The 66,694-nt window shown below is 38.2% G+C and overlaps 2 protein-coding genes across 3 annotated transcripts; both read left to right on the top strand.

The window, feature by feature from the left end:
* Positions 1–15,952: 15,952 nt before the first annotated feature.
* Positions 15,953–29,507, top strand: LOC149069100 (kelch-like protein 26). 2 transcript variants are annotated; one of them, XM_089250404.1, is made up of 3 exons: positions 15,953–16,173; positions 16,409–16,502; positions 19,343–29,507. In XM_089250404.1, exon 3 carries the CDS (start codon positions 19,377–19,379, stop codon positions 21,201–21,203), a length of 1,827 nt encoding a protein of 608 aa, XP_089106530.1. In that variant the 5' UTR covers positions 15,953–16,173; positions 16,409–16,502; positions 19,343–19,376; the 3' UTR covers positions 21,204–29,507. The 2 variants fall into 2 exon arrangements, with proteins under 2 accessions (XP_089106530.1, XP_089106531.1); XM_089250405.1 differs by having other exon boundaries at positions 15,964–16,021.
* A 2,951-nt stretch (positions 29,508–32,458) lies between these two features.
* LOC149069099 (CKLF-like MARVEL transmembrane domain-containing protein 7) lies at positions 32,459–66,024 on the top strand. The gene is made up of 6 exons (XM_089250696.1): positions 32,459–32,640; positions 57,081–57,309; positions 58,117–58,290; positions 58,459–58,557; positions 61,752–61,945; positions 65,922–66,024. Exons 2-5 carry the CDS (start codon positions 57,106–57,108, stop codon positions 61,902–61,904), a joined length of 630 nt encoding a protein of 209 aa, XP_089106822.1. The 5' UTR covers positions 32,459–32,640; positions 57,081–57,105; the 3' UTR covers positions 61,905–61,945; positions 65,922–66,024.
* The last annotated feature ends 670 nt before the right edge of the window (positions 66,025–66,694 follow it).

The raw sequence follows: 66,694 nt of genomic DNA, 5'->3' as shown, positions 1-66,694 counted from the left end.
ACTTGAAGCGTTTATGACTTCCGTGAAATAGGTTGAATATAATAATGTAGATCTTAATTATATACGATTCATCAATGTATTTGTAACGCATTCGTATCTGTTTTACAAATTGATCGAGCTGTGTATATATATACAGTGGAACTTCGGTTAACGAGCGGTTCGGTTCACGAGCAATTCTCACAACGAGCAAAAATTTTGCGCTTTCTTTATTTATTGTCACGTTATCACAACTGAGCTGATGGTTTTTTTCGCTTTCGTCCACACACGTGCTGCGGAATTGTGGGCAATATTCTCCCCCACAGTCTCCAGTCAGTCAGCGTGCCTTAATCGAAAAATGAACACCCGCGTACGAGTTTGACTATTTACGATACGAAATTAGGATGTCGTATTGTATTGTAACCACGCGTGTAGGCGCTCTTGAAGTTTTCAAATAGATTCTGCTTGGCCAGGAGGAGACTGCAGACGGACTGATGGACCTCTATTGCATGCAACAGCAAGATCTTACGCAGGGTCTTTTTTTCTGAGGAAGAGAGAAGTGCTTCACTTCAAATTAAATTAGAGGGATGAGAGTAAAATTCGGGAAACTATGCAAAATTTTGTAGAAAAGAACCAATCAAATAAAGCTATAGCAGTGTGCGAACAATGAATCTTTCCAAGAAAAATGCAAATTCTTCATTTTTGAGAAATCATAAAATTGAGGCAAAAGCAAGTGTCATTAGATAAGTTCTTTTTTCAAAGTCGGAGAAAGGGAATAAGTTTACAGAAAAAAGTGGGTCCCTAAGGGCTTTATTCACCGACGTGGTTTAAACTGTAGTCACAATTTTTGGATAAGAGATCAATATAGACTGGTTAAAAACCTGAATTTAACCAATCTGTGTCGATCTCTTATCAAAAAATTGTGACTATAGGCCCCCACATCCTGAAGCAGGGCCCCTCGGCTGTGTTCTTTTGCGGGCCCCAGACCAGACTTTCACGGGGCCCCTTTATGATGAATTTATAGCATGAAAAAGCAAAAAAATTGTGAAAATCGTCCCGGGCCCCAGGGCTGGGGACTTGTCAGCCCACCCCTTGTGGGGGGCCATGCATGGCGTTATTATATTATATATATTTTATTGTATTATTATCGTGTTGTATTATTGAATGAAGCCATTTCTATTAGCCACTTTTATGTGAATGAATAATTGTGGAACGAATTATGCGAATTTCCACTATTTCCTAAGGGGAAGTTTGATTCGAATAACGAGCGATTCCTATAACGAGCACATTGGCGGAACGAATTAAGCTCGTTAACCGAAGTTCCACTGTATATACAAGGTGTGTTGCGAGTTCTAGATCGGCCTTTATCTCATCAACCGTTAGTCATAGAGGTATGGTTCCAGTTTAAAAAATGTTCAAAATGTGTTCGAAAATCACCCTGCACCAGTTTTGAGAGTGAAAATACACTGTCACAAAAAAAAAGGTCAAAATTTTTATATGGAGGTCCTGTCCTAAAAAAAAAACCCAATTAGAGAAAGTTTTTGCCCTCTCTCGCCTCAGGGGGAAAAAAGAACGTGCAATATTCAGTGAGAAATTTGAAGTCAAAAATCTGAGAGGAAAGTTGGAGAACAGCACGGATTATGGAAAGAAGCGTTGCCCGTTAGTTTATGCTGAATTACTAACTTTATTAAGTTTATAAACTTTTAACTATTATTTATTTTTCTCCTATTTTTGAACTCAAATATCTCAGTGAATAGTGCACTTGGAAACATGGATATTTTTTTGTCGGATTCAGAAAAACGGGGCGACAACTTTCTAGTTGGAAGCTAGAGGACGTGAGGGAGACTGTATGAAAAATGTAGATTTTATATTTTGTGACACATTGTATTTTTACTCTCAAATCTGATACAGGGTGATTAACGAACACATTTTGAGCATTTTTTTAATTGGAATCACACCTCTACGGTCGAACGGTTGATGAGATAAAGGCCGAATTAGGACTTACATGACACCCTGTATATAATGGTACATAATGAATAAGCTCTGCAAATGTTCTCCACAGTGGCCCACTTGCACCAGGATGCTTCAGGAGTGTCGGAGTGTTGTTGGTGTATTGAAATTCTTTCACAGCACCTTTAACGTGTATAAGTTGAAATTCTTTCCCAGTGTAATTAGCTTGCAGGAAATATTTCAGCCAACACTTTGTGCAAAAAAGATTCTTCCAGAGTAACCTTAGAGAATAGAAATTCTTCCAGGACAGAGATCTTCAACCTTCTTCCAGTCACGAGCACTGTCTGTACCCGTCATCAAAAGAAGAGCACTCCTATGGCATAGTTTAACATACGAATGCATGAAATCGGGATTATTTCAATCCTTGAATGCAATTTTTATAAAGTGTTTTAATTAGAACGTTGATCAAGTGCTCGCGAGCACGGAATCGGACACAAGCATAGAGCACTCTGGGTACTTCAGGGAGCAGCGTGGTGCTCGCGAGCAACGGGTTTAAGATGCCTGTTCCAGGACAATGAAATAAAGGCCATGAACTCCCTTCGGTGCCAATAAAATTGAGGCAACGAACCCTATAACCCTTACTTGCTTTTACATAATTATGTAAAAAACAAGTAGGTTAATTGTTTTCCCATCCAAAGCTCACGAATCCCGTGATATATCCCCTCCTCTTTCCCAAGGAACCCTATTTTGGTGAAAAATATTCATTCCAGTGTGTTCCTAGTGAATAGAAATTCTTACTGAGCATTCTTAGTGCATAGAGTAGGGCTTCTTAACCTGGGGAGGGCAGCCATAGACCCTTCTTGGAGATCCTCAGGAAAGTTTCAGTGGGTCCGTGAGCAGCACCTCCTAGAGATAGAAGGCCTCCGCACTCTGCTTGTGACGTCAGTAAGTAGTCCATTTTCCCTCAGAATATTCAGGGAAAAAAATTCCCTGCTCGCGCCAGTATCATCGTTGTGAGGGGAAAAAAATGATCGGGCTCAGAATTGGCGATCTCTATGCCCCACATCCAATCTCTATGCGTGCGGTATTTAGTGAACCAATCAGGAAGATTCTACGCCAAAATAAGAAGAAACGAAATAGGATGCTGCGTTTCAAAATATGGCAGACTTGCTAGGTAGTCTGAATGACGTTTATTGCAAACAATCCAGAGGCCTTCTATCTATAGGAGGTGATGCCGTGAACCGCTGTGGTGGTCGAGTGGTCATAGTGACGGACTCGCATGGCGGAGATCCGGGTTCGAACTCCACCGTCACCCCAGTGACGGTCGGCTGAAGTTGGTTTCCTGAGGTACCCAACTTCGAGGCACAGATGCGAGCCGATCTCCCCATTAAAAAGTGTCGCCACAGAGAGCAACAGTCATAACAACGATAAATTATTCGATCAACACTTCACTCATCGTTAGAAAAACTGATGGCAGATGGCAGAACTACACATAACAAGCATTACACAGAAACGAAACTTCACGTCAGGTTTCACTACACGCACATTCCAACATGCACCAATTCGTTACAAGTTTCGCAGAGGAATATGGAAGAGGTGTATGTTTGTGGTTTAGTAGTATTGGGTCCGTGAACTTGGATAACAAAGCAAGTTAACATTGATTTTGCCTTGTTACATAGGCTGACCATATTTCCTCGAGAGAAATACGGGACATCAATCATTGCCAAGAACAACGCTAAAAGTGTACAAAGTGCCAAATATTGCTGAAATTACAGAAAAATCGCAATGGCGGGAAACGAATTGCAGTGGATTAGAATGAATTTCACGGAATAAAACATTCAACAAGACAAATGTGGGAGATTAATAATAAGACGTATGGTCACCCTATTGTTACATAATGAATATCATTTTGTTAAAAGGGGCCCTATGGCCTTCATAAGAATTGGTGCAAGGGATCATTTTGAGTTCGTCAAGGGGGTCCAGTTTTGATTTCAATCTCATATCAGACAATCTGTTGCAGCCCCGGTTTCATTTCGAAGCTTATGGATTAGTATTTCATTCAATAAACATCACATGAAGAGTTGCGGAATCATGAAATAATTTACAGAAAATAATATTGATTTCGGTAAATTTCATATTGGCCTCTAAGGCCGGAATTACACTATAAAAGTTTTGTAAAAGTGCTTTTTTATAAAACCTGAAAAATACAACCAATAAGCTGATAGGTTACATTCGAGCAAATGTGACCGATCAGCTTAAGTTTTATAAAAAAAAACACTTTTACAAAACTTTTATAGTGTAATCCCGGCCTAAGTGAAATAACCTCCAGGACGTTTATTTCGCATAAGGAAAAACATTTACTTCTCGGTGGAAAAGATTTTTGATGTGAATGAGCATTGTTACATTTTGGTACACGTGAAGGTCAAAGGGGGAAAGAAACATCTCGAGCTGTTTCTTTTAATGAAGGAACAAGAAAATTTTCTTTTTATCCCCTTAAAAAGAATCTCAATGGATTTGGCTTTTGAAGACGTTGCGCTCTTCTCTCATACAAGTGTTGCGCTATAGAAAGAATGTCAGGAATGCAAACAGAGAGACGTGCTGCCTTAACTTTCTCTCTAATTATAGAGGGTGGTCCACACCACCACCAACATTCTGAAAATTATTCCTCGCAGTAGAGGTTCTTTTCCCGCGTGGAATTCTTCTTAGCTGACTCTAATTAGTGTAATCAGAACGAGAACACGTTTCTGTGGCATAAGAAATGGAGATCGTATCCGAGCACCCGGGGAGCGTGTTGGGCATACACGGCGAATAAACCGGAATGGAAGTTAAATCAGCATGTTGTGTGCAGGATATCCCGCAAATGATTTTAACCCTTCAAGTGGGTTTTTAAAATTTCACTGATCCGCGCATTATAACTGCCACTGTGGAAATCACTAAATTGTCGGTAAAATGCCACCTTTTTTTTTTAAAAGGAATATAATTTTTTTTCCGATTTGGTGCAGCTGATTGTGCTCTCCCCCCCCCCCCCCAACTCCGAGAAGAATTTAAAATACAACCGAGGAAGAGGAAATGCTCTGGTTTCTATTCTAATAATATAATTCCATTATTCATACTGTACCCATATTCCTAAATCGCCCCGTCTCGTACCACAAAAAGCACCGTCTCGCTTCTTCTGTTATCAAACTTTGAATGAAAGCTGATTCCACCCACTGGCAGTTGATTTGACAAGTGGAACGGGGTATTCCGCGGGGGAGGGGAAAACACGTTCGAGGAAAGAACCTGCCTTACAGAGATAGCTAGGCTCGTCATTGTCGAAGTAAGAGGGTTATAAGGAAGCGAGTTATCTCGTAATTGCCGAAATACGGAGCATCAAGTTAGGCGAGATATCTCCTCATTGCCGCTGGGAGGGTTTTCCATGCGCCTTGTGAACATTTCTCTGAGGAATTATTTCTAATGAATTGGTGCATTACAGAGAGAAAGAGAGAGAGAGAGAGAGAGAGAGAGAGAGAGATAAAGAGAGAGAAAGAAAGAGAGAGATAAAGAGAGAGAAAAAGAGAGATAAGAAGAGATAAAGAGAGAGATGACTTTTTTTTACATTCCACAATACATCAAGGAAGAGGACTCTTGATATTAAATGAACTCAGAAGGAAAAGGCAGTTGTCTTCTCCGGGAATTGAACCATGGTCCTCTTACAGTCCAGTCAGTTGCACTATTCAACGTACTACACACAGAGACATATCTCCTTAACACAGAGTAGCGTGACGTGCTAGTAGGAACAATCGCCACCATAACCTTGATAGGTTAGGATGCGATAAGTTAACCATAGTTAGGAGAAAATACGACCTACAAATAAGACCCTGTCTTTCGACTAAAATGTAACAAACTGCTCTAGTTCTCTGCTGGTGGTGTCACTTTATAAGCAAGGGAGGAGCTTCGAGATCATTCTACCATCTTGTCGTGAGCTCCCAGCCTTTCTCTTAGCGTCATGATGTCGCCAACTTATTGACGCTGTTACCAAATGTGCCAACTTGGCGATATTTACAGAGAATTGCATTGATGGTTATTTGCAGGAGAAAAATGATATGATACATGATAAATAATGCTTATTTACATAATTTCCGTAACAATATAATCGTTTTCGTGGTCCAGCCCAGGCGTTTCGGGTTCCATGAAATTCTGGGGATTCAAGAGGGAGGGGACACACTACACTTTCTGCACAACTCAATCGGTACCATAGGCGGAGATACGGGGGGGGGTGTGAGAGGCATTGATCCCCCAGCGTCAAAGGTGGAGTCGACTGACCTATTGTATATGTGTATATACGAATCGACATCATCATCATCATCGTGTCCCCCACCCCCGACTTCCAACTCTATCCCCGCCTATGATCGGTAGTGAATTGTGCATGGCGATAGACCAGAGTTGTGCTTCGTTTGAATGAATGTTCATGCTAGAAAGTTTATTCCATTTGCAACAATCATTCCAGGTTTCAACCAAGCGCTATGCAAATTCGATGCCGGTCCACAAGTTTATAGAAACGAAGATTTATTCGAACAAGGAACGGGGAAAACACCAAGCGCTCCTCCAGCAAAACAATAATCATAATAAATAAATGATTGTTCTTCCAGAGGAATATGATATGTAGGCTACGTCTGGCGTTTCTCAATGAATGGCCGAAATTGATGGTCCGTGTGTGTGTGTAGGTTCATAAGGATAAGAACAAATCGATCACAAAAAAAAAAAAGCATTGGGAAAGACGGATTAGGTTCACGCATGTGTGTGTTCTCCTTCGACATCATTTCGAGATGGCATAAATGAGGGAATCATGGGAAGGAAAATAAAAAAATGAACGAGGGCTGACGACGAGGTATGGGATTATACAGTCCATTCATTCCCATTGCTTCATCAACCAACCATCTTCCGTGAAAGAAACCATTCCTCTCGTGGATATAACCGCATATTTATAAAATTTATGCTTCATGCTCCATGGGTTACTTTTATCTGTACATAAGAATTAAAATGCGGGGTATATATAAATAGATACATTGTTGTATCTTCACAGTGTTAGTATGTTAGCATTATTTTTCGTTAATATTCCATGAAGTGACGAAGAGGAATCATTCATTCCTAAAAGGTGTCTGTGATTTTTAGGGCATATGATAATGTCCTTGACAGGGTGTTAGCGATGGGCGGTACCGCGTCAATGGAAGTTCCCGTTATTGGAAAAAAAATAATAATTCACCTGTTTGTTTAGAAGGTGTTTCCTTGTAAAATGTAGGAAGGTTCGTTCCGTGAAGTGTTTACCGGATCTTGTTTTCATTCATCTGCAGTTCCTTTACCCAAAAAGAAAAAAAATGGGGCCTCTCGGTTATTTACCACAAAATTATCAAGGGTAAAAGGAAGTGTGTGTGTGTGTGGGGGGGGGGGGGGTAGGGTCTAAAAGGTTCAGCATGAAGGGACGCCGAATAAGAGCACAAAAATATTAGAAACTCTCACGGAAGAGACGAAATATATTTTACTATATTGATCTTGAAGTTTTTTTATTGTCTCTACAGCAGAGGTTCTTAACATTTGTGTTACATGGACCCTTTGAGTCAATAAGACGAAGGACAAGGGTCCTCTTTGTCAATCAGATGTAGTCCACAGCATAGGCATCAACAGAATTTTCTCGGGGGGTGGGGGGGTTACGTTCTTTTTTTGAAAAGTAACATCGGCTTGAGGGGGGTTAGAACCCCAAACCCCCCCCCCTCTTTTGCGTACGCCAATGGTCCACAGCCATAGATATAAATTTATTTTGGAGGGGGTGGAGACAAGTGTTTCGGGGGGGGACCAAAGTGATAGAACAATAGATTGAACCACGTTATTCCATAAAAAAAATAAGTCATTTTATAACATATCGGGGGGAACGAAGATTCTCTGTAAACGCACGCGCTCCCCCCCCCCCCCCCCCACTATGGCCTTGTCCACGGATACCCCTTTACGGAATATTATTCAGCCAGCAAATATAGTAATGTAAAAATAAAATGAGTTGATTGATGCTTTTTTTCTCTGCCCACGATACATCAAATCAATAGACTTTCTGGTGAACTTGGAAGAAAAAAAGTTTCGTTGTCTCCACCGGGAATCGAACCCGAAACCTCTTGTTAATTAACCGCACAAGCGCAGTGAATATTATATTATGGAGATGAGAAAGGAAAAAAACTTTAAGGGAAAAAAGACCTCGTCTCCCATGGTACAATGCACCTTCCCGGTTTGCAACAGGTTCTGGGTTCGATTCCTGACGAAGACAACGGAACTTTGGTCCGAAGTTCACCTCGGCATAATATCCAGAAAGTCTATTGATTTGAATAAGTTGATCGTTTTCTCATCTAAGCTCACGGATCCCTGCAACCTTCTAAGGACCCTTGGTTAAGAACCACTACTCTCTCTGCATCATATAGGTGTCGTAATAGATATGCCAGTTTGTGAGGTCACTGTTCGTTACTGGGCAAAACAGGACTGCAAATTGTCATGATGCGTAATAATCTGGGGTTAGATGGGGCGTGTGCTCTCACACATCTGTGTATCATCACACAGATGATGATCTGTGTGGTGCTCTCTCTCACACACAGAGCCGCTGTGGTGGTCGGCTGAAGTTGGTTTCTTGTGGTTCCCAACTTCGACGCGCAAATGCGAGCCGATCTCCCCATTAAAAAGTCTCGCCACAGAGAGCAACAAGCCTACAACGATGAATTATTCAATCATTACACTTCAATTACCCATAGTTAAAAAAATTGAAGGCAGATGGAAGCAGTATACACACAACAAGTATTACACAGAAACAAACTACACGTCAGATTTCACCACTACACGCACATTCCAACATATACCAATTCGTTAGAGGTTCCGCAGAGGAATATGGACGAGGTGCATGTATGGTTCAGTAGGTAGTCTCTCACACAGACTTGTATGATATCTTATGACAATGTTAGGCAAATAAGGTTAATCAGAGTTTTTGTGCGTCAGAAGTTTTTTATAACACTTCATATGCATTAAACACTTCCGGGGTGGGGGGATTAATTCCGCCCCTTCAGAGATAAATTCCTAGTTACGGCTCTGGGTTTTGTCCCTCACCTATAATTCGACCAATCTGAAGGATACGGACTCGTATACGCGAATGCGTATGATGTTGACACCGAAAGAAAAAACTACTATTGCCATTTCCTGTATTTCTCTTGAGTTAGCTTAGAATGAACGGCTTCCTATTCTTCGTCAGCTCACGCGATTGAATTTGTGGAAGAAGCAAGGTTTACAAAAAAAAATATTCAATGGAAGCAGTACCGTATTTCCTGTTGGACAACTAAGCAAGGTCAGATGTTGCATATTGTAGTTTTACTTTCCCCCCCCCCCCCTTATATACCATTGTACTCAAAAATAAACAACGGGGGCCTCAGCAGAAAAGTTTAATAAATTTTATGAAACGAGTCACTTATCATTAGCCAGTAAAAAAAAAAATTACGCATTCGTTTGACCTTGAAAATGAAAATCACATTACTAATAGTAGTGGTGATTCTTATATATGAGGTGGGTAAAAAGTTCGTAAAAACTTTAAAAACTTTAAAAACTCATAAAAACTGGAAAAATAACTGAAATAAAAAAAACGGTTTACAGTATTAGCATCGCTAGCTCACTGGAATTTTTTTAAGACAGGAAAAAAACCCTCAATAACAGCCGGTAGGTGGTGCTGACGTACACAAGTCAAAGAAAAGATACGCAAATAACGAACAGAATGCCTCCAAATCGTTTATTAGAGAAGTATGTGTTCCACATGGTCACCACCACGGGGGAATAACACATTGCAGGCGAGTCACAGAGCGCAGCAGGTCCACATACACGGTTTACAACGGTGAACTGGTAGTGGATTAGGAGAGCAAGTTCTTATGACCATCTCATTTGCATATTTCCACCGAAGTCACTCGTACCAACGCCACCTATCGGCTGGTTTTTTTAGTTTTTTCCTGTCTTAAAAAAATTCCCGTGAACTAGCGATGCTAACCCTGCAAACCGTTTTTATTTCGGTTTTTATTCGTTTTTAAAGTTACTACGGACTTTTTGCCCACCCTGTATGAATGTGAAAGTATGTATGTTTGCTCTTTATACAAATCCACACCGTTGATCGTATCACTCAAAATTCTTTTCAGGATTCTTCGCTAATGTGTGGAAGGAAGGATTTTTTTTACATATTTCAGAAATGTTTCGAAAAAAACTTTTTTTTCACAAATTTTTCCATGTTTTCACAATCAGATGCTACAATTTTTTCTACACAAAGCGCATTTTAATGGGTTTTCCATTGCAATTTGAATTTTAAAAATCGATTAACAAATATTGGTGTCAAATAGGTTTTTGTTGCACACCAAATCCTAATTTATGTGTACACGTGTTGCTGCGATCAGTGTATTTTTTTTTTAAACAAGTGATGCATTGATCCGTGTATTCTTTTCTGCTGTGTTATGAGCAACAATCAAATACACAAACACGTTAATAAATCTTGAGTGAGTATTTTGATGATAATCTTTGGATAAAATATAGGATTTTTTTGAAATAATTTCAGGAAAAATTTAGCTTTAATTTCCTGATTCGTGACACATTTTATCATTGACAGACACACACACACACAGCACAAAGTTAGGCTTCTTTTAAAATGGTGATAATTTGTAATGTGCACTTTTTAAATAAATTTTCAAATTGTCGGTTTCATTTTATATTCAGGACTGTATAAGATGCTTCTCAAAAAACAAGCAGAAATTGGAAAAATTCCGGAGCAGAAGATGCCGAACGATGTAGAGCCTCTACTTCCAGGGCAAGTGACACTCCAGAACAGACTGAAAAACACCTAGCTCATAGTTTCCCAAACTTTTTGTTCCATCACCCATTTCATCAGAATGTTTTTTCTCTCATCGCCTAGGTCCTCCACTTCCAGGACAAACGAGACTCCAGAACAAATACTGAAGAACGCGTATCTGCTAATCGTACTACAGCTTCCACTAATAAAAAGTATGCTTTTAAAGATCTGAAAAAAGCTGAATTTGAATACAAAGCTGAAATGAATTATCACGAACATCCAACAGTCTTGATTGGCCAAATGGAAAAGGTCTGCGTCCATTGCAAAGCTTATAAATGGGATGCTGAGGTGCCTGGGATGTGCTGCTCAAATGAAAAAGTCACTTGTAATGGTATTGACTCACTTTCTTTCAGACGAGACTGGAAAATTCCGGCTAATTGAGCTGTACACATATAAATTTTTTACGGGGCGGGCAACGTCACCGGGTACCAGCAAGCAGAATATAATGTTCCAAGCAATAAGGTGATACGTATGTAGTTTTTTTTTTTTTTTTTTTTGGTGTAAAATTGCGATTTTAAAAGCATTGGACTTATTCCGTTGCCGAGATCTCTTCCAGCCCAGCTTCGAGGCAGAGTCTGGCACAAAGTAAGTATGTGTACTTAACAGTCTCGGCCATGGGCGGAGATACGCGGGGGGGAGGGGGGGTGTGGCATGGGGACATCCCCCCCCCCCCCAGACTTCCAAGTCTATCTCCGCTTATGGTCTCAGCGCATATCTAGTGCTGTGTCTGATTTTTCAACAACTGGTAAAATATTGATATAGTAACGTAAGCAGAAAAAAAAAATATGTCTTACCAAAAATTAAGATTTAAATTTGCAGATGGAAAAACTGTCAATGCTCGTTTCTATGCATATTCAACAACAAAAGAGAAAAATAAATTCAGACAAAAATTCATTAACATGAAAAAGTTTTCAGTTCGGCAGATCATTTCTTCTGGAAAAGCACAGACACTAAAGATAACACAGTCGACAAATTTTTCCTATGACATTTTTCATCCAATATAGAAACCTACAAAAGCCTCCCATGCAACGTGCGAACTCAGCTCTCAAATACATCATGCTCACTTGGGAATTCCGTCGCATAATTACTAATCTGCGAAAGTGACAAATTCTTTTAATTCACATCAAATTTACTAACTTGAAATTATGTACAATACAGAAAGTAAAAGTGATATAAGTAGCGAAATTTATCGAACTTACCAAAAAGATTTTGATCATGCACAATAACCGGCGATAATTATGCATATTTTTTTTATCATCACACTTTTCCTCTTATGTATAGTCAAATTCAAACATCTTTCTGTAAAGAAAATTATATCATAAAAATTCCAACAAAAATTCGTGGATTATGAATAATATTATTTTCTCCGCATAATCTGCGGTGGGCAGAGACGGGTTAAGGTCGGTTGAAACCCCGGGCGCCGAAGAAAATATTGGCACCCCCCCCCCCTGAAATTCGATAAAGTGTAAAGATGAGGTTTTGCGGGGAGGGGGAGGCAGTGCCGTCTTAACGCATGGGCCCGGGGGCCTCAAGGGAAGAGGGGTCTTCACAAAAATGAGATTCGGTTGAAATTTTCTAGAATTTATCAGGTAGGGCCTCAGAAAAACCACTTGGCTCGGGGACCCATGATGCTCTTAAGACGGCCCTGGGGGAGGGCTCTCAAGAAGTCTGACCCAAGGTGCGTGTCCGGTGCGCCCGCAGTTAAATTCACTTCTGACGGTAGAGTATAATCCACATAAGTGCAAATTTCATTCCGAAATATTGAAATCTTGAGGATTGCTGGGCACTTTTTGGCTGAAAAAATGTTTTTTTTTTCCGACTCTCAGCAAAACAATCTTTGAAAAAATATCGTTTTGATAATCTTAAAATATTTTTTTTAACCTAATTAATGGCTAGCCTAATTAATTTTTAATTTATTATTTAATTAATTTTTAAAAATTGTTCACTTATAAAAAATAAGCTGCAGCTGATCAGAGCCGATTTAACACCATCGTTTGCCTTAGGGCAAAGTGATTTTTTTTCCTGGGACACTACCTGCTCACACGACTATATATTGTTACGATCTGTAGGCGATAGATGGCGCGATTTCTTCGATGGCTCTCAGAAATATTGAAATCGGTTGATGCCGCTTTCGGTTTAGGGGGGCGCTGCCGACTAGGAAACTGTAAAATAGAATTTTGTGGAATGTTCTATTTCTCGAAGTTTCTGTCGGGGTTAAAAATAGTCTGGCACTCACAAGATGGCACGCTCAAGGAGACTCGAATAAGAGAGAGACTGGGTAAGAAAAGTCAATCGTGATTTAACTTTGCGAGAAAGTAGTTAGCTCTCTGATTGGGCTGTAAATACGTGTGAATTACTGTTCTGTAAATAAATCTGTGTTTGTCCGTTGAACCGCTTCTTGTTTTGCAATCTCGAAGTCTTGTGGAAAATTATCCGGAACAATATGTTTATTCCCAAAAATGTTGACCAGATTTCATTATCATGAGGGCCCCTTCAAACATTTGAGACCCTCCCACCCGATCCCGGGCTATGCCTGGGTGTTAAGACAGACCTGCAGATAATACGCAGCCGTATCAGAGCCACTGACGTGAAGAAAACATTGAGGGCAAAGGCGGATTTATAGTTTTCCCCCCTTTCTCCTATTCCAGTCCAATTTTCTTGAACCCCCATCCATTCCTCCACTCTGCAGCGGTATGCTGTAACAAACTTTGCCTCCCTCCCGCTCTGTCTGTAAATACGCCTCTGTCTGTGAATCACTCTTTTTGTCACTCACACACTCACTCTCTGTTTCTGCTACTCAGTGACCTGGTTCCTTGAGGCATCAGGGCCACAACTAGGGGTGGGTAGGCAGGTGGCTCTGATGCACCGGATCAGGGGTGGGGGGCGCAAATTTCACTCTTTAACTCTTTAACGCCCAGATAGAAAACCTGGGAGGGTCGTGAAAATACCAAGTTTTTTGTGTTCGAAGTGGACTCGTCCAAATTTTGGCCACTTTCCCTCTCCCCACCCTTTCTCTATGAGTTTCTATTTATGCCACCCTTTGCATTGACGTTCACCCCTTCATTTCAATGGATTTTCGGGACATAATTTATCTACTGAAAACACCCCTTTCCTCACAGTATTATCTCTTAGTAAAATGCATTGAGTACCCTTAGTTGATTCTCAAGGAACATTCTAGTACATCAGCTTTTAAAATCCCATTGATAGGGCGTTGCAGTTGTCTTTCCCGTTCCCGCCTCTGACAAGAGCTTTCATCTTCTTCCCCGTTGGTGACAAAAGCCAACCAAAACATACCCATACCCCCTAGCTGGGCCGACTTGAGGCGGTTTTGGGCATTAACCTACTCGGCCGACTTCGGGCGATCTGGGCATTATAGAGTTAAGCTCTGACCACTCTTTACCGAGTCACTCTTTTGCTCACCCACTGGCCTGGCCTCTCTCGCTCTCTATATCCCTCTTCTGGTCATATTCATGCTTGCACACTGTTTTGGTCGCTCACTGACCTGGTTTCTCGATCTTGGGTTCCTACTACGTTCAGTCATTAAATCACTCTTTTGGTCGCTCACTGACCTCCCACGCTAAGACCTTCTATAATTCACTCTCGATAGCTTACTGACCTGGCTCCACGCTTTCTAGATCACTCTTTTTTCTATCTTAGGTCACTCTTTTGATTACTCACTGACTGGCTCTTTGCTCTCTTGGTCACTCTTTTGATCCCTCATGTGCTTGCACACTCATTTTTTCACTCACACGCTTGCAAACCCTGTAGATATCGTTTGGTCATTCACTGATGATCTGGTAATTCATTGCTTCCTAGGTAGAGGCAGATTTATGTTTACCGCTTGTATAACCAATAAGATTTTTGACAACATTCCCGCATTGAAATAATTTTCTTGACCAAATACATACTACATTCTTCAAATTTACCACCTCTACGAACTTGCCGCCCAGGAATATAGCCCGCTAAGCCCCCGTAAATCTGATGGGGGGGGGGGGGAACGATAGTTGCAAGTCATCTTGTAATCTTGTACAATCATCTGTTGCAAGTCTATACGGGACTCAAGTGCGAACGCAAGAGGAGGAAGGATGCAACCATACATCAATTATTGGTGGGGGCTCAAATAATCTCAGCATGGCCCCCACAAGGGGTGGGCTGGCAAGGCTCCAGCCCTGGGACCCGGGATGATTTTCATTATTTTTTGTTTTTTCACGTGGTAAATGCATCATAAGAGGGCCCGTGAAAGTCTGGTCCGGCGACCCGCAACAGATATCAGCTTAGGGCCCTACTCCAGGATATGGGGGCCATAAATCTGTCTCCAGGTTCCGGCGCCCATGAGCGGTATATAATATCTGAATTATAAGAAATTAGACTGTGTTTTTACAACATATATTATGATCCTCGGCCTATGCGCAGGTAGATTATTAACAGAAAGTCAATGTGTTTTCTCATTGTTTAGGCGAAAAATAAGATGCAAGAAATTTATGTTTTTATTACTTTCGTGTTGTCGAAACAAAATTATAACGTTTAAAATTGGAGCCTCAAGTGTAATAATCCAATCAGGACTTAAGTTTCCATCTATTGACAGATAAAAGGGGGCTCTGTCTATCACTAGATGGCAGCATAAGTACCGTATATCAGGTATTTATTCTAAAAGTTTTGACCTATCAAAGTTTTTGATAGATGGAAGCATCAGTACTGCAATAATGACATCGATATAACATTCAAGTTATGTGACCATCATGATTAAAAAATTCATAATAATCGAGTATGAAATTAGCTTTCTTCTCCAATAAACTCAAAGCCTAAACATTTTCCCAAAGTGAAAGTGATAATATGGATGCTCAGAAGTAACCGAACCTGTTGAAAATGATGAAGATCAATAATCGAAAACTCTGCTCAAATTATCAAAAAAATAATTTTTTCATACATAAAATTATAGAATTATTAATTAATATTTCTTTTCTGGTATCTGTATACTCATAAACGTTGATGAGAATTGTTTCAAATTGACGAATCATAATACGATTATTATTTAAATATAAGGTACACCTCTTAAAACCTGGAGTTTGATTCGACAATTTTGATCATGGTGATCGATTCGCGAGGGAGCAAGGTATCCCTCGTGAAGAGAAGTGAAGCGCATTCGTCCAATATGGCTACGTTTTGTTTAGGGAAAGGTGTTGTTGTTAAATGGCTGACACGTTTCGAAGATTGGTTTGTTTACGTTTGAGTAATAGTCTCGTAACAAACATAAACAATTATTTGAAATCTCAATTAATGCACAGATAACGCGAGTCTCTTCACACACCCGCAAAATTCAATTCAAATTTCGTGTAAAATTTAAAATTTTCCCCCATCTTTGACAGGTGATTGTTTATCTTCCAAATTGCGTCATCATGTTCATGTTTCTCAATTTTGATTGCAATAAACTTGTTTCTTTAGTTGTCTACATGCATAGTAGGGGATCGAGTATGATAATAATCGGGGATTATGATTGATAATTGCTATATAAAAGTATTTAAAATTAGTCTTACGTTTTACTTTATAAATGTGTGTTTGTATTTGCTTTTCATTTCATGTTTTTTTTATTTGTATCCTTAGGAAGTCATGTTGTTGTAGATCTTGCATTTTGTCTAGCTGAAGTTAACCGAGACGTATATGTGTGGATAACTGTATGGGTTAGATGATACCATGGGTAAGTTCAACATTTATAGTAATGATCACTTGTCAACGCATAAATATTGTTTATGACATGATATGCTTATTACTTTATATTGTGTAGCATCTTGTTTGAATTTTATTGATTTACATCAATTTTTTTGATAGTTTTGTTATGTCATTTTGAGGGACCAGTTAAAAAGTCTCGTCCCCAGTTAAAAAGACTCCAAAAATGCTAATAATTTCCTTACATAATACTTGAACGGCCCCTTAGCTTACTTAAGTATGGATAACTTTTCAATATATCCCAATATGTTTATCATATTTCTCCTTAACCCTCTGGCTGCTCATCCCGCGATTTTCACGGGCAACTCAAATGTAGCAAAATCTGCTCATCCCGCGATTTCCGCGGACATGTGTTTTTCTTCCTTTATTGAGAAGCGCATCCCGTTTTTCCCCCGTTTAACCACTGAAAAAAATTATATACAGTATTAGACGTTTCATTTATGTTTTGGCCAACAGATGTCGTTAGTTGTCCAAGAAATTGCAGCATTTGAAGGCACATGGTATTACTGCTCAAACTTCACTTTTTGAGTGAAAAAAATTATGCAATTTTTGAAGCAATTTCGGTCCACAAATTGAGCAGTCAGAAGGTTAAACACCAAATTGTGAAGAATTTACTACCCCCAGAGGTGAGCTATTCCATTCATTAACAACCCTATTAGGGAAAAACTCCCTGCCACACTACAATCTAGAATCATCCCTTACCAATTGATACTAGTGTCCCCTTGTCAAAGCAGTTTACGATTGATGCCGTATTAATATTTCATGGTCCATTTTATCTATTTTGTTGAAAATTTTGAATATTTCAATCATATCTTCCCGACATCTGAGCTCTTCCGATGTAAACATTTTCAAAAAATCAAGTCTCTCTTCATATTTTAAGCCCCCGTGTGCCATCAAGAGCATGCGTTGCTCTTCTTTACACTCCCTGGACCAAGTCAATGTCCGTCTGTAAGTATGGTCCTGATGGCACACTCCAATCCAATATGAACTAAGCCCCCGGAAAAGTAGAAGGATCACTTTAGGCAAACGTTATAAATATTTTCTGGAATATAAATGCTATTTTTAAAATAATAATTGAATTTAAGTCTCATAAATTCGGGCTCTCTTTTAAATAATTCAACGGTCAGAGCAAAAAAGGCCGTCTGGGTTTGGTCAAAAACAATCTCTGGGTTCGATAAAAACGTGATTGTGGGTTTTAAATGCCTGGTATGCGAAAAATTAATTAGAAATATAAAATGTGTGCAATTTGAGAGAAACTATATGCAATCCCGTAAACGGTATGTACAACACAATGTATAACAAACAAAAAAAAAAACTCAGAAAATGTGCATGAATATACTAACAGACTAAACTCAAATGCTGCAGCCTGCTGCATATGATATGTAAAGTAAACTTCCAGAGGTGATGTCACCTTCAGATGACAACCAATAGCAAAAACAGAGATAATTATAGTTGGCCAAAAAAAGGTAATGGAAGAAAATAGGTGATAATCACCCCTACCAGGAAAAAAAAGCAGCAACAGGCTAGAAAGGAAATAGTTGTTTAAAATTGCCAATAGGGATTATACTAGAGATGTTCCTCAAGGTTTCACAATTTATATGCTTTTTTCTTCTCGGTTGTGAATGAAAACACATGCTTCTGGGGGGGGGGGGAATTGGCCAGTCGTCATTCTGCCCACACGCAGTGATGTCATATCTTTTGCTATTAATATGAACAGAGGCATATTTATGGTTTCGCCACCTGTTGGGGGCTTCACAAATTTTACCACTCTTCTCCCATTCTTGTCCAATTTTCTTGACTACTCTTTCCTCAAATTCCCCCTTTTCTACTTTTCGCCCACCCTGTGCTATAACCCGCTTGGCCTCTTCCCACTCCTGCAAATACACCTGTGTCTCTAAGTCACTCTTTTGGTCACTCCCATTTTCTCACACTCTCTGGGTTAATTTTTTTAGTCATTTACATGCTTGTACAATATTTTGGTCACTTACATGCTTGCACAAGCTGTAGGTCACTTTTTTGGTCACCCAATGACATGATATCTGGTTCTGTAAGTCACTCTTTTGATCATTTACATGTTTACACATGCTCTAGGTCATTCTTTTTGGTCATTTACATGCTCCAAATCACTCACTTACCTGGTTCCTTGCTCTGTAGGTCTTTTTTTTTGTGTTCACTCACATGCTTGCTCATGTTCCAAATCACTCTTTTGCCCACTCACATGCTTGCAATTTCTTTAGGTCACTCTTTTGGACACTCAATGTGTGTCCAACTCCTTACTGTCTCTGCAGCAGGGCTTAAGAGCATCAAGGGCCTCGGTAAAGTGATATTCTTGAGGCCCTACCTGGCTAGAAATGCTTGTCTGTAACCAATTGCACTCTCGCTTACTCTCAAAAATTTTAACCGGATCTCATTTTTATGAGGCCCCCCTGCTTGCTCTTGAGGGTCCCTGGACCATGCCTGGGTAACCCCATGTATTAAGACGGCACTGCTCAGCAGACCCTTATTTATTTGGGGTCATACAAATTTTGCCACCCTTCTATCATTCTACTAATTTTCTCAGCCATTCATTCTTAAAATTTGCCGCACTGGGCTAGTGATAGCCCACTAAGCCCCCATAAATGCGCCACTGTGTATGAATAAATTTTGTGTTCATTTTTATTGTATTTTGTGAATCCATAAAATAATTGACTCTCTGATTTCATATCTTTCTTCGATTAGTACATGCGTTTATTTTCTTGTAAAAATAATGTGTTGTGCTGTTATCTGTCCAGAATTTCTTCCTAAAACTTTCATTATGTTGTTATTATTCAGGTTTAATTTGGCTGATGACTCTATAGCGACAACTATGAGGGAAGTTCGATGTGCATCAGTGGCATGTCACCCAGGCTCAAGAACGGTGCAATTCGAGTCGCCTTCACACATGGGCACTCTGCTGAGCGGATTGAACACACTGAGAAGCAAAGGGTTGCTTCTTGATATCACCCTTATCGCTGGGGGACAAGCGTTTCGAGCTCATAGATGTGTCCTTGCATCATGCAGTGATTATTTTCGTGCCATGTTTACGGATGCCATGAAAGAAAGCCAACAGAGCGAGATTTGCTTGAATGGAGTCACTGCAGAAGGGATGAGGTACCTGTTGGACTACGCCTACACCTCGAAGCTGGCACTCAGTCTCGCCAACATACAAGATGTTCTGTCAGCTGCAAATCATGTGCAGCTGATGGCGGTTGTGGAAGCTTGCTCTTCGTACCTGAAGGAGCAGCTTGATTTGGATAACTGCGTGGATATAGCCACGATTGCTGAAATGTATTCTTTGCAGCAGTTACTGAAAGAAGTTTATTTGTTCATGTGTGGCAACCTGCACAGGTTCTCACAAAAGACTGAATTCCAGAGGCTGTCGCCGCTGCAGTTGGAATATATCCTGAAGTCAGATTTTCCCGTAGATTGTTCTGAGCGAGAAGTCTTGGCAATCGTGGTGAAATGGATTGAGCATCAGCCTCACGACAGACTCAAGTATGCTCATCAACTGCTAAGACATATCCATTTCTCTGAAATTTCGGCAGCTGATATTGGTGTGTTTGCAGATTCAACCATCCTAAAGTGCCTGTGTATAGGTGGAGCTGTTTGGAATTGTCTGTTCCGAGTTTCCTCCCATTCACTGCTGAGAGATGACAGAGGAACTTCACTGGTGAATTCTCGAGGCATGGAACTTGCTATATTGAAAGTCGGAGGCTTTGGTATTGGGGGAGTAACAAATGATATAGCATATTATTTGTCAAGCATAGGCAAATGGAGGTACTTAACTTCGATACCGCACGTCGAACAATGCAACTTTGGAACTGCTGTCTTGAACAACGAGCTGTATATAGTTGGCGGCTGTTTCAATCAGAGTTTGCAGGAGAACGTTCACCCTTTTGGGTTTCGGTACAATCCACTTACCAATTCATGGTCCACAATGGCACCAATGCAGAAAGAGCGTTGTCGATTTTCATTGGGAGTTGTTGGCAACTACTTATATGCAGTAGGCGGTGCTGGGGAATCCGGTGACTTAGATGCCATAGATGATATTGCACCATGCGAAAAGTATGACCCGGTTGCAGACACATGGATGCCCTTGCCTGCACTGCCATGTTCGAGAGCTCAACACGCCGGAGTGACGTGGAAAAATTACTTGTACATATCTGGGGGCTTGGACCAAGATCTTGTGCTCAATTCTCTTTGGAGACTCGACACGGATACAGAGAGGTGGGAGATGTATGCCCCCATGATCACGCCAAGAGCCGATCACTCAATGGTATGCTACAGGGACAAACTTTATGTCTGTGGTGGCTGGTATGAAGACGAGGTCACTGGTACGAGAGTTTTGGCAGACACCATAGATTGTTACAGCATAACGAGGAATTCATGGACAGTTGTGACTCATATACCCACACCCAGGTACCATGCTGGAATTGTGGTAATCGATAAGTGGCTATACATTATAGGAGGCTTCCACAGCGCCACGATGTTTGATCGTGCCAGTGGCGTAGTTGAATGCTATAACATGGAAACTGGTGCGTGGAGCGTTGGAGACCATTACCCGCAGGATATTTGGGAACATGCATGCTGCACGCTATATGTCCCAAGATGCAGGGATGATTTAGAAGTCATCTCAGATAAGACACTACTTTAGCATTTACCAGAATGATTTGCATGTATTTTACCTATATTATATATAGGAGGGGTATTTAGAATGATCTGGCCTTGAATCAGTAGTAGTTTTCAAGTATAAACATTCTGCAGTGTGTTTTGAATATTCATGCTCCCTTGCTCTAGTGGACATGCATCCGCGGCTCCCCCAGAATAGTCTCAAAAAGAACCTCTCCATGGTATTGAATGGGCGCACATTAATAAGGACAGCTCACCTTACAATTGGTGGCAGCGGTGCTGCCATGCACACTTTGAGAGCTGCTGCCTTAGTGATTATTTAACCATGTGTCTCTTGTCCTAGCAGTCATTTATCTGCAGAACCCTTGCTCTAGTTGAAATTAATCTGCCTTCCCCCCCTCCCCCAAGATGTTGTGTCAGTTCATTTATCGGTCTGCCCTTCCCAAGTCCTAGTGTTCAAGTCATTTATCTGTCTCTCTTGCCCTAGCAGTCAGGCCATTTACTAGTTGCTCCCAGAGTCATTTTAACAGTACCACGAGTCCCAGGGCAAATTAATGCTATGCAGCCCTTACTTGGTAGAATTTCCATATTTACTTTCAAAAATGCAGTACCAAATACCACATTCGATAGTATCACAAGGCACTATGAGGTGTCACACACTATGCACTTGAGGTGTCATGGCTGAATAGGCCCATATGCTAAGATGGCCCTGGTTGGTCCTAGCGAGCATTTATCTGCAGCCCTCTTGCTTTATCTGTAACTCTTTCAGAGAGTATTTGTCTTTTGACCTTGTTTTAGCGATCATTCGCTCTTATCTCCCTTGGTCATAACAACTATATACAACAACTTTTTCAGGGTGATAACAGTTATTTTGACTTCTATTAATTATTATGTTAGTGTTCATCAATATTATTAGCACGGTGGATATGCATGACACCTTGGACAAAGTTTTCCCACACTGTGCTAAAAGTAATGATATGCAGCTCGAGACATCACTGCTTCATTGTCTGCAAAAAAAACAATGAAATGTATATCTATCATGTTTTTTTTCTTTCTGGCGGAAACTAAAGAGTGTAGAAAAAAAATAACTGCAGTGATTTTCAGACAGATCATTCTGGCTATCCCTGTATTTTTTGCTGTTGATTATTATTATCATCACTATTTGTGCCATTACGATTTATTTATTGTTGATGTATCGTTTTCCAAATTAATCTATTTTCAAATATATATGCATATAGTATTCATATTGAGTGTTCATTAGGGAGGGGGAGAAGTAGTAATTTTATTATGAGTAATGGTTTCTCATAGCCTACACATGCATATATTTCAGTCATAGCCGTGCAAGAGCTTTGATTTTTCTCGGACGTTTCTTGTACATAAAACATGTTATATACACTTGTGTCATGGCCAGTGTTCAAAGTCTGAGCAGTTCTAGAAATGGTAGATCTGCAGTTTCGAACATGTCAAATATGTAGACACATTTGACATGTTCGCTAAGCTGAAGCCCAAAGTATAACAAGAACCTGAGGAAAGTTGACAACTTCAGGTTATGACTAGCAAATTCAAGAATCGATTAAACTTAAGACACTGGCCGTGACATATTCACCCATAATAAGTTGTATAACTTTCTTACTGTAAAATTTCCAACGAATTTCTTCATTTTCATGATTTTGAAATCTGAATCAAGAAGTTTCTTAAATACTTATTTGAATATTCAGAACTGCATTACATCAGATGCAGAGAGTTGTGCGTGATCACTTTGTGTACAAGATGAAAGTTAATATACAATTTAACCTCAGCTGTCTATAGTTTATTTTATCCTTACCTTACATACATTGAATATTTTGATTTTTTTCATCCTTTGTAATTTGTGGAAGGAATGCTGCGTCACTATAAACATTGAACTCATGGAAAAAAAGTGTCTAATTGATATCTGAATTGAGCAAGAGAGAGAGAGAGAGTTTTTCTTCAGCCCAATACATGAAGGAAAGAGACTTTTTCTAAGTATCATGCCGAGATGAAGTCTACTGGTCTCTGCTGGGAATTGAGCCCTGGATACAAATAGCGTGTTTGCCCAGATTGTAAGAGGACCAGGGATTCCCAGTAGACCTTTCTTTTTGAGTTTGTCGTGGCATGATATTTTAAAGTCTCTCCTTCAAAAATCTAAAACTTTTTAAAATATGGTTATACCATCTTGCCAATGATGGGCTTAAGTATTTTGCGGCCAGTGCAAAAAAAAAAAAAAAAAAAAAAGCTTTGCAGCCCCTTAAAATTATTTTTTCCCCCTTATCCTTCAGTTTTCTTTCCTTGGGCAGCCCAGAGCCTGCCAGATTTACATTAGCACCCGAAAATGACTATCAAACTATGTACCACTATACCATGGTAATAATGCCATTTGTCAATAAATCTGGGAATAGTACCCCCCCCCCTTTTTCTTCAGCAAAAAAAATTGTAAGCGTGGCTCTGGACACTTAAAGGTTTAATATCACTGCTCTACAATCACAGCCCCTGCAAAAATGGGGCTGAGAGAGTTCTAGCCGCAACAACTCTTGATATTTTTGTTTCTTCACTCTATAAATTCACTATAGAGGGGGGCCTTGTGAAAAATGTATCCTCTGGGGGCCCGTGCCAAAGAGCACAGATTACAGGGGAGGGGCATGTCTACAATATCTATATGCAGAGCACTACATATATATTTTGGAACGTCTGTCAGGACAAGATGATCACTACCCAGAGCTGCAACAAAATACTGTTTCGTCCAGGACAAGCATGCATCCCCCTGTTTAGTTCAAAATATTTGTGTCTAAATATTAAATAAATAATTTAACACTCTTTCTGTTCCAGTACCCAGGGCAAAAAACCCATTTCCACTTTTGGCTTGGGGTGGGGGTTGTCAAATCTCTTGTCCTGTGAGTTCTGTGTCTTGGAAAGAATTTTAAGGTATTGCTTTATTAAGAAGTCAAAATGTAACTAAATAAAAGTATTTTTATTCCATTTTTCTAAAATTTACATTTTTCTAAAAAATTCTTTTTTAATATTTTTTAGACACTAATATATTCAGAGCTAAACATATGTATGCTTGCCCGGCCGTATAAATGGGGGGTGTGGCATTCAGCCAGTTTTCACTGGTTCAGTAGAATCAATACTTATTTTTTTTTGTTTGAAACCCGCACTCTACAATGTATCCTTGTGAAAATTTCCCTAATTTTTATTGTCCAAGGTTGACAGCTTTGGTATTTGAATCTCAATATTGAGTTTCAGTGTATTAATATTGTAAATCACAAATCATGAGAATTGGCCTTGACAGGCAAATACTTGCATGTTTTCGAAATATATCATTTAAAAAACATAAATGCAGCAGCGTTTCCTTCCATAAATTGCTTGAATTCATAATCCTTGGTTTTCATATATCTGTAATGATTTTGCCTCTCATGGTCTAAGCCAGGGCCGTAACTAGGATTTTTGTGTTGTTTTACGCACTCATCAATTTAAAATTCAATACTTTTATAATAGTTGTCTTTGTTAAAATCTGCTGCCCCCCCTAAATTCTGCCGCTTGGGACAATTGTTCTCCATATCCCCCCTCCCATTTGCGGCCCTGGTCTAAACAATGTATGAAGTGCTATTTGTATCAATGTGAAAATGATAATTATATTATGCAAGCAGACGAAGAGGAGATGATCTCTCTATATGTAATCTATCTTATTACTTGATATAGTGAGCAGAGTTCTGGCTTTTCTCATATTGCAACATACCTCTCTGAAATTTTTAAATGTGAATAATATGCAATAAGTGAAAATGATTTTTTATAGAACTTTGCGGAAATGATAATGGGTATTTTGAATGTGATATTGTAAATTTAATGTAAAAAAAAAGTTTCTGGAATGTAGTTTGTAATAAGAACACTTGGTGCTATATCTTTGCTTTAAATTATATGTGGAGGGGGGAGATACGGGGCAAAATATTATGCAAGTTTCTGTGTCTACTAAATTTGGATCACATGATGAATTTTTCTCTTTTCTTCATTAGTGAGTCAGCTTATTGAACAAGAATTATATGTAAATCAATATATATATTCAGGTTGATTCAGAATCGATGGGCCAAACTTTAGGAGTTGGTAGTACACATCAAACCAAAAGCATTTATCATGTGTACCAGGTCAGAAATGAAACATAAAGGCGCTATAAGACGCTTAGTGATGAAATCAGGGGAAAACACAAAAACAACTTATAGAAGTTACCAAATGACATTTAATAAACAATAATTACAAAAATGGCTCAGAAGAGCAACCACCAACCTGAACGCAAGTCTCACAGTGGTAATGGAGTCATCAGCGAACTTTCTCGAACCAATCGGGCATGTCGCGTACTTCTCCAGCAGTGGCAGAAATTATGGTGGCAAGTTCCTCTTCAGATTGAAGGAAAGTGGTCCAGGTATACATAGCTGTCTTCTTCAACGATAAAATCATAACCGGAATGACACTTTTAAGTTGGCTTGGTTGCCATTTCTCTCAACAGATTAAATTGGGAACCTGTTTTGGCACCTGTAGTGCCTTTACGTTTCCCTTTGGACCTGGTAAACTAATACAAGAAATGTTTCGTTTGGTGTGTATATGACCACCTCATACAGATGGCTCATCTTTCTTGAATCACTCTGTATGTGTAAGGAAGATGAACTTGGTATGTAGCCTGAGTGCTGTAATTTCTGGAATTTCGGAACGACCAGAATCTCAAAATGTGGTTTTAATGAAAATGTAAACAAGACAGTTACTAGTCCTCAGAGAACCATGATAGACCTGTATATTTTATGTCACATGCCATCTGACGGTTTTTTCTTTTCATTGGTAGAGTGGTTCTCAAAAATTGCTGTAGTAACTGCTCTTCAAATGTTTGATGTCTTAACTCTCTTTCGGCATCCTTTAAAGCATTCTTGTAGCATTTAAGGCTGAATGAAACTGAGAATTTTGACGTGTGGGCTTTGGGCTAGACTCTCCTGCTGTGGACAATTATTAATCTTTTCGGAATGATTTTTTTTTTTTTAATGCCAATGAAATCATGTCAGCAATTATTGATTTTAACCATGAAATGTGTCCATGCAATGTTTAGTTTTTAGGGATTTGCCATATTGCATTTCCTTTATAATGATAGAAGAAAAAGGGTCAAAGAGTGCAAAAAAAAAAACTTTGGGTTACAATTTTTACAAGTTGCATAAAAGAAATTGGGATAAATTATGCTGTGAATAATAGTTTCATGTAAAGAAAAAGGAAAAAAAACAGTCAAAATATTTGTCTAAGTCTTGAATCTTCGCTGCTGGTTTTGATCGCAGTGTAGCACGTGTGATAAAAGCAAAAATCTATGCATATTGTTGATATGTAAATTATATGTGGATGCGTTACATGTAAATCGATTGTATATAATAAGCGGGAAAAAAAAGATTGCCATGCAGTGAGAAATAGCTGTATAGTTTAACATCCGCGTTGAGCGACATGTACAGTAATAATTAAATAGCATTTCAAAAAAATTCGAGGCAAATAAGGAGGGAGGTTGGATTTATATTTTGAGGTGGTGACAAACTTGTGATATTTCAATGTATATGTGCGAGAGAAAAGTAATATTTTGGCATCGAGTTGTTTGAAATTTCTAATGGAAAAGAATTATCAATCTAAACTTTTGTAATGTATGCACTATTGAACACAATCAATTCTACATGATTATATCTAACACTGGAAGGACCACACTGTTCATTTTGACCACCTCGCTTGATTTTCATAATGAACCAGATCATTTAGAATGTTGAAATTTCATGACTTTTCCTAAAAATGCTCAAATATTACACTGTCCACCGATCATAAATTTAGAAGAAAAAAAATTGCACGTGAAATTCATCAGGGACTCATCTATATGAAATGCTTTTGATGCGTTTTTACATGAAGACATTATCTTTTATGTTTTCTGGGTGAAGAAAAAGGAAAATCTTCATCTATTCTGTTCAATGCATTGAAATATACACGTATATATTCTCACAAAGTGGGAAAAAATTTCTGAGAGTTTTACAATGAAACAAAGTATAGTGTAGATCAACTTAAAGGCGTATTCCGTGTGCATTCATTTGATAGCATGTGTTTTCCACAACATTCGACATGGCCCCAAAAAATGCTTGGTCGATTTGTAGAAAAATAAATAAATAAAACCGGGAAAGTTAATTTCCTTCGTGTTGAAATTAGCTAAAAGTCATTACCCTTATTTGTTCAGGAATCAGAATTTTGCTAACAACAAAAACAGCAAGCGCTACTATACTAGTAAAGAGACAGTGATGTCAGGTCCTGCAATAACTTTTATTATAATAAATATTAATAATGATAATATTAAATTAAATAAATTTTCAATGCGTAAGAAATCTGTATGTGTAAAATATGTGCTAATGTAACAAAGGTAGTGAAAGGTTTAAAAAGTGTGATGTGTGAATACAATTGCTGTTATAACATTTAGAATATAAGTATTGTTTGTCAAAACAACCTTTAAGAAGAAAAAAAATTGGAAAAAGTAATTGTTTAATTAACTTAATTATTTAATTAGTTAGTTTAGGTACCCTTTATACATACCCCAAGTCTTAATTGGGAAAAATAAACCACTAAAAACTGTTAAAAAATAGGTACACATACGTGTACCTCTGGAGCAAAAAGGTTAAAAATGAAATTTAATTATAAAATTTATTTGAAAAATTCTGAGTTTTTAATATTATATTGCTTATTTTACACTCACATCTACATTTAACTATAAAAAAAGTTATGAAAATTGAGATTTTATAGTGAAAATCACAATCTTCAGTCATTTTGATCGATATTGGTCCTTCTAGTGTTAACATTGATAAATGTCGACATGTTCAATTTGTAGACACTCACACACATGCAAGTAGCCCATCCTATGAGGCTAATTTGCCCAATTTTTCAAGAAAGATTAACACCAGAAGTTTATTAAGCTGAAGTCTGGTACTTAATATGTTTTGGTTAATGCCATATCAAAAAAAAAACAAAAAAACTGCTTTCCATAAATACCTTGAAATCTTTCTGATATGGGAGCTTGTCTTGTACGTAATTAAAAGATAATCCCATCGATGATTTGTGCTTTGATGTGCAGCTCTGTAGTACAGAAACCTGTCTAAAACTGTAAATTATTTTGGTCTTTTAATGATCCGTTTCATGCATGTTTCACTGTTTGAAGGTAGAAATTTTTATATTGACTTGTGTGCTGATGTCCCAAAAGTGGACCAAAGTATTCTTGTTTTACTGTATCGAAACAATTCTTCTGAAGACGATGTCACTCTTTGCTATTCATACTTAGGCTTCAACAACAGGAATGAACAATATGAATCAACAATATGAAGATGAAGTCAGGAAAGAGCATTCAACTACCTCTATGGAAAATTGTACAAGCTCTAAGGAAAGAAGTTTGTTGCTTCTATGGCACAGTGGTCTAGTACACTCGCCTAGCATGCAAGAGAACAGAGGGATGGATTTTCTTTCCTGAATTCATCTTCACATCAGCCAGTTGTTAAATCCTTCGTGAAATTAATTCTTACTTTAGTCTTTAATGTCTTTTAAAAATAAAAACAGCATTTGAAGAACGCAATATTCAGCACAGAGTATGATCTTGTATATGAAATCGAAATCCAATTTTATTTATCTTAAAAGCACTTCACGCTCGTATTTTTCATTCTCGTATGTTATAGACTACTTTTATTCTTCGCCATTTTCCCTTATCATGCAAAGTGATGAAGCCTGTGACCTCAGTACTTGTACCTATAACAAATAAGTGATCAAGAACAAAAAAAAAATGATGCAACTATGCAATTACGTAGAGTATGCTCAAAATATCCTTATATATATACAAACAAAGAAATACTTATGAAATGTAGAATAATTATTGTTTTGTACATATATTTACATATAGATATATATTAACATAATACTTTTGGTGATTGTTATGTATTTTAATAATACGCTCACATTTGATATTATACGATTATATTAAAAGGTTTTAAGTTTGATAGAAAAATGAAATGTCTGGCGCATTCATTTGTTTGATGATTAATCTTTTTTACGGATTTGAATCTTTGTGTGAATGCTTTCATTTAAGTTTACTTCGATGACACTGATTAATAATGATTGGCATGCGAGTGTTTTTCTTCTTTTGGAATGTTAATTTTTTAATTGTTATTTGCTGATAATCATTTTATTTTTTTTTTATGTGTCCCTTCTCCGATTCGATTTAAAAATTTTCTCTGTATGTGTTTCCTCATTGTTAATTCTACAAATATATTTTTAATTGTCTCTCCTTGTGTATTTTATCATTACTCTCTGTGTCTCAATTAGTTTTTCTCTGAATTTTGAATTGTGTGTGTCTGATAAATTTATCGTAATTTAAGTTGAATTTAGCCGCCCCCCGACTTTGACGTGTAAGGACACTGGGCAAAGCAGGCGTTAGAGAAGCATTACAATTATATTAGATTTTTCGTTGATCAGTGATAAAAGAAGTTTTTAGATTTAACCCTTCCCTTACACATGAAGGACTGGGCAGGTTCCTTACATGCTGTACATACATGCAAAAATCTAACCTGACATGTTGAAAAAATTCTCTCCAAAGAGAGCAAGCAGTCTTTCAACAAGATACTTACATAAAAAATTAAGATATCTGCTGATTTCAATTCTAATATGGCAGACAGGTGGCGTCACCAGTGGAAAACGAAGCATGCACAACTCTGACAACATGTGAGGGCCATGCATATGCTCAAAACACGTTTCGGCATGTAGGCCTACCAATTCGTTATAAATTTCCGAGAGAAATATTTGGGAATCGCATGTGTGGTTAAGTTGTAGTAGCTGTGTTACAACACATCTGGTGAGAGCATTGTGTTTCGTTTTGAGCTCGGAGGGAGTCTTGCAGTTGATTTCAAAAGTACTCGATTGTTTTCAAAAGCAGTCGGTCTAGGAGGCCAATCGAGATCTCTGTATTATGACGAAGACGAGGTGGTTGCCGGACCTATGAAATCCTGAAATTTTCTTTTACATGTGCATCAAGTCGGGTTAGGTTTTAAAGTAGCTTATTTTCCTTTATAAAATCCGCATGTGAAAACTTCATTCATCAATAATGAAATCTTGAAGAGGGTCATTCGTCCCGTTTTTGTAGAAAAAACGTCGATTTTTCCAATCACACCGGTCGGATGACAGATCGGTAATAAGCACCGTTCAAGAAAAAACTTTCTCGCCGTGTGAATAGTTAAGCTCGTTTTTCAAGCCATGAGCTTGCTCACAAGTTGCGAGTCGTGGGAGCTCAGGCTGATGTTTCGTCAAACAGGTCTGAGATATCATTTCAATAGTTTCAAAAATAATTGTTTTTCTTTCCGAAGATATGAAAGAATCTGAAAAGTTTTAATTGTAAAATCGTCATCATCTCTTCATTGCAGTTTTTTCGTAGAATTATTTAAATGAGAAAAATATCAGGGATTAATTATATAAAAGTTTTCATTATCATCTTTATACGTAGAGCTGGACTTAAGAAGGTCCTTTGAAAACAAGAATTAAAAGGTTCTTTAGGTCAAAGCTCGAAGATGATCAATTGGTCAGCGTATTTTGAATTTTGAAGCTTCGAATTATGAGGGAAAGCTAAAGTCGAACGCTTCATTTGAAGATCAGATCCAGCTTATATATATTCGTATACATAATATACTGCTTCTGTGGCGATAGAATCGTGTCCGAAAAATTCACCGACAACAATTCACCACTAAGAAAATTCACTGACATCAGTTCGACATGAGTGAATGAATGAGCGAAACTAGCTTGTCACTAGAGCTAACTCGCTCGCTCTCATTCGGTCAATCAGTAGGTAGCTCATTCTGCCGCTCACTCACTAGGCCACTCATTCTATCAAAAACAACTTACTAGGTTGCTCACACTGTTATACACTCTATCAATAACCAGGCCGCTCACTTTATTGCTCCCTGAGAGGTCGCTCACTCTGTCATACATTCAATCTTCAGGCCACACACTCACCATGACGATCTCTCAATAGTGATGCGAACTCGCCCATTAAGTGGCAATCTACGTCACGCACCGAGTCATTCGCTCACTCAAAACAGCATTAAAAATCGCTGTCACTCACTCACTAAATACTTCATTTACTGACTCATTCACTCGTTCAATCCCCGCGGACTTATTGGCTCACTGACTCGTGTCGAACTGTTGTCGGTGAATTTTCTTAGCGGTGAATTTTACACCATGTTAAGACCAGGGTTTGATACGGTTTTTAAAGTAATGCTTTACGTATTTCAGAAAGTCCGCAGCGATTATGGAAGAAAATGACGAAGGCTGAATCCAGGAGACAGAATTGGATATATATCAGTCAGGTTTTTTTAGCAGTATAACAAGGTCGCTGGGCTTTAACAGAAGAGAGAGATGGCACCAAGATTGCCACGTAGCTGTCGTGAGTGGTTCCCAACTCGTAGTTCACTCACCAATCCCTCTTCAACAGGCAATGTGAGAAAAATCATTAGAAGTCAGCCGTGAACTGCAAATCCCGGTCTAATTAGCCCTTGTCGATATACAAAATTTCTGGGTTTAAAATTGAAAAAATTCTAAAAATTTGTCCAAATTTTTAAAATTTTACTATAAAGAATTCTAAATAATTATAGGAAATAATATATAAATATTATTTTCTATAATTATTATAGAGATAAAATCTCTTTTAGAGGTAATAATAATGATAGTATGTAATAATAATAAATAATAATGATAGTATGTAACGTAGGGTGCCGGGACCTCCTCCCCCGGACGTAAACATTTCTACATCTAATTAGCTAGCTCACTTAGGAACCCCCGACACTCAAGGGACCCCGGCATTGACTGACCTGTTAAAACTACCTAACGATATTGATTTATGATGGAGAAAGGATGTTCAACTTTTCCTCAGGAAGGATTTCGGAAAGTTGTTTACTTTGCAGTAATTGTATGCTTGCAGTGAAGCCATCTGCAATTATACCAAAAATTTATTGCCCCGTTCTTAAAAACGACATAATGAATATCAGCAACAACTATAATGGTCTCTATTATCACTTAAAAAAACATAGATCGACTTTCACAAAACATTTTTAACCAGGTAAAAAAAAAGACAATAATCAATATTTCCGGACTTTCTCTGTTTTTCTTTCGCGCACCCACTACCAGATGGCGCTCAAAAGAAACGTTAGAGATACTATTAACTAGGGAAGGAGGGATACTGAAGAAAGAGGGAGAAAGACAAGCTCTCTACACCACTGCAGTTAGCGATGGCGGTCTCACAGGCGTCGTCCGAATTATTTTGTCCCTTGTAAAGGTGACCATCACTGGTGTGATAAAATAAAAATTAAATAACAAAAAAGGCGGTCATAACCGCTTTTTTTTCCTCAACTTATCCTGAAAAGATAAGCCTGGTAAGTGCATTTGTAATACAATAATAATTATAAGAACTATAAAACGAGGATTATAAATGGTTTTTTTTTTTTTTCGAATCTCGGGATTTGAGATTGTAATCATTGATTGCTTAGTATCAAACGTCATCTCACGATCGTACATTAATAAATCTGAGCCGTTGACCTTGCATTACCCTTAAAATTTTTATTTATAAATATATTTATATTATTATTATTTAATATATATATAATAATAATAATAATCATATATATATTTGTTCATTTTAAGTTATTAATTTCACGTCTGTGTGTATAAATGAGAATACATTATAATTTTTCATTGATTTGTCTTAAGTCAAAGATACTCTTGACCCCGTATCAAGAGACACAATGCATGGCGGAATAGAGATATCGACTTTAATCCACCAATTAGCGTTTGACAAACTGAACACGTGATGGAGACATTTTCTCTCATTTTTAGACGTTGTACGCGTTAGTATGGAATTAATAAGTGTAAAATAGCCATAGATATGAGAAATTCAAACCTAAGACATGTACTGTTCACACGAGAAAATTTAATAAAATAAATTATTTTTACGTTATCTCGCGGTTGTTTTATTCCAGAAGTGGCTAAAACTGTTCCTAAAATCCTTCTAAGTTGGATAAAAAAAGAGCCTTTAGACATTCCGAGACATTTTTGTGACCTTGAACCTTGTGGCTAGAATCGTTAGCGGAATGGCTTCCGGTCCCCTCAGCTGCCAAGTTAGAGTTTAGTCTGGAGATGGAGAGTCCAACCTTTCCGGCTTTTCTGGGCCGCATTGGAAGAAGAAAATCAGTTTTGGGGGCTACATTTTTTTGGAAGAAGGGGGAAAAAAGCAGTTTTGGGCTGCATTAGGAGGAGGATAAAATCTGATTTGGGTCATTTTTTTCGGAATCTAATGGCTGATAGTGTTCGGAAAATTTCGCACTTGAAGCTCGCTGTCTCATTATTTGGTAGCTACAAACATACTCACGAAGTCTACTCTTGAAGCAGTATTGGAAAATATGAAAAAAATAACTACATTTGGATTTGGTTTTGAAGTTACTTCGGCTGTGACGTCAATGAAATTAATATGCATAAAATAGCTTTAAATATGAGAAATTCAAACTCAAGACGTACACTGTTTGCACGTGAATATTTAATTAATAAATTATTTTTGCGTCGTTTTGAGAGGTTATTTCATTCCGAAAGTGGCTAAACTTGTTCCTAAAATTATTCTAAGTTGGATAAAGACGAGCCTTTAGACATTCCGAGACAGTTTTGCGACCTTGAACCTTGTGGCTGGAATCGTTAGCGGAATGGCTTCCGGTCCCTCAGCTGCCAAGTTCGAGTTTCGTCTGAAGCTGGAGAGTCCAACCTATCGGGCTTTCTGGGCCTCATTGGAAGAAGAAGAAAATCAGTTTTGGAGCTACATTGGAAGGAAAAAAAAAAGTTTCTTTGGCCACATTGGAAGAAGAAGAAGAAAAAACAGTTTGGACCGCATTGGAAGAAGACGGGCCTAGCATGAGGTGGCCAGAACATGCAACCTAAGAAACCGGGACATCTTGAAAAAGTTTTCAGAGGGCATTACATTGCAGTGTCGAATTGTAAGGCAATGTATGAAATTACCTATTGGCATTAAAAGCCTGGGCCTTCTACGATTTAGTTCAGTGTTCTTTCAGTATTTTTCTCAGTGTAGACCGCTGAAATTAAGCGAATATTTTCAAGCACCGACATAAATCGAGAAATAATTTGCGAACAGCGAAAAAAATTATTAAAATGAAAACTTCTTATACTTTTTCAGACTTATTATGTTTCACATTTATACTTTGCTATTATAACTTGAATATGAGAAATCACGTTAAGCTTAGGATCCTTGCTGTCACCTATTGAGAAAAAACAAAACTATATCTGTTGCAATTCTTAAAATGGTTGTTGGTCTTAAACCATATAAAAATACATAATATGTGGTATGAAATTATAATTTTTTTTACTTTTTACTTTTCATACCGGTGTATATTTTATGCTAAAAAACACCAGTTACTACGTTTTTTTTTGGTAATTTCAAGAAATGATTTTCCGCAAACTTAAAAATATAGTTACTGGTATTTTGGCACATAAAACTTAAGCGATATGCTGCATTGGCGAAAAAAATTTATAGTTCCATACTATATGTTATTTCATTTCACGTCACACATAGGTTTAAAACCAGCAACCATTTATTTTAAGAATAATAAGAGGTAAAGTTTTGCTTTTATTTGATAGATGGCAGCAGAACTGCTCTGATGCAGAACTTCCCTATTTCAAGCAATGCTTATTTATGTGTGTGTGTGTGTGAAATATATTTAAATATTCTATCTCTCTTCTATACAAAAATTATCGGTACGGTAAAAGCCAAAGGATTTCTTATTCATTTGTCAATTTTAAAGGTAACATAATTTACCCTGTTCTGACACAGACAAACTTTTTGAAGTAACCTTTAAGAAACGTCTTTCGTTCATTGTTATTTTTACCGAAAGTGTTAAATTTACGAAGCTCGGTCGATTGCCCTCAAAATCCAACGATTGAAACTTTCAACGTATTTCCCCAAACAGTCGATTGCCATCAAAATAAATGAAGGGTTTATTTGCAATTTAAAAAAAAACAAAAATTGGGATGAGGTGAAACGACCTTCTTGCCTTTTTTTATTGTGCCTGCGTCAGGCATGTGGTCGAAAAAAATACGTGCCCGGTCGAGATTTTTACCTGCCCCGAGCATGTCGGGCAGGATGTGTCCAGCCCTGGATGTGTACCTAACAGGAAGTTTGTTTCCTGTCGTGAAGAATGCCTGTTTAAAGAATTGCGGCCATCTGTCTTCCAAATTCGGAAGCATCAGTTCGGCACGTTATTTTGCTTGTAAATCGATATTGATCGCAAAAACGTTGGAGTATTTGCAGTTCACCTGCGTTTCTTGCTACTGAGAAATTCTAGGTTACGTTTATGGAATCTTCATCCCTGGCTAACATCATTGGAGGATATTCCTCTCCACGATAGGAATATCCTGAAACCAAAGCAAAAATGTGCACAATCGGACATTCTTGGCACATTCCAGCTTCCTATATCGACGTTACGCTTGAGGTAAGCGTTTCAAAACCGGGTTACCACGAGATATAGTAATCTGTAACATTAGTAGAGATAGTTCTGCTAATGTTCTAGGAAAACGTTTCTAGCGTAAGGGCACGAGCATAGCGCAAGCTGGTTTCCCATTTTGCGAGTCGGAGCTGTTACGAATTGGTTAAAAAACTTGAAATTCAGGTTTTTAACCATTCCGTAACAGCACTCACTCGCAGAATCGGAAACCAGCGTGCACTAAGTTCGTACCCTAAGGGTTCTTCAGAGCACAGGTTTCAAACTAGTTCCGTGAAAACTTTCCCGAAGGTTCACAGTATCAAAAGCTGAAACCCTTTTCTTTGATGTTGCTCTAAAAACATTTGCATTGAAAGGGTATCCACGTTTTTTCGGATTCCGTGGAACGATCAAGAATTCGGTGTGAACAGAAAACGTTGGAAACACCTCTTCATTATAAGACCATGTATATATTCTAGATGATTTTAGCACGTACTGTTTATGTCGATTCAATAGTTCCAGTGGGATATTGATGTTATCGATATAACTCCCTGAAAAATATATATTTTATTTATTTACTTGAAGGATTCATTTTAAACCGGAGAACTCCTCTCTTCCGGGGTTAACTAGAAAATGAACGTTGTTTATAAAGTTCCTTATAAACACTCCTTTCCTTCATTTTAGCTGTTGTTTCCAACTTTTTCTAAGATTTTTTAATTCACATATCTCGGTGAATACCGCTTTGTCCCTGGCCAAATTCTGCGTTGAAGTGGTGCCTAACAATGTCTCAGCATTTAACAAAAATAGACATTGCCATGTTATGCCTCAAACATTCTTAAAATCGATATTTCCAGAATATCGAGCCATTCCAGTCGTTTTAAAAATGAAATTTAAAAAGCAAAATAGCCACTGCAAAATCGCTCATTAATTCAAAAAAAAATAAATAAATAAATAAACAAGAAATCCGTGATATTCATTCACTCTAAAATCCAATCAACCAAAAAAAAAAAAATTTAAAGAGACATAAAATAGCCTCAGTTATAACATCGTTGGAATATCCCTTCCCTAAAAAAAACCGGCAAAAGAAGGGCAATAAAGCTCAGAAGCAACAAAATATATTCGTACGAAGTTAGAAAATCCCGGACAAAACTGCTACCGCTTGTGCTACACACACACACACACACATCCTGGAATGAGATGGAAACGGATCGATTGGTCGGGAAGGGAGCAAAACTAGGCCAAGGGATGCAGGGCGGTGCACAACAAGCAAGGCTCGTGCTGCTGCTTCTGCGATGGTAAGTAAAACGGGTAACAGTCATAGGAAAAGATATAGGAAAGGGGAGAGGGGTAGGATGGGAAATCGTTTCTCTCTCGTGTGTCCCGGATTGGGAAAAGAGCGGTACCCACCACCATCACGACCACCGCCACAGGGTAGTTAGTAGAAGACGCTTTCCTTTGGTGGCGCGCGCGCGCGCGCGTGTGTGTGTCTTTTCCCGGTCCTCTCTGGTAACAGCTGAGACACTGAAGAATCTTGAGCAGAGTGGGATGGAGGAAAAAAAAAATCGGTAGAGTCAGAGCTGTGTGTGTCGTCCGAAAATAATATAAAATGAATAAAAATGTACATGTACATATTTTTATGTGCATGGAGTGGTAATAAAAAAAAATCGTAATCGACCTGCTTGGGATGTTTTGGCGTTGACCACTAGCCACTCTTTTCTCGCCGCTATCGTCATCAATTTCTGAGAGTGGTTTTCTTCTGTGGGTTTTTTTTTAGTCTCCCCTGTGTATCGAATTTTTCGTGTGGCCGGTGATGTTGAGAGGACACGAGAATTTATAAATTTTACATCTCTCTCTAATTTGTCATGTGTTCGACATTTTTTTTTTCATCAATTTCAATTTTTTTTTTTTCAATCCATTGCGATTTCCAGTAGAACTTCATTTCAGCCATTGGTGAATTTTTCTGTGATTTTGTATGTAGTTGGCAACTTTGTGCACATTTGGCGTCATTTTTGGCGACAATAAGCGATATCTGTATTTGGGATCCCAATTTCCAACATGGTCACTGGCTCGACGAGGTTCCTAAAATGATCTTAATGTAATCACGTGAAAATAAACTAATGTGGTGACCATATAGCTTGCGTTTCACTGGACATTCCCGCCTTTTTCTGTAACTTACGTCAAGGATTAAACTAATTATCTCAACTTATTAATAAAATTACAATAATTATGACTGTAAATATAGATATTTCTATCACATAGCCATGCAAATGTTTTTTTTTGGAGTGGAATTCCATTTCCGCGTTTCATTTCCTGCCATTTGGCAATTTTTCAGTGATTTCAGTCGAAATTGGCCGTTTTGCTCATCGTTGGTCTTTGGCATCATTTTTAGCAACAATCACCTTTGGCTTCTATATTCCCGCACGAGGAAATATGACCAGTCTAACATTGAAAATAAATTATTCGTGATGAATTTCTGACGTTTATGGAAGAAGAGAAAATACAGTTTGCTAAAAAATGCTAAAATATATTTTTCCAAAAGAAATTACATACTATATTGTCCCTTTATATGGTATATAAAGTGTCCGAAAGGGATGAAAATTCTGCGATTGATTCAAAAATTGTAGAAACTATTTCCACCGCATTTCTCCCCTATGGAAACATCGGAAAAACACCAATCACAAAAATATGGAGGTGGCCCCTACTGCCACCTATAAAGTAAAAACCAAACTATCTGTTATGATTTTCAAGTAAAGTTAATCATTGGTTTCAAACCGGTGTGCAGCATGAAAAACAAACATTTGTTTTTATGTTGCATGCCGGTATAAGTTCAATGTGCCAAAATACTGGTCAATGTAGAATGTTTAACGCTAAATAATTTTTTTTGTACACGTCATAAAATACAATAACCGGTATATGCAGAATAAAAAACAATATAGTTTCATTCCTCATGTTGTTCTTTTCTAGTCTGCACATCGATTTAAAACCAACAACCATTTTATTTTGGGAATTATAACAGATAGTTTCGATTTTATTCAATAGGCAGGGCCATAACTAGGATTTTTGCCGCCCCCACAAATTTAAAATTCGATAATTTTATGAAGTCATTCTTTGTTCCCACCTAAAATTGCCGCCCGGGGCAGTTGCACCCCTCTAGTTACGGCCCTGCATTAGTGACAGCAGGGCTTATAGTGATTTCTTGCGCTTATTACAGCAAAATTTAACTGAATTTTATTATTTAACATATCAAGTACAATTTTTTTCGAGAGGAAAAATTTATCAACGGAAAATATGTTGAGAACAGCATAAATTCGCTGGGCATTACGTTATGATGCTCTGCCTCTTGATACAACGGTTCAACATGGCCCCCACATCCTGAAGCAGGGCCCGTAGGCTGGGATCTTTTACGGGCCCCCGACCAGACTTTCAAAGGCCCCTTTATGACGAATTTATAGCGTGAAAAACAAAAAATGATAAAAATCATCCCGAGCCCCAGGGCTGGAGCCTTATCAGCCCCCTCCTTGTGGGGGCCCATGCGGTTCAAATTGTAATAGAATCGCAGTTTACTATTGTTTATATATAATTAGAGCCCGGAACTTTTCAGGCAAAATGCCATAAATACCTTTTATATATATATATTTGCCTGTTTTCAAGCTTTTGTTTTGTAACAAAATGTCTTTTTTGAACTTTTCCTGCCATAAATGCTTATTTTAACATAGTATTAAGTTTCTAATTGAATTTCAGAGGCCATGATCGGCAAAACTTGGATATTTTGAGTATTGAGAACAGAATAATTGGTTTTTAAAGCCCCTTGCAGCCCTGCATTCAAACGCGAATGACCGATCTGAGTGATAGGGAACTTGGTGTTGCCATGCATTACCTTTACATTGACCGGGTGGTGTTAGATATGATTAATTTTGTTTCAGATGAACGCAGCTATATATATGAGAGAAGCTGGGAAAAATTAGAAATAACGTTTCTCCACATGCTTCGCATTATGTCTCGTTCAGGCATTGGACTGCATTGTATATGTATAGCTGACCAACGACTGCCAGAAGAGGTCATCAGTTGATGTCATGATCCGCACAAGACGGGGTAGGAACAGACAGAGCTCTGTGGGGCCCATGTTGGTGTGATTTTTATTTTTTTTATATCACGCATGCACTGCAAACAACCATGGCTGTTTGTTTTAAATAAATATTTTGTATTCGATTAATTATACATAAATTGACTAGAATCACCCAAAGGATGTGCGACAGATGAGGCCACACAGGCCCGCGTTTTCCATTTGTATCTCCTAAAAGTGTCTCTGCAAACACCAGGCAGACATTCAACAACCACGTATACCTCTGACAAAATAAATATATATGGGCCCCACATACACTCATAACATACATTCCGTCAGAAAACTTTCCTGACACAGGGGTACAACACAATCGGCGACATGACCACAGGAAAAGTTGCTACCGCAGGGAGTCCCCCATCGAGGGGTTAGCGCACCAACCTCTCGATGAGTATAAAAAACAAGCCTGCCGTTCGGAATCGGCACAATAAATTGTAGGTCCGGGTCTAATTAGCCCTCGTGTGCAGAAAATGACCGCGGTGCGATAAAAATGATCAAACATACATTCCGGCATGTACCGATTCGTTAGAAATTCAGAACGAGGCGCATGTGTACGGTTAAGTAGTAATCTTCGTCATCGCCAAGAAAGTAGGGACCAATAATCCCATCCTTTGTGCACGTAACCTTATGTCTCACATGAGGCTTTCAATTTATAATTTGGGGGTGGGGAGGATTTTCCCATACAACCTACATCTGCACTGGAAAACAAGATATGGTATAGTGATGGCATGATTTCTCACTCTCAACGGTTCAAGTAAGTGCATCATGACAGCGATTACCAATCCAAAGATACAATGACAAGCCAATGTCATAAGTGGACACAAGTTCTACGAACGAGGGAAGAGGAGGTGGGATCTGAAGCAAGGGGGGAGGTGATCGTCCCCCCCCCCTTCAGTTGCAAATGAGAGCCAATCTTTATAACTGCTCCAATAATATTTAAAAGTTGCATGGAATCTCACTTCTCATCCACCAGAATGTGTAAAACCTGACTCCGCGAAACCCAGAACTGCTGGGGGGAGGAGGGGGGCTCCCACTCGCCCAAACTCGTCAAGACAGGCCTGTTACTATCAGGCTAGCCTTTGCTTCTTTCAGATAAGCGACAAGAGCTGAACTGAGGAATAAACTCTTCGTGGTTATCCATCGATCAAGTATCTCTGGCCGTGGATCGATAATTACACTTTGTTCCTGCCGATAAATCGATCCCATCTCGAACCGGATCCAATCGTCCTTTCTTCCAATCACTTCGGAATCCAGACATCGCTATCGCATCGATCCCATCTTTTCGATATCGTTGTAATAGTAAAAAGGGGTTTTTTTTTCCTTCTCGTTCAAGAGAAAGAAAAGAAACTTTCTCAAGAATTTCTTTCTTACTTGACATTGCTCCAGATTCTGCCCGAGGCATGTATATATATATATATACAAGATGGAGAGACAAGCTATAGCTAGTTTTTTTAGTGCTACTTCTCTTCTACTTTAATATATATATGTGTACACAGTGAGGCCTGGAACTGGAGGAGGAGTAGGAAAAAAAAATATATATATATTACTGTGATTTTTCTTCTTGTTCTTGGGATACAAGAGGAAGACACTGGAAAAAAAAAAATGGCGGAAAATAATTTTGCTGGAATTTAAGAGGAATTGGATCGATTCCGCAAACAGAAGCTCTTCTTGGAGGAAATATTCGTCCGTTTGAGTTTTTTTTAATGCTTATTTTTACTCTAACGAACATTTTCTTTAGTCCGGTAATTTTACTGAACCTAATACATGTGGCACCACCTACCCATGATTCCCTACCCCTGAAATTGTCATGTTGAAAATGCCAATTTCGACTTTCCATAGCAGGAACTCGTGACACACCCAACAACGTCTCATTAAGTAGAATAATACTCACTCCAAACGCAAAAGATAGATGGCGACACATACGACACCAAAACACGTTTCTCAACGGGTTTTTTTTTTTTGCTTTTGTATAGAATTTGAAATGATCGCCATTTTCCGGGGACTCTTGCAGCAATCCTTATGTTCTAAGTTCGAATGCAGTGGTTCTCAACCATGGGTCCAGATACCCCTTGGGAAATTTTAGAGACGTTTCGGTGATGGGGTTCATGTGAGCTTGGATGAGAAAACAATTGACTTATTGTTTTTTGTTTATATACTAAATATTATTCTGCAAAGGAAGTTTGTGGCCTTTATATTTTTGACTAAGGGGATCCTTCGATTGCGCTTTATTGGCACAAAGGGTCCCGTGGAATTTGAAAGGTCAAGAACCTATAATCCAAAAATCATCAAAGTCTAGGGTGCTTTTGAAATATTAACAATGATTCCCATGGAAGAACTAAAATAATTTGCACAGTTTATCCAGGATTTACTATTAAATATTCATGGTCTAGAGTCGAATGTCTCAAACATTTTCGCTCTAGACGTTCCTCTGAGCTCCCACAATCTACTAGCGACTTTTCTGACTTTTTAAACTTGCATGCACCACCTTATGTCTTATTTTTCTTTAAAGAAATTGCCGAGTAGTTACAAAAATGGAGAAACACGCCTTCGCCTAATGATTTTATAAGTTCCCCGGTCAGGCGTTTTTCACAGTTTTAAAACTTCTAGTTTAAGAGAGCTAGAGGAAGGATATCCAAACCCCCCTTTCTAACAACCCGTAGAAATAATATCCATATTCTATACCAGTGTTGTAAATTGTTCACTGAATTTCCCAATCCGCAATTATTAACTTTTTAACGGCCAAACATCAGTATGAAAGCACTTTTTTTTCCTGAATTTGTGAGATTCCGCAGTTAATTTCCAAAACAAAAATTTCATTCACTTTATTACTTATGTCATAAACTAAATTTTTTTTAAGTCATCCATTTCTAAGGAAGAATAAAATTTAATTTTTTTTTGTTTTCATTTTTAATGTTGTTTCTATGGACGTGGGCAAGTTGCGAAAACATGGAGGAAAACAATTTTTTTTCCCAAGAATTTTATGGTTGATCAAAATTGGTAAAATCCAAGAATTTTATGCTAAGCCAAAGGACCAGATAAGAATAAAAATTTAAAAAAAAAAAAAAAATTAAGAAAATTCTTTCAAAAATTTCAATTCGGCCGGTAAAAGGTTGAAGAACAAACACTATTCTACACTTTACACATCAAAACCTTTTTTGCACAGCTATTTAAATCTACTTCTCACGGAACCCCCTAGCACCAGTGTTTCTCAAGCTTCTCACACTAACCGAACCTTCGAAAGGTGTTCATGCTCCAGAACAGGCATCCTCAACCCTTTTTGCTCGCGAGCACCACGGTGCTCCTTGGAGTACCCAGAGTGTGCTCGATACGCGTATCCAATTTCGTGCTCGCGTGCACTTGATCAGCCGTTCCAATTAAACACCTTGCACAAAGTGCATTCAAAGATTGAAATCATCCTGATTTCATTCATTCATATGCTAAACTTGCCGTAAGGGGGTGCTCTTTCTTTCTATGACGACAGGCAGTGCTCGCGACTGGAAAAAAGGTTGAAGACCTCTGCTCTAGAACCTAACACCGATAGGGTTTTGGCAGAACATTACCAGAACATATTCTCCACGTAGCAATTCTGTTGCTCATTGGTATATTTCTTGAAAATTCTCTAACAATGTCTCGATACCCAAGATTGCACGGTGCCCTGAAAATGCTGCTACAGGGTTCAGTGATTCCTAAGCCGATCACTATCCCACCAAACCAGGACCAAAATATTTGATTTGGTTAGTAAATATAAGATAGAATCTATTCGCCAATCTCATCAAACTGTGATTTCCAGTGTTACCAAAAAAAAAACGGGTAAATTTTCTTCCTACGTGAATTAACATGCTCGCTTTCTGTTGCGGAAGTACGAAAAACAACCAGCAACGCCCCGAACAACAATAACTCCACAAACACTTTTTTTATAGATGGCAACACCTAGGATAACTTGAGTATTTTAATGGATATTAAGGACGCGTGTTCGAATTTTTTTTAGGAATTAAATCAATGGTGTATAATACACTTAACCGCATAAAGGTGAAAATTAGTTCAATGTATTCAAAATTAATTCAATTATACTTTTCTAGCATATCCACACAATAATAATATCCTCCTCCTAACCATAACATGGACCGTCGCTCTATCTCAACGAAGAGATATAAGCAGGTCTCAAAGACCTAGACCATGGGGGCCCGGAACGATTTTCACCTTTTTTTTTTGTTTTTCCACGCTGTAAATTCATCATAAAAGGGTGCCCGTGAAAATCTGGTCGGGGGCCCGCATAAGATCCTGGCCTGGGGGCCCTGCTCCAGGATGTGGGGGGCCATGCATACTGGAATAAATAGAACTATATCCAGAAAAAGTATCTTTCTTTGATGTATTGGGCTGAGAGAAATCATCTCGCTCTCGATAATTCTGATATTCACTGGAATTTATCGCAAATCCCCTAGCGATGTCTCGATGGATCCTTGTATCCGCAGTGCCGATATTCCCCACCCGATAACTATCACGCCAAACAAAGACGAAGTGTTTGATTTAGTTATTAAATAAAAGATTGAATTCATCAAATAACGAGGATATATTCGTCCTAGGTGGAGATAGACTTGGAAGTCTGGGGGGGGGGGGGCACACGGTCATTATTTCTGGGGGGCACGATGATGATGATGTGAATGCATATATACACATTAGATCAGTCAACTTCACCTTTGACGCTGGGGGGGGGGGCGCATCTCCGCCCATGATATTCGCCAAACTGTGTGTTCCAATCAACCAATGGCATTAAAAAACGGGTAAATTTTTCTGCCTATTATTACCGAAAATATCTAAAAACGCTAAGCAACGTCCCATCCCGAGTAAACAAAACCAAACGCATGAGATAGATGGCGACACTAGATGTTCATCAAATGAAAACCATTGTTTCATAAATACTAGGGTTACCATACGTCCTCCTTTTGGATGCCATTTCAAGCGTCCTCCTACGTTTCGGAAAATTCGTCCTTTTGTCCTCCTTTCAGTTTACCGGATTTTTTTTCACTTATCTGTATCATATCACTTCATTGATTTCAGTGTTTTTGTGGGCTTTTTTTTTCCACGGACCAACGGTCGCGGAAATTTCCAATGATTTGTCTTGTTTTTAGTGGTTCTTTTTTAGTTGGGGAAAAATTATTGTTTTGTGGCCGGTTTTTTATTGCTCAGAATAGTGACGCCATCTGCTGTGAAAATTGTGAAAGTGACGTTACTAGGTTGTGCGTGTAGTCGTCCTCATTTTCCAGTTTTCAAATCTGGTAACATTATTAATTCTCTGAAAGAAAAAAAAAACACCTATATAAACTCAAACGCACCGGAAAACAACGAAGAAACATTTATAAGACATTATTACATCCAGTAAATTAAGATCCCAAAAAATAATTTTTTTTTTAATTTAAATTCTTTCCCAAATCTCATTTCGAAATTCTTTAAAGGGGAAAAACTCATTAAGAGAAAAGAGAAATCCTCATTAATAACAGATTCCTTTATCTATAACGAAGACGAAAACTTGAGTATTTTAATGGGCATTAAAACGTTTGTTCTCCCTTTTTTTAGGAAATAAATCAATGGTATATGTACCCTTAACCGCACATAAAGGTAAAAATTAATTCAATATTATATATACATAACACCTTTAAAAAAAAAGACTCTCATTGGCGTTGATTCAATTATACGGCGCGGTTAAAAAGACCGCTTTTTCCCTCAGCGTAATAACATCTGCGGCCCTACACACACTCTGCGTTGTTAGAAAACAACTCAATAAATTCCTCAGTGAAAGTATTTTTCCCGTTTTTTTTCTCCAGGAGGGGAAGGAAAATAAAACCTGGAACTGATCTTGAATTGCTGCCAACACAAATAATTAAGTTCCCTTAAAAGAAGGGGAAGATGGAGGGAAAGTGTATATGTATTAAGAAGTAACGTGAAGTCCAAGACGTTGTTGGAGAAGAGAAGAGCCTTTTTACTCCTTCAAGACATAGGAAATTTCATTAGGTTACGGTTTTTTCTTACTTCAAAGGGGGAGAAGATTCTCAGGTTCCCACAAGAGCCGTTAGAAAAGGAATTTTTCCCCCCTTTTTTTTCGGGAATTTGAAATTATGCTAGTGTGTGTGTGTATAAATGCCGACATATTCTCTACCGTTTCCTCTTTGGAATTGGATTTTTACTTCAGGAAATTGTCTCTCTTCTCCCAATATATTATATCAAAGAATATTCACGTGTATTTTTAGTATTAATAATTTTGAGGAACGGAAGTATTTTATAATGAATAGGGCTAGGATTTTTATGCCCTAAAAACTTCTAAAAATGCATTTATGCTCTTGAGAAACTGCACGTATATCCTTTAAAGCGAAAAAAATACAGTATGTCCTAAAAATATTTTTCATTCCCATCTCAGATTACATTAGTTTTAGCAAAATGATATGGTAATGAGAAGTGTCGATGCAGTCTGGACTATTTTGAACCATTACTTATTGAATGAACAAAAATTCTTCGTAATAAGTTTCATACCTTTCGGGCTGTTATGTCTTGGTCCAGGCTTCTTTGAAGCAGATGTTCCTTGCACTACTGTGTGTTGGATATCTTCAGCTCCTTTTATGACCGTCGTCCACTGACGCTTCTGCTAAAGATGCGCAACACGCATACACGCACATTCCGGCATGTACCAATTCGTTAGAAATTCCCTAGAGGAATGTGTACGAGCTGCATGTGCGGTTAAGTAATAGTAGTCACCAAGTTACACAATTCGCCTCGCTTATAGAATCGTACTCGATTTACGGTACGGGACCGGACGGCAGGCACGAGCCTAGGATAGAGTGGCTAGGTCATGCCGACTGATAAACCGGAACGAATCCCGATAAAAAAAATACCGAGACATAACGCAAATTCACTGATAAAGACCGAGACGTACTAAAATTTCTTTTTCAGGAGACATTATAGTATGGAATTACATAAAGCAATGGATAAAATTACCTGTTGGCACTAAAAGCCTTTAAGAACAGACATGACCCAGGCTCTATCCCTTAGGGGTTATAAGCCAGGCACTAAAAGCCTGGGCCTTGTACATTTTACTTCAGTGTTCTTCAAACTCCTTTCCCCTTCCCTGTATAGCACTGAAATTTGGTGAACATTTTCGTAAACCGGTACAAATGAGCGGAAATATTTTGCGAATCGGTGAAAAAAATTGGAGGAAAATTTTCCAACTTTCTGATTTATTGTATTCATATTTTTACACACACTTTGCTATTATAAATACGCTATCCGAAAATGATGTCAAGACATCATCTTTGGATAATCGCCATCTGGTGGCATTATCAGCAATTGTGAGCTTTGGCCCGAGTTAGGTGTCCATGTGTGGCTCCGTTCAGTGCACACGAGCTCCAGGGAAAGATTGAGGTATTCGTTGCCTGTGTAGTCTAGTGCGTTCACCCGGAAAGCGAAAGAACGTGGGTTCGATTCCCCGCAGGGAAAATGTTGAATTTTTTTCTCTCTTTCCTAAATATATCTTAGCATCAGCTGTTGAAAGCTTTTGTATAAATACGCTAAAACGCTTTGAGCTAGGACTTCTGCTGTCACCTATTGAATAAAATCAAAACTATCTGTTATAATTCTCAAAATAAAATGTTTGTTGGTTTGAAATCGATATGAGGAATGAAAATGTGGTTGTTGTTTTTTTTCCCGCATATCGGTGCAATTTGTATGCAACAAAATACCTGTGTTACTATGTTTTTGATACTTCAATATCTAGCGGCAAACATAAAAACATATTAGTCGGTATTTCGTCAGGGGTTTGGAACGCAAAGTTTCTCACGGAACCATTGATAGTTATATAGCTGTTCCGCGGAACCCTTAATGATACTGGGGTTGTTCTACAAAACTCAAACAAATTTTTGAATGTTTATAATAAAAAAAGAGAAGTGTCCTTACTGCCGTCTCAACAACATTAAAGCCCCAGGACAAAAAGATAGCGGGCTTATTCACCACCTCTTAATTTACATATTTATTGTTATAAATTATTCTGCCGAATATTATCGTGGAAGCTCCTATTCAACTGAGGTCTCTGCATGGCCCTCACAAGAGATGGGTCTGGTAGGGCTCCTGCCCGGGGGCCCGAGATGATTGCCATCAGATGTGTATTTCTATTTTTGTTTCTCACACTACAAATTCATTATAGACGGGCCCGTGAAGAGTCTGATCTATCAGCCTAGGAACCCTACTACTACTGTACTAAACCACACATGTACCTCGTCCATATTCTTCTGTGAAACTTCTAATGGATTGGTACATGTTGAAATGTGCGTGTCCGTGTTGTGAACGTACCTAACGTGGAGTTTGTTCCTATCTTATACTTATGTTAAGTGCTGGCATCTCCCATAAATTTTTCGTACTATGACTGAAGTTTGATGAGTGAGATGGATTGTATCGTTGTAGGTAGTCTGCTGTCTGCGGCGAGACTTTTCAATGGAAAGATCGGCTCGCATTCGTGCCCCGAAGTTGGGAACCCGGAACCTCGTTATGTGAGTCCATCACTATGACCAATCGACCACCACAGCGGGCTAGGAACCCTACTGGGAGATGTAAGGCCATGGATCTCTGCGTCGTGCCCGGGGCCCGGCTGAACTCATGGTTAAGCCCCGTCAGCCTATAGGGAGGCATATTCATAAATCGAGAGCTCTGATATAATCATCACCAGAAAAACATCACCCGTACAAGAACTCTGACATATGACTTTAGGATTTTTAACGGTTCCGTGGCGTTTATGAATCATGGCATTGGATGGATCACGCAGAACCCCCCAAAAAAAGCTGTCAAGGAGGCCCCAGGATTCCTCGGAACACCGGTTAGAAACTCTTGCTCTAAGTAACTCTCACGAGAGAGAAAAGTGTTAATTTTCGAATGTTCATTATACCATTGCCACTTAAAATAGTTAAAAATGAATTCCGTTTCAATTAAAATTTTGGTTTCATCCGACAAGAGAAAGCGATATTGTAGCCGAGATATAGAATTTTTTTTGGCCACGATCCAAATTTCTTATGATTTTATATTTCGCTCATTTTACCGAAGCTTCTTTCGTTCGCGTGTTTGTTCTAGAAAAGGGGTTGTGAGAAATTTCCCCCGTCGTAAAAATGGCTTCTTCCTTCTCTCTCGCTCTCACATACACACACAACGTAGTTTATATCAACTTTTATGACGTGACTTCAAAGTTTTCAAGGTTCGTGGAAAACTGAGTTTCAGCGCGAAAGTTTCGAGCTCATCCTTAACGAGGAATAATGTTTTGAGAGATGCTCTCGTGGCTTTCGTTTGACGTCTTATACTATTTTGTAACCCCCTCCACCCCCCTTTTTTTTTACCTTAACGGTCTCCAGAAATGCGGAACAGCGTTTCGTGTCGTCTATTGATTCGAGGAAAGATGAATCTCGTGACTTGGACGGTGTTATTGTATCGCCGACGAGTAGGTCAGGGCCGCCCTTATCAGACGCGGGGCCCGGTGTCGGGTGGCCAGATGAGGTACCTGAGAAACCGGGACGAATCCAGGAATTCCTAGATAAAAACCGGGACAAAACACCGAATCCATCAATAAAAACCGAGACATTGTAGTATGGAGCTGCTAACTTACAATGTATTGCGAAAATATTGTTACACTGCTTGTACCAGGGGCGGATATAGAGCTCGCTATAGGGTGAGGTGATGTTACAAATCACTTATAAAAATCGGTATCCTCATGCGATGACCACCTATCCCGCATTTTGCTCCGTATTTTCCGTGACTCCCGTTTTTCTAGTTGTTTTTCCTCCATCCCGACTTTTTTGAAAAATGCCCCGTTTTTTAGTCGAAAGTTATCTTGAATTCGTCGTTTTATTTGTTGTTGCAATATTATTATATAGAAGTTCCGCAAATTTTATGAATTATCGCATTTCTTCGCTTGTAAAAGCCAGGAGCGGATCTATTGAGGGTGATCACCCCGATCAACAACTCCCCCCCCCCCCCCCACTGTCTTCTACACAAAGGTGCCAAAATAAGTAAAACATAAGGATAGGGCTATGAATGTGGGATTCCCCGTACGTACGGCACATTGAAAGGATTACACCGTGAAGGGGATAATTTTTTTTATTACATCCAAAACTTTCAATTAGTTGAACAAACAGAAAACATTTCGTTTTGCGATCATTTTTCAAATTTTTAGATATTTCATGAAACTATGGCATGTGTTCGTGCAAATTTTTTTGAGATTTTTAATTTTATGGAAAATGTTAGTGCCCTCTATTGCGTCTACAGAGAACAAAATAAAATACAGTACATAATCAAATGTACGTGTTGAAGACAGCTTAGACACTTCAAACCGGCAATATGTTTGTCATAATTTCTAAATATTTTACAAAAAAAAATTATGTAAATAGTTGTTAATACATATTTAAGTTACCGTGTGAATCGTACTCTAAGAAAATGAGAACTGTGATGACATTTGCCTGCTTATAGCCAGATCATGACTTTTAACCAATTAGACCAGTTCTTTTTACATACACTACACATTCATGCAAACACATATCTATCTACAAACATGTACACATTTTCTTCTTCACAGGCCTTCTTGGCCAGTTTTTATGCCGGCCCTCGCGGGCTGGGAATCGGCTCAAAGTTCAATTCTGGTCTAAAAAAAAATTGCGGGGCCAGAGGCGTTCTAATAATTTCGGGTTCTCCTTAGCCCAGATTTTATATAATCTGCGGGCGCGAGGGAAATCGGCGTACACAAATCTCAAATTCTGCCTAAAACTTAAATTGATGACAGAAGTAATTCTCAAAAAACCAATTAAAATCAGGACCTGGTGAAAGAAACTGTCTGAGAACTAATGAAAGTTCAGAATCAATGAATCGAAAATAAGGAAAATAACAATTGACGGAGCCCCAATAATTCCCCAGCGCCCATGAAAATCTATATATATAAAATTGATTTTCTGTGTGTCTGTGTGTGTGTATGTTCTCTATACAAATCTACAATTTTGGATCGATCGTCGCCAAATTTTGCATATATACCAAATGGGACCCGACTTGAACGATAGGCTACTTTAAAATTTCGTCAGCCCAGGGCAAATGCCCCAAATGGGCAAAAAACTGTCCGGCAACAATGGTTTTTGGGCCTCAACAATCACTTTCCGAACGTTTACTTTGGTTACCGTGGTTCCCTAGCAATGCGTTTCAGACGTGTATATGCCTTTACAACGGTTTGTCACTTCTTTAATCCTGTTAGTATATGTATAATAGTTTATGCCTTTATAACGGTTTGCCACATTTTCAATATACTCTCAGTAATGAGGCTTTTTGAATAGACGTCATAATCATCATCAGCATCACTTTGAGAGTCAGGAAAAGGGTGATCCTCATAGAAATCAGTGCCAAAATTGTCAATTTCACTGTAGAAATGCAGAAATTAGTGGGATTTTCCACCCCATCAATAATTTTAAAAATTGTATTGAATTCTCGATTTTTGAAATATTCAGTTCGCTTAGAGATATACGAAGCCCAGGAGATTGAATATGAAGTAATTATGACATATGAATGTCGCTCTCCACTTGTATATACGCTCTAGCGAAGGAAAATCTCTATCTCCTCTGTAGCTTAGTGGTCAGAGCACTCGTTCGGCAATCGAGGGACCCGGGTTCGACTCCCGGTAGAGGCAGAGATGAGTTTTTTTCCTTCCTTAAAAAATTAACATCTAAAATAATAAATATCTTCACAACATCCAGTCAACTGTATATCTTGTATGAAGTAATTAGCCAAACCTATACTTTTGAGTTGGATATTCGAGCAATATCATTGATTTCATTTATATCTTCTCAAGTATGAAAATTAATGTCTCCATATTGTCTCTTTTAATATTTATTTGCATAAATTCATGTGGGTCAGGATATTTTAAAATTAGTTATGAGCCCGTGAAAAGTGCATCGAAAAAATTCCACAGCTTTAACTAAGGATTTTTGGAAGCTTAAATAGGCAGACGGATAACTTGAAGTTCAAAAAGGGAGGGGGGAGGGGGGAAATCGAACTAACTACCTCGCGCCCTTTAAAAAAGGAAAAAAATGTTCACGTCTACGTTTCTTTAAATCTAGATTTGTTTATTTCATGAAGTCGCGCGGGAAGTTGCCATATTGGTTAACTTGGGCACAGTTTGTATGCCCCTCAAAGAAAGAGGGAGATATCACGTGATCCAAAAAGCCTCATTGAAGAAAACCCGGGCAACGCCGGGTAAGTTATCATAGCTAGTCCATCTATCTTCTATATATATAACATTGATTTTCTGTGTGTGTGTGTGTGCGTGTATGTTCTCTATACAAATCTACAATTTTAGATCGATCGTCACCAAATTTTGCATGTATACCAAATGGGACCCGACTTAAACGATAGGCTACTTTAAAATTTCGTCAGAGCAGGGCAAGTGCCCCAAATGGGCAAAAAACTTTCGGTCACCAATGGTTTCTGGGCCTCAACAATCACTTTCCGAACGTTTACTTTGGTTACCGTGGTTCCCTAGCAATGCGTTTCTGACGTGTATATGCCTTTACAATGGTTTGTCACTTTTCTAATCCTGTTACTATATGTATAATAGTTTATGCCTTTGTAATGGTTTGCCACTTTTTCAATACTATCAGTAAGGAAGCTTTTTGAATAGACGCCATAGTCATCATCAACATCGCTTTGAGGTTCAGGAAAAGGGTGATCCTCATGGGAATCAGTGTTAAAATTGCCGATTTTACTGTAGAAATGCGGAAATTTGGTGGGATTTTCCGCCACATCAACAATTTTAAAAATTGTATTGAATTCTTGATTTTTGAAATATGTATTGAGTTCGCTTTGAGATATACGAAGCTTAGAAAATTAAATATGAAGTAATTAGCCGCATCTACTTTTGAGTTGGACGTCCATGCAATGACATTGATTTCAAGTTTTATATTTACATCTTCTCAACCATGAAAATTAATATCTCCGTATTGTCTTTTGATATTCAACTGCATAAATTCACATGTGGGTTAGGATATTTTAAAATTAATTATGGGCCCGTGAAAAGTACATCGAAAAAATTCCACAGCTTTAACTAAGCATTTTTGGAAGCTGGAAAACAGGCAGATATGGATAACTTGAAGTTCGGGGGGGGGGGATTCAAAATACCTAGTGCCTCCTTAAAAAAAGGAAAAAAAAAACTATTCATTTCTGTGTTTCTTTAATCTAGATTTATTTCATGAGTCGCGCAGGAAGTCGCCATATTGGTGAACACGGTTTGCATGTCCCTCAAAGAAAGAGGAAGATATCACGTGATCCAAAAAGCCTCATTAAAGAAAACCCGGGCAGCGCCGGGTATTATAGCTAGGCATTTGGCCAAAATCCTTATTATTTAGAGATTACAGGGTTTAATCTATATCTATCATCCAGATTTATCTCCCGCATTTTTGTAATTATACAAATCCGCATTCCTCTACCATTTTGGCAATTGTGCAAGTTCGAAACATGTTCCTTTATTTATTTTTGTAATTATGCAAGTTGCAAAATGTTTTTCTTTCATTTTTGTCGTTATACAAGTTCGTAGCATGTTTTCTTTCCCATTTTTGTACCCGGGCAACGCCGGGTATTATAGCTAGTTCAGAATAAATGGGGAAAAAATAATTCCAGACAATAATTGACGAATTTTTCACAAAAACTGCTTATCCGAATACAGCCAGATTTTTAGGAAATGTTAGGGGGGGGGGGGCACAGAGAGCTGTGAAAAGATAAAGCTTTCAAGTGAAATATGGCGTAAAAATGGGACTACTTACAGAATTCAGCAGAGCTGTCCATAGAACAAGGGCCTATCTTAACGTATGGAAGCCTATTTGGGCATGGCCAGGCGTCTTGTAAATTGGGAGCCTACATGAGAAGATCTGGTTTCAAGATTGTAAGTATGTAAACATATGCAAGTTTTTTTACTTCCAGCTAACTACGGGGGCCCAGAACAACACTCCGTCCGAGAACCCATGATGGTGAGAAAGCCATGCATAGATCCCCCCCCCCCCCAAAAAAAAAGGCAGCTCACAGAAGTCTGGCCCAGGATAAGCACTGACGTAGGGTTATGTGTCGGAGGTTTGTTGGACTGCCACGTATTTACACTGGTCTATTTTTTGGATATAACTTGGGAGGGATGATCATCCTTCCTTTCTGGATCTTCTGTGCCTGGCCCAGGCATCCAGAGCGATCGTGGCGGCGGGTCCAGTGGCAAAATGGTTAAGACGACGGACACGAATCCTGAGCCTTGTGTTTTATCCGTTACTATAGCTTAGTTGCTAGATCACTCGACCGGCATTCGAGGGACCCGGGTTCGAATCCCGATAGCAGCAGATATGAAGTTTGTCCACAGAACAACCAGACACACCTCCACGTTATTATTCAGAAGAACCTCTAACGTATAGGAGGTGCGCTGGAAGTTTATCCACAGTTGGATCAATGGTTAGAGCACGGAACACACGTGCCGAAGACTGTGTGTTCGTTCCCGTCTAAAACCCATACGAAATTTTCAAGCGCCCGATTGGTGCATTAGTAAGATGTTCGTCCTCCACTCTGAAGGTTACCGTCAAGGTCCGCGGGTTCGACTCCGTTCATAGAACGTCAGAAACAAGTTCTTTAATTATCAAGCCTGGGGCGAATACTGATAGATGGCGCCTTCATTTCCCATCCAATTGTAAGTTTAGTTTAGACTAAATTTAATAAATGCGAACGGTCTCTTAAATAAGGGTAGTGTGGGGTGGGGCCATGAGGAGAAAAATACAGTCAAAAGGGACCATGAGCTAAAAAAAAGTTGGCAAACACTGCTCTGTATGGACCATGGGAAAAAAATGAATATATTAAGTAAAAAAAGCGCCACTTTTTCACCTGGTGGTCAAAAGACGGAACCGTTATTTTTATTGCATAAATCTCCGATGGTCTCATTAAGATATCCTAAAAAATTGGCTGTATTCAGATAATAAAGTCACAACCATAAGTATTCTTTATGGGCATTGTATAGTATTTTATCATGTGTATATATTGATTATAATTTTTGTTAATTGCATTTTTAATTGGGTTGCTATATTTTTTTTGGAAATATATGGCATTAAAATATTTTTATGGGCATCTTTTTCTCAGCCACCTCGTTGGGCATTTTGCCTGTTGTGGTTTTGTATTTGTATAAGCAGTTTTTGAGAAAAACTACTCAGAGTACGGGAACTTTGATTATAATCATTAAAGGGCTAGGATTTTTATGTTCTAAAATCTTATGAAAAATGTTCTATATAAAATATGCATTTATGCCCTTAAAAACTGTAAATATGCCCTAAACTTTTTTTCATTCCTCTCTCAAATAACATTAGTTTTAGCAAAATCATATGATAATGAGAAGTGTTGATGCAGAGAAGTCTAAATCATTTTCAATCATTATATATATACTTATTGTATGAACAGAAATTCTCTTCGTTCTACTAACTAACCTCATCGAGCTAAAATTTCCCTTTTGAGTCAGTTTCTCTCTCCAAATTCAGAATGAATGTGCTGCCACCTATAGGTAAGAATACCTAGCCAAGTAGTGTATTTTGCTTTTAGGAAAGCACAAAATTAAAAAAATAATAAATAAATAAATATTTCTATTTGATAAAACCTCTCCAAAAATTTCCCACAAACGCTAAAAATTCCATGAACCAATTCCCCCCCCCCCTATCCCCCATTTACCCCAATTTCAGCCAATTTTCTCCCACGAGTTACCATCATCGATGTCAGATGTTTAATCTATTCACAGCCACACACCAGTGTAGTGTAGCTGATATTTTTATTCTCCGAAAATTCTGTCATTGCTGATTGGTTGGGGAAACGGGAATTCCAGGATTTTTTTACCAATCAGCAACGACGTTCCATTTTCAGTGAATAAAAATCCTAGCCCTAAGAGCTCGCGTCAGAGGCGGGGACCGCAAAAAACCAGTCTGAAATGGGAATTGGAATTGCGGGGGAGAAATTTACTTTTTTTATCAAAAAAATCAGGAGATATGCAAAATATGCCTTGAAATTTTAGAAATATTCTCTATCACGTAAAAATAGAGCCCTAATTTTATTAGGGCTCGGATTTCTATCACTTTGCATATTTTTTTTGCATGTTCCCCTATTTTTACGTGATGGAGAGTGCTGTCAAAATTTTAAGCAATATTTTGCATATTTCCTGATTTTCGATAACAAAAGTAAAAATTTTCCCCTAATTCCAATCCCATTTCCGACTGGTTTTTTGCGGTTCCCGCCTCTGACGAGAGAGTTCTTAGGGCTAGGATTTTTATGCACTAAAAATGGAATTGTCGTTGCTGATTGGTAAAAAATCCAGAATTTCATGTTTCTCAACCAATTAGCAATGACATAGAATTTTTGGAGAATAAAAATACCAGCTCTTTAAGGACACTGGTGTGTGGCTGTGAATAGATTAATCATCTGACATCGATGATGGGTAACTCGTGGGAGAAAATTGGCTGAAATTGGTAAATGGGGGGACTTTATAGCGTTTGTGGGAAATTTTGAGAGTTTTTACCAAATAAACTGAATTATTTATTTTTTGTTATTTTTTAATTTTGTGCTTTCCTAAATGTTAAATACATTACTTGTCTAGGTAGTTTTACCTATAGACGGCAGCACATTAATTCTGAATTTGGAGGGAGAAACTGACTCAAAAGGGAAATTTTTGAGGGAAATTTTAACTCGAGGTTAGTTAGTAGAACGAATAATTTCTGTTCATACAATAAGTAATGGTTGAAAATGATTTAGAACTTCTCTGCATTAACACTTCTCATTATCATATGATTTTGCTATAACTAATGTTATTTGAGAGAGGAATGAAAAAATTTTTAGGACATATTTTTCGTTTTATAGGGCATATTTACAGTTTTTTAAGGGCATAAATGCATATTTCATAGAGAAATTTTTTAGAAGTTTTTAGAGCATAAAAATCCTAGCCCTACTAATAATAATCACCCCGTAGATTGAAAGAGGAAAATGAACGTGTGAATAATTGCGATTATAAAGAAAAAAGGAAGTTAAACCGAAATCGGAACTTAATTTATGCCATTAGTTGATGATTTTGCAAATTCAGAGAATGTTCGAACACCACGTGATGTGAAAATAATTGAGGAAAAAACTGATTGTGCTTGATTCTCTCTCTCTCATAACTCTTTAGAGGGTGCTTCCCGAGAGTCGTATCGATGGCGTCGCCAAATTTCCAAGAGACGATGCACGCGGCAGCGACCGTCACGACAGCCGCGAATGCCGCGAATACGGCCTACATGGGCGCGGCCGGAGGGATGCCACAGCAACAGCCACCGGCCGGTGGCAAGGCCCCGCCTCAGCTGAGATTCGACCCTTCGTACATAAGGACGTTTCCGGGGATGCTGAAAATTGCTGAAATCGTCAGTATATTTTTAAAAATATTAATATCAACTGTCGCACTTATACTGCATACAGGGTGTCCCGTAAGTACTATAAATACGGCTTTTACCTCATCAACCGTACGTCGTAGAGGTATGGTTCCAATTTAAAAAATGCTCAAAAGGCGTTCAAAAATTACCCTGTACCAGTTTTGAGAGTGAAAATACAGTGTGTAACAAAATACAAAAAATCTAAATTTTTTTACTGTCCCATTGTGCTCGAATTTCCGATTAGAAAGTTATTGCCTTGTCTCTCCTGGGGCCAAAAAAAATATATCCAATGTTTTCAAGTGCAATATTCTTTTAGATATTCGAGTTCAAAAATCTGAGAAAAGTTGGGAAAGAACAGCATAAATGGGGGGGAAAGAAGCGTTTTCCGTTAGTTTTTGCTGTTCTTTCCCAAATTTTCTCTAATTTTTATGAATTTTTTCAGTGAATATTGCACTTAGAAACATAGAATTTTCTTTTGTTGGACTCAGAAAAAAACTAGGGCAAAAATTTTCTAATCGGAAGTTAGAAAACAGGGGAAACCCTATAAAAATTTAGATTTTTCATTATATTTTGTCACACACTGTATTTCCACTCTCAATACTGGTACAGGGTAATTTTTGAACGCATTTTGATCATTTTTTAAATTCAAATCACGCCTCTACGACGGACGGTTGATGAGATAAAGGCCGAATTAGTACTTACAGGACACCCTGTATGTCTGTGTTTTCTATGCATCATGAAATGTCTTTTTTTCTTTGTTGCCAATTTTGAAATGTGTTTGATTGTATTCGTTGGCAGGTGAACAACGTAGTCGGCATGATTTGCATCATGGCCTCGTCGTGCAGTTGGTGCTCAAACAGCAATTGGTTCAATTTCGTCGCATCGACGGGTACTACGGTCACTCTGTTGCTGCTTCTGTTTTACTTCTTTCATATCATCGAAAGGATCAAGTTCATCCCGTGGCTTGCCCTTGTAAATATATATATATATATCATCATGTTTACTTGATCTCATTTCATTATATATCGTTGAATGGCGTTGCTCTGTTTATACTCTATCAAATTTTAGTTGTTGTTGTTGTTGTCGTGGATGAACATTATGGTAAGCCGTAATTGATTGGCCGTCTTTATCATGATTTAGGAACTGTTGTATTGCGCAACCTGGACGTTGTTTTACATGATCGCCGCTTTGGTGGTTGCCGTCAAAGGGGGTCGTGACGACGCGTGGGCTGCGGCTGGGGTAAGTGATTGGTCAGTCGTTATCGATCATTTGACACACAATATATGACGTGTAATATTTTAACTGAAGCTATCGATTTATGAACCACTGTGTCCGGAAAAGTCACCGATTGGATAATTTATCGCTGGGGAAAAATGTACCGACATCAGTTCGACATGAGTGCATGAATGATCAAGTGGGCAAATGAACGAGTGAATGAATGAATAAGTGAAGCCGGCCTGTCACTAGAGTTAGCTCACTCACTCACCGGGTCACTCTTAGTCAATAAGTCAATTAATCACTAGATAACTCATTGTATTACTCATTCACTGGGTCGATCCCTCTGTCATACAGTCACTAGGTTGCTCATTATATCACTCACTCACTAGATCAATCGCTTACTTACCAGGTCAATGACTCACTATGCCACTCGATCACTTTCTCAGTAGACCGGTCACTCACTTGATCTCTAGGTAGCTCATTTACTGCCTAGGTCCCTCACTTACTCAGTAGGTCACTCATTTTTGTCATTCACTCACTAGGTCACTCCTCCTATCATCAACTCACTAGGAGTTGCTCACTCTCTCACTCGCTCACTCCTCCTATCATCAACTCACTAGGAGTTGGTCACTCGCTCACTCATAAACTAGGTCACTCTCTGTGGTTAGCCCTGACTAAGTTGGTCATTCCATCAGTAGCTCACCAGGTCGCTCTCACACTCACTAAAACTCACTAACTTGGTCGCTCACTCTGTTGCTCCCTAACTAGGTCGCTCCCTCTGCCACACACACTCAATCACCAGGTCACGCACTTACTCACTAGGTCACTCATTCTGTCACTCACTCACTGGATCACAAAGTCTTACACTGACTCGCTCACCATGACACTCGCTCATTAGGTCACCCACTCACTCACGAGGCCACTTACTCTAGGTCTCATTTCTAGGTCGCTCATTTACTAGTTTGCTCGCTCACCAACACTAATCACTCTGTCATTCACTCGCTATAACTACTGCATCATTTGCTGACTAACTCACTCAGTCATTAATCGCTCACTTATTGGCTCACTGACTCGTGTCGAACTGGAACTGTTGTCGGTGAATTTTCCTAGAGGTGAATTGCATGGCTGTGAATTTTCCGTAATTTGAATTTTCCACAGATCCTTAGTTTAAGTCTCTAGAACTGACTTCCCTGATAACTGGCTGATTAAGATACCTAGTGGCCACACGAAGAGATACTAATAAACAGCGTTACCACACAACCCAAATATTACGGTGAATTCTCGTTTCTCTCATTAAATTTTGTTTAATTTAATGAGAGAAAATTAACTGTAATTCTGTTTTCCGACTTTTTTTTTTATCGCAATGTCCATTTTTTTTTCTCGGTGCTCACTCGAATTTGTTATATTCCATGGATGAAGATCATTCAACTAAAATTTGCGAATCTCAGTATGCACTATACAGTAGAACCTCTCGATAACGGACACCCATGGGACCAAAACTTTTGTCCGCTAACAGGGAGTGTCCGCTAATGGGGAGGTAACAGTGGCGGATAAAAGTCGGTCGAGGCTCCGGGCGCAAAAGAAAATATTGGGCTCCTTAAATTAGAAAAAGTGTGAAGTTTATGTTTTTCGGAGCTCTTTAGAAGTCACTGCCCCCGGGCACGCTAATGGTGAGCCTGCCGTTAAATCCACCCCTGGGAGGTAGACATACAGTGGAACCTCGTTTATATGTCCTTCACATTTATACGACGTTTGGCTTCGGTTGCAATTGGTTCCTATTTTTCAATGTTAAAAAGTATATGTGACTGTGTGTGTGTGTGTAAGTGATACACCGGTGATTATGCATAATCACCAATCGTCTCGAGAAAAAGTCTGATTTAATTTCACATTATTTATCACTTTTACCGGCAATTATGCATAATTCCTAAATGAAGTTGGGAAGTTTGATAAATATGGAGAAAACCTTATATAAAAAAGCCTTTCTTCTCTTCATTAAACCAGTTTTTTTTACCTGTACATCATACGCGCAAATTTTGTATTAAAAATTAAATTAAATTAAAATAAGTGTAAAGAAGATAGAAACATTCATAACAACATTATCAGTCCTGTAATGTTGGTTTCTGTCACACATTATCAACAAACTAAACCAACATTACCATTCGAATTCACCATCCTAGACCATAGTTATGTTGATTAAGTAATTAATTGACGATTTATCATATGTACCAACACGAGCTTGGGATTAATCATAACATTAGTTGAATATGATAAATTCTCGGTCTATGATTAAAAAAAAAAATCAATGAATTAGAGTTCGGAAAAAAAATTACAGTTTGCCTGATTTTACTGTTCGCTATCGAGAGTGTGTGCTGAAGGGAATGAACTACAATAAAACCCTATTCCACGGTGCCGGGGATCAGAAAAGTGTCCGTTAATGGGGAGTGTCCATTATGGGGAGGTTCCACTGTATTGCCAAAATTCTGTGTCCTTTTTAGAGTTTAGACGTTTTTACTCGAATTTCTAGAAAAATACCGGGTAACTTTTTTTCTTTCTCTTCCTTTTTCTAACGTGCGGTTAGGTTAGGAAAAGGCTACCATATTTATCGCCGATTCGTCTAATAGATTCATCTAATAGAGACGAATACGAATTTCTTGTCAGTACCTTGCAAGCGAAAGGGTTAATTTGTACCAATGAATAAAGACAAAATTTAACATATTTTGATAAGTATGACGATAAATATAAATTTTCATCTCACTTATTGCTCAAGTTCATTTTTTGTGAAATTCTTTTTAGCTCCTAATACTTTACAGCAACCCTTCTTGGCAACCTTTTGGTGACATTTGGCGATGACTCATATTTTCACTTTCTTCAGTAACTTAATTTTTCCGTATTTTGCTCGCTTATACGTTCAGCCTACTACTTTATTTTAACCTACAAACAATATGAAATATTTTATTAACAGAAATTATGAAATTGGAAGAAAAATTATTTTTTTTATATATAAAATTATATCGAAACTAAACCCTATTCATTTAGATTTGTCTAATGAAGAGAAATTTCTCGGTAAAATTCAAGGTATTGTCCGTAATTTGGCATAAATGGATTTTTTTAATGAGAAATCATGAAAATGAGGTTCAAAATTAGTGTTAAAATTGTATTTTTAACTTCTGTGTTTTGAAAAAAATTAAATTTTGAAATAACTTTTCTTTTGGCAGTTTTTCGGGTTCGTTGGCGCGATAATGTACGCAACCGACTGCTACACGAAGTACAAATCGTGGAGAGATGGCGTTCCGGCACAGGGTGAGAAGCCGATGTCCGCATTGGGACCCATCGGTTCACCAACGAGTCCCAATTATGCTGCCTACTGAGCAGCGTAATCGATGTTTCGTTGTTCTTTTGGATCCAAGAGGTGAGGAATGAGTTTTCTCTTTGATGTCTCTTTTGTTGTTGTTGTTGTTTCACCTGCGTTTCGTGATGAGGTAAGAGATGCAAATCTCCGGGTTGCGTGCGCGACGATCTCGGGAGATTTTCAGATGAAGATGGAAGTCTCACGTGATCGTTCACTGCGTCGAAGAAGAAATTTTAAAATTTATTAATTATCGAATCTGTTCAATCTCCACTGAAAATTGGACTGACTCGAATAGCAATGTCAATATTCGAATTCGAAGAATTTTACTGATTTTCCCATGGTCTACAGCAGTCAGGGAGGTCCTTGGGTGGGTGGAGGAAGGTGCGGCAGGTGCCGTCGCACCGGGTCCCGAGGTTTGGGAGGCCCCGCAGCACTTAGGGTAATAGGCCTACTGTAGAAGTGTGAAAAAGTATACATTTTTGTAAATACGTTTTTTTCCCGTTGTGAACATGGTGCTTGAGCTTCAATTGATTTGGGTTCTGGAGCTTTTTTATCGGTTCTTGAATTATTTCTCTCATTAATGCTGAATTTTCATCAATTTTGGGATTTTTGTTTCATTATTACCGGATTTTCATGAATTCCGGGATATTTTTCCTCATTCATTCTGAATTTTCATCAATTCTGGGATTTTTATTTCAATGATACCGGATTTTCATGTATTCTGGGACTTTTATTTCAATGATACCGGATTTTCATGTATTCTGGGATTTTTCTTTCATTATTACCGGATTTTCATGAATTCTGGGATTTTTCTTTCATTATTACCGGATTTTCATGAATTCTGGGATTTTTCTTTCATTATTACCGGGTTTTCATGAATTCTGGGATATATTTTCTCATTCATTCTGAATTTTCATCAATTCTGGGATATTTTTTCTCATTCATTCTGAATTTTCATGAATTCTGGGATATCTTTCCTCATTCATTCTGAATTTTCATGAATTCTGGGATATCTTTCCTCATTCATTCTGAATTTTCATCAATTCTGGGATTTTTATTTCAATGATATCGGATTTTCATGTATTCCGGGAATTTTTCTTTTCTTAATTCTTAATTTTCATTAATTCTCGGATTGATTTTTTCCTCATGTATTCTGAATTTTCATAAAGTGTGGAATTTTTCTCTCAGTAATTCTGAATTTTCATCAATTCTGGGATTTTTCTTTCATTAAGTATTAATTTTCATTGGTGAATAGATATTTTCGAACATCCCTGTATATTCTATGATAATGTACGAATCTTTGGATGCTGATTCCCATCCCCCACACGATGCGTAAAATTGGGACAAAGGAGCCCCAAAATTACTTCACATCGGGCCCCTCGCGTCTGATAAATGCGCCCCTGACTGCCGTGTTTCTTAATCCTTTTTTCGCCCAAAAAAAAGGCCCGTTTTTGACCATATATTCTTTCCGTGACCCCTCATTTTCATTCATCGTTTTTATGATATTAACATTCAAAATTCGGTTGCTCTTTCCCAGATACCCAACACAGTTATATTCTTTTTGCAATTGCCGTTTTTTTGGAGACAATTGTGGCAATGTGTCTCGTATTTTTCAACAATAAACTCCGAAACAAGAACGCACTTCCATTAGTACTTGGTGACGCCACTTACTTCTGTTATATATATAATATATATATTTTACAAATTTTTACTGAAAATTTCAATAACATTTTAATCGGATTGATTTGATCGTGTCTGTTAAACACGACTGAAATTACGGTTAACAATTGATCGAACAATTATTGCTCGATTATTCGAACCAGCCCTACCGTTAAAATCCATCTTCAGGGGGGTTGGTGTACGCAAATTTTCTAAAAAACACAACATTTTCCAATTCTTAAATACCGTGAAACCTTCTGTGTCTAACTGTGTTGAAAAAAATTTTTATACGCGTACTAAAAATATGTTGAAAATGCTTTATTAACTTAGTTTTTCTCAAAACTAAGTTGTTTGTTAGATAAGGAACATTTTTTAGAACATCACTCATTCAAATGTCTTGAAATTTTGTGTCTCTCTCAACACTATGGTGCTATATACTTTAACAGGAGGTTTTTTTTATTAAAATTATTTAAAAAATTTTTATGGCACAAAACATGAGTAAATTTTGGTGATTTTTGAAAAAAGTTGCATGTTGTTGAAGCAGTGGAATTAAAGTCGGTCAAGACCCCGGGCGCAAGAGAAAATATTGGATCCCTTAAATTAGAAAAAAGTTTGAAGTGTGAAGTTTGTGTTGTTCGGGGCCCGGTGCGCCCGCCGTTAAATCCGCCTCTGTGTTGGAGTTAAAACTGGATAAAAAAAATAACCAACAATTAAAATCCTAAAAGCGCGTGATCAAGTTTATAACACAATAGTATTAAGTAATAATAGTACAAGTTTCAAGACATTTGAATGAGTGAGAGTGATTGTTTGAAAAAACGTTCCTTATCTGACAAAAAACTTAGGAAAAACGCATTTTAGTGAAAGACATTAGCATGTTTAATGCCTGCCAGCAATTTATATTTAAATATTTTAAAAATATTCCCACAGTGAAGATAGAACGAAAACACTTTAACACAGCTTGTTGTTGTTGTCAGGAACCATCGAGTCGATTCTGACTCCTGGTGACTCTATAGATCATGTCTCTCCAAGCTGGTCTGTCATTCACAGTATGTCTCTGTTGTGCTAGCTTCATTCCGGCGTTTTGCAACACCTCCTCCATCCATCTGGTGCTCGATCTGCCTCTTCCTCTTTTTCCTTCCATTCTTCCAAGCATTACCATTTTTTTCTAGTGAGCCTTCTGTACGCATTATATCGCCAAAGTAAGATAGTTTCTGTTTAGTGACTGGTGCTTCTAGAGAATAGTCAGCCTTGACTTCTTCGATAAGCGATTTATTAGTCCTTTTAGCTGTCCATGGAATTCTCAGCATCCTCCTCCAGCACCAAAGTTCAAAGGAATAAATTATTATTATTACGTTTTATAAAACAGCACTGAGCTATAAGTAAACTGGAGTGAAGACTCCCTATTCAATAACACAGACGTTCGCGAGCCGACGCGGAGGAATACAAAAGTGGGCGTGACGGAGCGAGACGGGCAAAACATTGCTATTTCAGCATGTAATTTTATAAAAAAATAGTTCCTCCTAAGTTTTGGAAAGAAAGGGTATTTCGTGTACGAAAGTAAGTATTCATTTTTATACATTTTTTTGAAGATAAAGAATACATAATTATTGGCCGAGAAGTGAAAAAAAAGTGGAATGTACATGTCTCGTATTTGGAATTGCCCCATTGCATTAACATGGTCAGGAAATGTTTTGCCCGGTTCGCTCCAAAAGGGTGATGCGATCGCGTAGGACGACGGCTCGCGCAGTCCTCACTCCACTTTACTTATAGCTCAGTGTAACACAGTTAGACGCAAAAAATTTCATAGTATTTAAAAAAATTAGAGAAATTTTTTTTTTGGTGGGGGGGGATTAATTTGCGTGAACCAACCCCATTAATATCCCGTATTTAGCCCCGTTTACATGTGCAATAAAATATCCCGGGAAGTTACCCGTAACAGGGATTTTCACTACAACCCATTTTATTTACATGGTGTTTAGTTTATGCCGGTATTCCTCCTCTTCTTTCCGGAAGTCGCCACTGGTTACGTGGGTTGAACGGAAGTGGTTGGTTCAAGATGGCTGACTAGGATCCTACAGTAGTTTCCGCGGCACAAAGGATTATTCGGGGAGAGGAGGTCGGAGTCACCCACCATTATTCCGCAACAAAGATGGGACTCTTTTGACGGATCTTCGTCCCTCCATTTTTCTCCCCCATGAATGGAGAAAAAAGTTGCCGTGCAGGTAATAACCACCAAAAAGCGACCCCCCAATCTTGCATATGTAAACGGGGCTTCTGTCTCGATGATGTAATTTATGTTCACGTTTTGTGCATCACATCGATTTCATTTATCTTCTCACCGAAATTGATGCAGCTTTCTTTTGTCTTTCTCTTTCAGGCCCCACTGCCGAAGAGCATCCAATGACAACTTTTTAAAAAATGCGAAGAGAAGGAAATATATATATATAACATACATCTTTAAAACCAACCAAAAAAAAAAACTGATTCAACTTGTATAAGCGTAATCACGACATTTGATTATTTTCATCAAAGTGTCTTGAATACAAACACTAATTAAGCAGCAAAAAAAAAAAACATGTTTAAAGAATTATTGATGTAATAACCACTCCCTTTAACACAGGAAAACAAAGAAAATACTGAGTATGCATAGACAACAGAAAATGATAACCCTGAGAACAAAGAAAAAAAAAATGGTATATCGAATATATATAAGAAGAAAAATCCCCCAAAAAAGTGATTTAGCAAAGAAAATGCATGGTATATCACCAGTGAGCAGGTTATAAATGAATTTGTGGCATTGTAAATATTATATATATATACATATAAATAAATAAATTGTAGAATATCTAAATTATATGTTAAAAAAAACAAACAAAGGAAAACCCCAGAAAAAAATTTTTGTCCCTCAAAAAAAAAAAAAGCGCTCCTTATAGCTTTACGCCTAGTGCTGCCATCTGTGTTCATGATTTAGAACCCTTTCGCGGCTGGGGGTCGATATTTCCGTTTCGAAACTCAGCAGCTGGACCAGTTTTCAATGGAATTTAGAGAGGAGTTTTGTCTTTTTTTGACCAATTATGTTCTATTTAGTGAGTTTTAATACAGCCATATCTAATTAACCTGAGGATTGATTTAATTATTAATTACTTAAGC

Source organism: Pholcus phalangioides, unplaced genomic scaffold (assembly GCF_987345545.1).
Source record: "Pholcus phalangioides strain wild (caught in Gottingen) unplaced genomic scaffold, Ppha-v1.0 ptg000024l_1, whole genome shotgun sequence".
Taxonomy (NCBI): Eukaryota; Metazoa; Arthropoda; class Arachnida; order Araneae; family Pholcidae; genus Pholcus; species Pholcus phalangioides.
Note: the sequence above shows the minus strand (reverse complement) of the source record. Positions and strands in the feature narration are given on the sequence as shown.

What these genes read in the sequence shown, in the direction of transcription:
- LOC149069099 (XM_089250696.1), top strand. Translation starts at nt 57,106, where the DNA reads ATGGCGTCGCCAAATTTCCAAGAGACGATGCACGCGGCAGCGACCGTC. An exon ending in TGCTGAAAATTGCTGAAATC is followed by an intron (nt 57,310 to 58,116) that starts GTCAGTATATTT and finishes ATTCGTTGGCAG; the next exon opens with GTGAACAACGTAGTCGGCAT. An exon ending in ACGCGTGGGCTGCGGCTGGG is followed by an intron (nt 58,558 to 61,751) that starts GTAAGTGATTGG and finishes TTCTTTTGGCAG; the next exon opens with TTTTTCGGGTTCGTTGGCGC.
- LOC149069100 (XM_089250404.1), top strand. Translation starts at nt 19,377, where the DNA reads ATGAGGGAAGTTCGATGTGCATCAGTGGCATGTCACCCAGGCTCAAGA.